A 60,948-nucleotide genomic window follows, 5' to 3' on the forward strand; every position below is an offset into this window, starting at 1 on the left:
TATTGGGTATGGAATAATTATGTTCCATTACGTAAATAATAATAATATAGTGCTTAGCAAATGCTAGTCACTGTGTAAAGTATTTTACAATCAGGATATTATATTTTGAGCTCACAACAGGCTGTGATCCCAGAGCAGCAAGTGCCTGAGGAACAGAGGGGAAACACTCCCTCCCTGATTTAGAAATCTTATAGCCCTTTTGAATTAATTTGTTTCTAAGATCAACCAATTTGGAGCCGTGATGAAAATACCACTGGATTTTAGGGCCTCTAACTCCAGTGCTGGCAGTACTTATGGTCATCAGACTGTGTCAATGAGATTCTGACTGACCCATGCCCAAACTACAGAGGCTCTCTGTGGGGCCCCTACGCCCCTCTATTAATTGGTATGGCCTTTTTTTAAAATAAATTAAAGCTTTTTATTTTTTTAAAAAACATATGGATGGATAATTGATACGGTCTTTTAAAAATATTTTATTTGTGTATTTTAACCAATTTCTTTAGTGATTTGGGGGAAGAAGGCAAGGCAACAGGTAAATGATATTTAAGGTCTTGTCAGCTCAAACAGTCAAAGATTTAAAGTCAGAGGTTCCACACCCCTTTTGTGTGTGAGGGGGGGGGGCCCTTGAGTCTCCTGCTGGATAAGCCTAAGAGCCCCTTCTCAGACTAAGGCTTTTAAATTATTAGATTTCGTTGAAATTATGAAAGCTTTCCCCTGGGAATAGCAGAACTCGTTTCCATGGTTACAAGAGACAAGAGAGCCACATAGCTTGGCCTTCTGTGTCTAAAGAGGTTCTATAAACAAGGGATGGATTTTTCTGGGAAATGGGAGCCAGAATCCCAGGTAGCAAAGCTATAAGGATCCCATCGTCCTGCCACTGCAGACAGATAGGGGTTCCCAAAATGTGATCCATAGAAGGAAAACCTGCTGGCCGAACCACAGGGAACAAAGGAGGAAAGGCCCTTTGGAAAGAGGCAGAGATGTGATTAAGGTCCTCACTGCTTTAGACCCACAATCCGTTTCCATCTTCCTCTAGCTACTTTGTTCTCAAAATGGAATGATTGGTGGAACAAAGCTTGAAGGTGTGTGTGTGTGTGTGTGTGTGTGTGTGTGTGTGTGTGTGTGTGTGTGTGTCTGACATTAAGGACAAATAAGTATCCCTTAAAGGAGAGTTCCACTCAATTTTTGTGTTTTTGAAAGAGAGATTTATGGGAGGAAAAATCCATCCTAGAGACAATAAGGGTATTATTATCATGGCTGCTCCCTACCCCCTTGCACACAGACACACAGATATAGTTATACACATATAAGCATATAGACACACACATACAGACAAATATATATCTCTGCAGGGAATAGGGTATATATGCATAAATAAATAAATATAAATAAATAAATATATATGTATGTATATATACACCAAAGCTTCTTAAACTCTCATAACTTAATGTGAGGGCTGCAAAAAAAATTGGCAACAGTAAAAGGTATCAAAATACCAAGATTTAATTCTCTATGTAAAAATAAACAAGCAGGGGCAGTTAGGTGGTGCAGTGGATAGAGCACCAGCCCTGAATTCAGGAGGACCTGAGTTCAAATCTGGCCTCAGACACTTAACACTTCCTAGCTGTGTGACCCTGGGCAAGTCACTTAACCCCAATTGCCTCAGCAAAAACAAACAAATCAAGCACATCCATCTCATTTGTATGCAAATTTACTTTCATCTTTAATATATGGTAAAATTACATATATTCCAAAGAAATGTTTGAAAATAAATTTCTTCACCAGCCCTTAAGTCAGGAGGGCCTGAGTTCAAATCTGATCTCAAACACTTAACACTTCCTAGCTGTGTGACCCTAGGCAGGTCACTTAACCCCAATTGCTTCAGCAAGAAAAAAAAAAAAAAGAAAGAAAGAAAAAAAGAAAATAAATTTCTTTATGATTTATTATCAGTGTTTTATTTGTATATCTATTTGAAATACCTATACCTATTTATTTGTATACAAAATGCAAGCAACACCAACAGAAAACATGAAAATGTTGTGTTATGTTCCACACTCAGTTCCCATAATCCTCTCTCTGCATGTAGATGGCTCTCCTCATCACTGAACAAGTGGAACTGGTTTGAATCATCTCATTGTTGAAGAGAGCCACGTCCATCAAAATTGATCATAGTATAATCTTCTTGTTGCCATGTATAATGATCTCCTGGTTTTGCTCACTTCATTTAGCATCAATGTGATTTCTCAATTGGAGAATGGCTTGAATTCTTATAGAGTTGAGCTAATTATATATTTTAGAAATGAGGCCTTTATCAGAAGCTTTGATTGCAAAAATGTTTTCCCAGTTTATTGGTTCCCTTCTAATCTTGTCTGCATTAGTTTTGTTTGTACAAAAACTTTTCAATTTGATATAATCAAAAATTTCTATTTTGTGATCAATAATGATCTCTAGTTCTTCTTTAATTACAAATTCCTTCCTCCTCCACAGGTCTGAGAGGTAAACTATCCTATATATAAAAATAATTTCTTGGAGGTTTGATTGGTATAGCACTAAATAAATAGATTAGTTAGGTAGTACTGTCATTTTCATTATATTTGTTCAACCTATCCAGGAGCACTTGATATTTTTCCAATTGGTTAGATCTGACTTTATTTGTGTGGAAAGTGTTTTGTAGTTTTGCTCATTATAGTTCCTGACTTTGCCTTGGCAGATAGATTCCCAAATATTTTGTACTCTCGTCAATTATTTTAAATGGCATTTCTCTGTTTCTCTTACTATTGGATTTTGTTAGTGATATATAAAAATGCTGATGATTTCTGTGGATTTAGTTTGTATCCTGCAACTTTGCTAAAGTTATAGATTATTTCTATTAGTTTTTTTAGTTGATTCTCTAGGGTCCAATGGACTTGTGATGGAGAGAGCCATCTATACCCAGAGAGAGAACTGTGGGAACTGAGGGTGGATTACAACATAGCATTTCACTATTTTTGTTGTGGTTTGCTTGAATTTTATTTTCTTTCTCATTTTCTTTTACTTTTTCATCTGATTTTTTTTTGTGCAACAAGATAATTATATAAATGTCTTCCTATATTGGATTTAATATATATTTTTACCATGTTTTTTTATCATATATATATATATACTATATATACCATTTTTACCATATATCAGATTACTTGCCATCTAGGGGAGGGGATGGGGAGAAAGAGGGAAAAATTGGAATACAAGGTTTTTCAAAGGTGAATGTTGAAAAAATTGACTTTGCATATGTTTTGAAAATAAAAACTTCAATAATTTTTTTTAAATAAAAAAAATAAAGTTCAGTATTTCTCCAAAAGAGCTGCTGCTGGGGGTGGGGAGTGGGGAGGGATAAGTTAGTCAATCAGTCATTAAACTCTTTGCTAAACACTGAAAATATTGGCTAGTTTCCAGGCCAGTTTTTTCCTTATTGCTCTTCACATCCTTTGTCTTTCCTTCCCTTCTCCCCCCTCCCCCAATAGCCACCTTGATCAAGATCCCCAATAGCCAGGAAACATTTTGAGGGGTTGGACAGAGGGCTACCAAGGCCCGGCCTTCTCATGCTCCAGATGACCTCTTGGGGCTTTTTTTGGAAATGTCAGGATTATTATGGTGATTCTGGTTTGATTTGGGGCTTGGAGAATGTGGTCTTGTCATTATATATTCTGATTCTGAGAGAAATGTTGCTCATTCCCTCTATGTTCTCTCCCTGTGCTCTTCCCTTTAGCGTCTACACTACATAGCTCCCTCACTGACACTTTTCCACCTGTACATACATGTGCCCACAGACACTTCCCTTGGCCACCCACTATTTACTGGTCATTCAAATTCTGAGGGGAACTGAGGAAGGACTTTGTGTCACAGGGAGGGGTTCGTGGCACCCAAGGGCAGGGAATTTATATATTAAAACAGTAACTTAGTGTTGCAGACCAAGGTCTCTGCTTTGGGCTCATCTAGCTCTGACTGGGAATGTCAAGGCCAGACTTGGGCTCTGTTATCAGTGAGAAGCTACAAATCATTTCTATTCCCCTCCTTGTTCTCTGTCAGGGAATAAAATGTTGCTTGTTAGGAATCCCTCGTTCCTCCGGCTTGCACGTCCTTATCTCTTCACTGTTTCTTCCTTTTCCCCTCACCACTGGCAAAAATGGTGTCCATCCTACTCTGTTCTGGGGGGATTCCTCTCTTACCCACCCCATGGCCACCCGGGCCTAAAGTTCCATTCTGGGTATTCCATGTTGGAGAAAAGAAAGTAGTAATGGTAAAGAAATGCAAATGTCCATGGCTTTCTGGTTCTCTTTTGGGGGTAACTTGAAGCTGGGGGCCAGTGAATGACAGGGAAATCCCAAAGCAGCCCACCTGGCGGTGGTCTCAGCATTTTGTTCCCGTTCGTCAGGCCCACAGTGACTGAGCCACCAGGTTTGCTGTAGGCACGGGGCTTTACTAGGGAAGTCCCTGTCCCCAAGGGGCTTGCAGAGTCTTTGTGGGGGAGCATAAGAGACACACACAGATGAGGAGGGCACAAGAAAAAATGTGACAGTGAAGGAGTGATCCAGAGAGAGGAGAGGTTCAGATTGGAGGGAATCAGGGGAGGCTTCTCGGAGGTGACGCCTGAGTTGGTCCTAGGAGAAGGGAGATTCGAGCAGGTTGTGGTGAGGCAGACCGGGGGGAACAGAAGTCTCCACAAATGCACAGGGGAGGAGAGAGACCAGAGGAGGGCGAAGAGGACCACAGGGAGGCACAGGGCTCGGGCTGTAGGAGGACAGCTTCGCTGCAGTTGGAGGAGAACCTGAAATGCCAGGCTCAGGAGAGCATCAGGACCAAATAGCTGGAGGGTATGTGGGCAGGAGAGAGGCTTGGTCAGAGAGCTGGGGAAGGAGCCCCATTGTCTTGGCAACCATTGGGCCAGGATGAGCCGGACCGGGGAGACCGTAGTCAGGGAGCCCAAGCCAGGGGGCTTTGGGATGGCCCAATGCCAGGCGCTCGGGGCCCGTTTGAGAGAGGTGGCCCTGGGAATGGCCAGGGCATGCTGCCCACGTGCCAATGGCTTTTGCTGATCATTTCAGGGCAAGAGCCTCCAGCAGGCTCCCGGGCTCCCTGACTTTGTCTACCTTGCATCCCTGAAGTAGTCAAGGAAGGAGGGTTCCTCCTGATAGTCTAACAATGCTGCAAAGACTGGAGAGCCAGGGCAGAGGGAGCCACGGCCTGTGGGCCAGAGAGGTCAGTGCAGGATGGCACAGGAAGGGGTGACGGTGGCAGAACTCCCTGCTCACCAGGCCAGGGGGAAATAGGGAGAGGGGAAAAGAGAGGGGGATGGTTGGGGTAGAAGACTGGGTAGGTTATTGTCCCAGAGAAAATAGAGCCTGGCCTTTGGAGCCTCCAACTCCAGTGGCGAAGAGACAGAGATCAGTTTGAAGTTGGGGTTATTTTTATTGTTGTCATTGTTCAGCTTTTTTAGTCATTGTCTTACTCTTTGTGGCTTTATTTGCGCTTCTTTTGGCAAAGGTACTGGATGGTTTGCCATTTCCTTCTCTAGCTCACTTTACAGATGAGGAAACTAAGGCAGACAGTGTGGAGCCACTGGCCCAATGGCACGTAGTGAGTGTCTGTGGTTGGATTTGAAGTGAGGTCTTCCTGATGTCAGGCTTGAGACTGTATCCACTATGGTACCCCTTGGCTAGCCAAATAAACATTGATACCTGAAATGCAACATAGAAGTGTTTAGTCACTGTTGGGATACTTTTATAGACAGAAGTGAAAGAGAAAATCAGATGCTGTTGAGGATTAACTCATCAGCTTCAGAATGTCACCGATACGCTAAGTTTATGGCTTGGGTCAAAGATAAGATTTGTTGGACATTTTGCCTTACTCGTTATATAGTTGGCCATTAAAATGTGACCTAAGCTAAGATCATTCTTTTTTTGAGCTAGCACCCTAGTTATGAAATATAAACACAACCAGGCTTCTTTAAACCTGATAACTTGGATCCTGTCCTATTAGCATCCCCAAGGGCTGCATTTCTTAGCTTATTAAGCCTGGTGGTTACAATCACATCAGCCACCACATTAGTCATCTTGGAAAACCTCTTTGATTGCCTTCAGAACCTTGAGCAAACAATGGAACATCCCCAGTGCCCTAGAAAGAAGGAATTTATTTTTGGAAATGGCTGAAAGTCACTGGAGTCTCAAACAATGCACCTGCCACCTAAATGGATTATTACCTGAACGATAGATACCCTTTAGGGGTTGTCAACCTTTTCCCCCAGAGTTTGGTCTAAGAAAGTCAAAATAGGTTGGATCCATGACTTTATTCCTCCCAATTAAGAGAACAAGAGTACATGGGGGTAAAGTTAGAACTGGGCTCCCAGTGGGCATGGGCAGCAGGAGTTATAAAAACAAAAATAAAAAAGTTGGGAACTATGATGTAATCCCAGTGCCTTTTTCAGATCATCTCTGGGCTGGATTGTTTTTTGGAACTGGGAGACGATATGGATCAATCTGAGTTGGTTATGGAACAGCAGGGAAAGCTCAATGTCAATGCCACAAGGAACTTCAATAAGAAACTTCTCATAAACCCAAATTAAGAAATGCTCAGTTTTCTCTGATTCCCAGCTCAGTCTGGCCTTTTCTGGAGAGTAATGGAGCTTGAGCAAATCAAAGTGATTATGAAAGTCATTAACCATTCCATTTTCACATTTCCTCCTTCTGGTAAAGAGAAATGCTTGAGGCCTTCCTTGAAGACCAAAAGGGAATGGCCACAGACAGTGTAAATTTTTTTTTTTTTTTTTTTAGCTTTTAGTAATATTTTATTTTTTCAAATACATGCAAAAGTAGCTCTCAACATTCACCTTTGCAAAAACTGTGTTCCAAAGTTTTCTCCCTCTACTCCTCTCACTCTCCTCCCCAAGATTAGCAGGCAATCCAATATAAGTTAAGCATGTGCAATTCTTCTAAATATATTTCCATATTTGTCATGTTACTGAAAAGAAAAAAATCAGATCAAAAGGGGAAAAAACACAAGAAAGAAAAAACAAACAACAACAAAAGGTGAAAATACTTCAGCCAAGATGGCGCGGGCCATGGACAGATTTCTAGGGGAAATTTAACCTTGGGGGTTTGACATGATTGGGCTTTCTGATTAGATACAAATAAGGTGAGGTTACCCATAACCTCCACTGGGTGGGGAGGAGCCTGTAAGGTTGGGCTGATCCTTATCAGTGCACTTCCAGGCTTGCCTTAGGGAGTAATCTTATCAGTACTTCAGGCTTTTCCAGCAAATCCCACCTAGTGGGCTTGGATCCCATCATGGGGTAGTCTGAAGGATCTGGTAGATCCCTTAGAGAAAACTACTTGCATCAATCTTTGAATCTGTTGTCTCTGATCAGCATCACTCAGGCCCTACATTAATAGTCAATGCGTAGAGAAGATCCAATCACACAGGGCTAGGTTTGAATAATACAATAAAGTTTTTTTCACAATTCCTATAATTGCGTAATTATATTAAATCAGATCAAGAACCAGATCAGATCATTTCGAGGGCTCAAAATGGATTAGTTCTGAGAAGGGAAATTCACATATCACCACGGTAAACAAGAAAACTTAAACATCAATATCAAATCCCAGCTTAACAAAGAGTTATTAACAACTTATTAATTAATAACAAATTAATAACAAAATTATTAATTAAACACTCCCTTACCTGGAGGTGGCAGGGGAGGGGCAAAGCACTCAAGTTGAAACAATACAAGTTAGGGGGATTGAGGGTGCCCAAAGGATCGTCCCAGATGTCTTTTGATGTTTCTCTCCTTATCTAAATTCTGTACCTGTTATCTTGTTTGATAGAATTCACTAACAAATCTGGCTCCTTCTAGTGCTTTTTTCTTCCTTAGGAAGCTCATTTATGGCCTGTTCTTCTACCCTTTAAAATTACCAATCTGTGTGTAGTTGTTAGAGAAAAACCATCTAGTCCGGTAGCTTTTCTCAAAATTTACTAATCCATTTAATCAGAAAACTTTCACTTTACCTTGTCGAATCATCCCCCTCTTTGGAGGATATAATCCCTATCTTAGAATTTGATAATACCGACTGAAATTGTAAGGTGTTCATACTTGCATCCTATTATATATAACTCAAGAGATGTTCCAGACCAATCTATTATTTAATTTTAATTAATTTATTTTTATTTTTTGGGCTGAAGCAATTGGGGTTAAGTGACTTGCCCAGGGTCACACAGCTAGGAAGTGTTAAATGTCTGAGATCACATTTGAACTCGGGTCCTCCTGACTTCAGGGCTGGTGCTCTATCCACTGTGCCACCTAGCTGCCCCTCAGTCTATTATTTAATAGATTTATTGTTGTACTTACAAAACTTCTTGATTATAGAAATTTGCTCTAAAAGAATAGAGACATATGGGAAAACGTTCTCAGTCTGATGTCAGTTCCAGACCAAAGTGATAGAGATGGTCAGTTCCATTCAAACAGGCTCAAGTCAGTCAGGTGGGATATAGAAATTCATGTTGGGGAAACTGAGTCAGGAAAATCCTACCTCAGCTTTATGTGAACCGTAGTTCTTCCAACTTTCCATGAGAACTCTCCCTACAGTTTATAGGTGTAAAACTCCATAGGATTGCTGGTATCATGGATCACTGGCTCAGTAGCATTCCTTGTGATCATATCTGGAGTTGGATTCAGAATAACACCAGTGAACAGTTCCATAAGGTCTGAAATGGCCAGTGCCAATAATCAGAGCTTCAGTTGGGTTCAGCTCTCAAGGATTACATGTCCTCAGTAAGTATTGACTATAATCTTCCATTGGTAACAGTAAGAGATTCATCACAGGACATTCACAACTTAGCTATAGCTAGTACTCATGCTAAGTAGATGCTTTTTAATTCAACATTACACAAATGACTTTGCTAATTTAAGATGCTTAATAACCAAAGACATGGGATGTATAAATGTAAACGTTCTAAATTGTATATAGAGAACAGATTTTATGAAAAATGTGTTCTATAGTAAAACAGAGTCTATCATTAACCATGTTCAAGGGGATATAAACATAGGTTAGCATTCCCAGAATCCCTTTAAACAATAGGAACATTTTTAAAAGGTAACTCTTTTTTTTTCTTTTCTTTTTCTTTTTTTTTTTCTTTTTCTGAGGCTGGGGTTAAGTGACTTGCCCAGGGTCACACAGCTAGGAAGTGTTAAGGGTCTGAGACCAGATTTGAACTCGGGTCCTCCTGTATTCAGGGATGGTGCTCTATCCACTGTGCCACCTAGCTGCCCCCTCTTTTTTTTTTTTTTTTCTGAGACAATTGGGGTTAAGTGACTTGCCCAGGGTCACACAGCTAGGAAGTGTTCATTGTCTGAGACCACATTTGAACTCGGGTCCTCCTGAATTCAGGGCTGGTGCTCTATCCACAAAGGTAACTCTTACAAACAATTTTTTTTTTTTTTTTTTTTTTTGGTGGCTGGGGTTAAGTGACTTGTCCAGGGTCACACAGCTAGGAAGTGTTAAGTGTCTGAGACCAGATTCGAACTCCGGTCCTTCTGAATTCAAGGCTGGTGCTCTAGCCACTGCACCACCTAGCTGACCCTCTTACAAACAATTACATACAATTCTATACATATTCAAATTCTAAATCAAATAAAACTATAAATAAGATCAGATTTCCCATTAGGGTAACACAAGATAACTCATGAAATACTACTCTTCACCAACTTCATTGAATTGAATTTTTATTCCTTAAAACAAAAACAAAAGTCTTCTTAACTTTAACCTCACAACTTATATCTTTGTTTTGCAAGTCTGTTTGCTTAATTATACTCGTGCCATTCTGAAAGAATGAGCTGCTTCAGGAATTGAATCCCATAATATGATAAATTCAAGCACCAATTTGACTCTTGCTTAAGCATGGAATCACCACAATTTGACATCAAAACAGCAAGTTTTTTCTCACTTACATCTTGTTTTAGCAATTTAGCCGTCTCGGTAGCAATTTAACAACTACTAATTCTAATTACTAGTAATAATTCAGTATTGTAATGGAAAATTCCCCCTTTTTGTCTACCCTGATAATAGAAATTGGCTGGGAGAGCCATAAGCTGGCTCACAATTATAACAGTATCAAAACTAGAACTCAAGCCTACGTCACTGGAAATTGCCTAGCATGTCTACCTGCCAAGACAAACCCAGGAACCCTATGAACACAATTACAAAATACTTTTTCACACAAATAAAGTCAGATCTAAATAATTGGAAAAACAGCAATTGCTTAGACGTAGGCTAAGGTAATATAATAAAAATGACGATTCTACCTAAAATGATCTACTTGTTCAATGCCATACCTATCAAACTGCCAAAAATTATTTTATAAAGCTAGAAAAAAATAACCAAGTTCATCTGGAAGGACAAAAGCTCTAGAATATAAAGGGAATTAAATGAAAAAAAAAATACAAAGGATGGTAGCTTAGCAGTACCAGACTTAAAACTTTATTATAAAGTAGCAGTCATCGAAAACATATGGTACTGGCTAAGGAGAGTGGTAGATCAGTGCAATGGGTTCGATATATATGACCCAATAATCAATGACTATAGTAATTTAGTATTTGATAAACTCCAAAACTCCAGCTTCTGGGATAAGAACTCACTATTTCATAAAAATTGCTGGGAAAACTGAAAAATAATGTCAGAAACTCAGCATAGACCTACATCTTACATCCCATACTAAAATAAGGTCAAAATGGGTTCATGATCTAGACATAAAGGGTGATACTAGAAGCAATTTAGGAGAGCAAGGGATAATTTACCGGTCAGATCTTTGGAGAAGAGAGAACTCTGTAACCAGACAAGAAATAGAGAACATTATGCAATGCAAAATGGAGCATTTCGATTACATCAAATTAAAAAGGGTTTGCACAAATGAAAACAACACAGCCAAGATTAAAAAGGAAGCATAAAGCTGGGGGAAAAGTTTTACAACTGGTGTTTCTGATAAAAGCCTTGTTTTAAAAATATAAAATATAAAAAATGTAAAAGAATACAAATCATTCCCCAGTTGATAAATTATCAAAGGATATAAACAATTTTCAGGTGAAGAAATTAAGGCCATCCATGGACATATGAAAAAATGCTCTAAATCACTCTTTATTAGAGAAATGCAAATTATCAGATTAGCTAAAATGACAGGGAAAGATAATGATAAATGTTGAGGGAATGTGGGAAAATTGGGACACGAATGTATTGTTGCTGGAGTTGTGAACTGATTTAGCCATTCTGGAGGGCAATTTGGAAGTATGCCCAAAAGGCTAACAAACTGGATCAAAACCTTGGATGCTGCAATGTCACTACTGGGTCTGTATCCCAAAAAGATCACAAAAAAGGGAAAAGGACTCACATGGCTAAAAATGTCTGTAGCAGCTCTTTTTGTAGTGGCAAGGAATTGAAAAATGAGTAGATGCCCATCAATTGAGGAATGGCTGAATAAGTGATGGTATATGAATGTTATACAATATTATTGTTCTATAAGAAATGATGGGGGCAGCTAGGTGGCGCAGTGGATAGAGCACCAGCCTTGAATTCAGGAGGACCGGAATTCAAATCTGGTCTCAGACACTTAACACTTCCTAGCTGTGTGACCCTGGGCAAGTCACATAACCCCAGCCTCAAAAAAAAAAAAAAAAAAAAAAAAAGAAAAAAAAAAGAAAGAAATGATGAACAGACTGTTTTTTTTTTTTGTTTGTTTGTTTTGTTTTGTTTTTAGACAAATGGGAACAGATTTATATGAACTGATGTTGAGCAAAATAGAACCAGGAATACATTGTACACAGCAAGATTGTGGGATGATCAATATGATAGACTTGTTTCCTCTCAGCAGTTCACTGATGCAAGGCAATCCCAATAAACTTTGGTTGGAAAATGCCATCCATATCCAGAGAGAGTGCTATGGAGATTGAATGGAAATCAACATATGCTATGTTCATTTTTTTTTCTTGTTCTTGTTTTATTTTTCTTTCATAATGTGATTCATAAGGAACTATGCAAAAAAAAATGAATGTACATGTATAGCCCAAAGAAAATGATCAATTAATTCAAAAAAATTTTAAAAAGGACTTGTCTAGTATATGGAACCAGGTAAACACATTTTTTTGTATGGGAAAATGAAATAAGAATCCACTTTAGCCTTTTCTACATAACCCCTCTGCCTTATTCTCAGGGAGAGATAATCACTAGTGTTAAATCTTAGAGATGGCTTCCAGTGACTGTTGACTATTTCTCTGAACATTCTCACTTAAGGAGAGTCCAAAGACACACTTAAGAATAAAATTCCCCCCCAAAAAATTCAAGTTTTTGAAGTCTCACCAGTCACATCAGATTTGAACATAATCATTATCAATATTAAATTATTACAATAAATTTCTGAAAATGAAATGAAAATTTAGGAGGCTTTCTAAAAAATTCACAAAAGATTTTTACAAGAATTTTTTTTTTTTTTACTTAAAACATTTCTTCCTGGATGTGTTTCCCTTTGTTAAAAGCAGCTTAAAATTTATCCTGTTATTAAAAGAAATAATCACTAAACTTGATTGAAATCTTGAAAATGACAGATCTCTCTCTTATTCAACATTCAAGCAAAAATAAATCTTTAAAATGGAAACTTATCAAGACTGTCAATGTAAAATTGCTTTAAGTAACATAAATAAATCCCCAAAGAACTGTTACAAAATAAATTCCTAATCATTACAGAATTTCTAGTTACAACCTTTTTTTTTTTGGTCAAAAAGTGTTTACAGAGGTGCTTAAATTTTTTTCCCCCCTGAGGCTGGGGTTAAGTGACTGGCCCAGGGTCACACAGCTAGGAAGTGTTAAGTGTCTGAGACTAGATTTGAACTCTGGTCCTCCTGAATTCAGGGCTGGTGCTCTATCCACTGCATCACCTAGCTGCCCTGGAGCTTAAATTTTTATAAGACAAAAGAAGAAAAATACAATTATTAGATTTATCACCATAAAGTTTACCATGCCTTTAAAATTGAATTAATATCTTTTTCTTCCATTTCTCTTTAAATGTATCACTAGAAAATGAGAAAAATACATTCTGGAATCACAAATAGATTCTGAATATGTGATAGTTCACTTAAACTCCAGATTAACATATATATAAAACATATATATATATGTATAACATATATATAACATATCTCTCTCTCTGAATATATATATATATATATATATATATATATATATATATATATCTTTTACAAGTATTTTGCATTCAGCTTGTAAGGCAAAATTAATCTTTAATAGCAAAGTTTGTCATGTATTGGTCAACCTGCCATCTGGGGGAGGGGGTGGGAGGAAGGAGGGGAAAAATTGGATCAAAAGGTTTGGCAATTATCAATGCTGTAAAATTACCCATGCATATATCTGGTAAATAAAAACTACAATTAAAAAAAATAGTAAAGTTTGTTAAGACTAAGTTGCTTCAAAGTATGTATAACCTCCACAAGTAATAGAGAAATAATCTTAGATAAAACCCACTCTACAGGCTAAGTAAGCTTGGAAATTACACTCTAATTTTGTCCAAGGCTTCCCATTTTGTATCCCATTTACTCACCAGGAATTCTATAACATATAGGATTCATAAGAATTTATGATTACATGATTCTAAGATTTTACTAGGTCTTTTCTTTATAAAATTATCAATTTTTTCTTTTTAAAATATCTATGTAAATATTTCATTAAAACAATAGCCCTAAATAACTTAATGATCCCTTAATTTTCTTTTTTTATTATTATTATTATTTTTTAAATTTTAATTTTATTTTATAATTATAACATTTTTTTGACAGTACATATGCATGGGTAATTTTTTACAACATTATCCTTTGCACTTACTTCTATTCAGATTTTTTCCCTTCCTCCCCTAACCCCATCCCCCAGATGGCAAGCAGTCTTATATATGTTAAATATATTACCGTATATTCTAGATACAATATATGTGTGTAGAACCGAATTTTTTGTTGCACAGGAAGAATTGGATTCAGAAGGTAAAGATAACAGTTTACATTCATTTCCCACTTTTTTTATTATTATTGTAGTTTTTTTGAGAAAACATATGCATGGGTAATTTTTCAACATTGGTCCTTGCAAAAACTTCTGTTCCAACTTTTCCCCTCCTTCCCCGCACCCCCACCCCTAGATGGCAGGCAGTCCCATACATGTTAAATTACATAAATTAAATATTTAAATATATAAAAAAATATATATTTAATATATATATATATTTAAAATATATATAAATATATACTTAAAATATATATAAATATATATTTAAAAAATATATAAATATATATTTAAAATATATATAAATATATATTTAAAAATATATATAAATATATATTTAAAATATATAATATATAAAAATATAAAATAAATGTTAAAGTATATGTTAAATCCAACATATGTATACACATTTATACAGTTCTCTTGGTGCACAAGAAAAAATCACATTTAAAAATAAGGTAAAATTAACCTGGGAAGAAAAACAAAAATGCAAGCAAACAACAACAGAAAGAGAGGAAATGGTATGTTGTGGTCCACACTCATTTCCCAGTGTTCTTTTGCTGGGTGTAGCTGGTCCTGTTCATCACTGACCAATTGAAACTGAATTGTGATCCATTAATTTTCACGTGTGATAGCCAAATAATTTTAGGTGAAACTTCCTTTTAAATATAGACAAAACTTGGAAGTTTAAGTTCTTAATTACAGTGCTTCAGTAGGGCTCATAGAATGACCCAAAAGCTTCCTAACCCATCCATTTCCTTTTTTTTTTTTTTTTTTTTTTTAACAGTACAATTCTTAACATCTAGATTATAAGAGAAACTGTGTTTCTAACACAATACCTGATATAACTGACAAATTATACAATATGAGAAAATTTAGAAATAACTTAAACAATATTATATATTACCAATTAGGTGATCCCTTATGTAGAAAATCTTTTAACACTGATATTATACATGGAGCACATCTGAAAAACCCACATAAAGTTATCAAGTATGAAGCAGCCGCATTCAATAAAAAACAGTTAATCTTCATTAACCCTTCACTTATAAATGAAAAGGACCCATATTTGGAGGCTTTAGACATATATTAAATAAGTGATAGATTAGTAGCATCAATAAATATACCACGTTAAAATATCCAACAGTTTTCAAATATCCAAAAAAAAAAAAGAATTCTTTTAATCAAATTCCTTTAAAATACAAATTCATGTGTAACAAGGTCCAGATTAAATGGAAAGTTTTGTTTAATATTGTTTCTGGTTCGCAAAGGTCTCTCAAATTTTGCAATAGAAGTATAATAATAACATAATGACATCAATTGCATTTACAAATCATCACCTATAAAAAGCATCAGTCTTATCACCTTTGGCACTATAAAACCACTTTTGAGTTATCGGGTATGGAACAATTATTTTCCATTATGTAAATAATAATAATGTAGTGCTTAGCCTCGCCCCATTGGAGATAGTCATTAGATTAGATAATCATTAGATTTCATTCATTCCTGTGGTCTTTCAGACTTTTGCTTATTTGGAAGTTTTACTCCATCTTCTGTAGCACTTTGGGGGGGACGAGAGCGAGGCAACACGCCATGTAAGTTGATTCCTGAAGTCTCTCCAGCTCAGACGCTCCAGGATTCCAAGGCACAGATTCTGTGGCTCTTTTGGGCCTGAGGCCCTTTGAGCAGCCTGCTGGATAAGTCTATGGGCCCCTTTTCAGAATACAACTTAATTATTAGATCTCATTTAAATTATGAAAGAGTTTCCCTGGGAAGCAGCAGAGCTCATTTCCTTGGTCACGGACACCTGGACCCCTCATCTTTCAGATCCATGATGCTTTTCACCTCTATGTTGCCATCCTGTGCTACCCACCATCCTCTGCAACATGCAGGTGATGATCCACAGACATACACAGTACCCATAGACACCTGCATGTATCATAAAGCCCCCCTTCTCTCCTACATGGGCCCAAGTGCAGGACTCTTTATTCACATGGCCTTGGGATCTGGATTAGGACATTTAGAAGAGCTCTGGGCCAAATAAGGGGTTCAGAGCCCACAAGGGCTTGTAAATAACACAATAACTTAGTTATAATAGTGATGGGGGCCAAGGTCTCTGCTTTGGGCTCTTCTGTCTCTGACTGGGAATGTCAAGGGCAGACTTGGGCTCTGTTATCAGCAAGAAGCTACAAAACATTTCTATTCCCCTCCTTGTTCCCTGTCATGGAATAAAATGTTGCTTGTTAGGAATCCCTCGTTCCTCCAGCTCACATGTCCTTATCTCTTCATTATTTGTTTCTCTTCCTTAGTCACTGTAGGAGGACAGCTTGGCTGCAGTTGGGGGAGAACCTGAAATGCCAGGCTCAGGAGAGCATCAGGACCAAATAGATGGAGGGTATGTGGGCAGGAGAGAGGCTTGGTCAGAGAGCTGGGGAAGGAGCCCCATTGTCATGGCAACTATTGGGCCAGGATGAGCCGGACAGGAGAGACCGTAGTTAGGGAGCCTAAGCCAGGGGGCTTTGGGATGGCCCAATGTCAGGCGCTTGGGGCCCGTTTGAGAGAGGTGGTCCTGGGAATGGCTGGGGCATGCTGCGCATGCACTATCTTCGGTGGCTCTTGCCACCTGGCTTTTGCTGATCATTTCAGGGCAAGAGCCTCCAGTGGGCTCCCGGGCTCCCCGACTTTTGCTACCTTGCATCCCGGAAGTAGTCAAGGAAGGAGGGTTCCTGCTGATAGTCTAACAATGGTGCAAAGTGAGCCATGGTTTATGGGCCAGAGAGGTCAGTGCCTTGGGACATCAGAAGGGGCTTGGGGTTAGAGACCAAGGGCATTGCTTACCAGACCAGTGAGAAAGTAGTGGGAAATGACTGGTTTGGGAATAGGGGAGCTGGTTACAGTAGGGAAAAGCCAGGACCAAGGACCCTGAGCCATACCATCATGCTGAGATCTGACCATGTTACTCCCCTAATCATTAAAATCCAGGGGCTCTGTATCCCCTCCCGATTCAGATTCAAACTCCTCTGTTCAGTGTGCAAAGCCCTTCCTAACCTGACTCCTTCCAACCTTCCATGATTTCCTTACTGCCCTCCATATAATCCAGGATCTGGCTACACTGGCCTCCTGAGTGTTCTTTGCGCAAGAAATGCCATCTCCCAGCTCCAGACATTTTAATGAGCTCTCCTGCACGCCTGGGATGCTCTGCCTCCTGCCTCCCTGGCTTCCTTCCAGTCCCACCTAAAATCCCATCTTACGAAAGAAGCTTTTCTCCGATCCCCTCCAAGCTGCTCCTTTCATTCCGAGATTTGCTCCAATTCTTCCCACCTATGTATTTTTTTTTTCCATAATTGCTTCAGTGTTTTTTCCCTTTTAGTTTGTAAGCTCCATGAGCCATTCTCATTATATAAATTGAGCTTTCTTTCATTATACTAAATGGCACAATGAATAGAGAGGACAGAACTCAGTAACATGAAAACCTTGGTTGAGAGCCTTGTGTTTGATATTTTCTAGGTTTGTGACTGGAAATGTCTTAAACTCAGTCTCCTCATCTGGAAAGTGGGGAAAATGGTAGCATTTACCTCACAGGACCACTCTGAGGAGCAAAAGATAATGTAGGCTCTCTGCAAATCTGAAATCACTATATATGTGTGTGTGTGTGTGTGTGTGTGTGTATGCATATATATATATCTCAGCTAGTATTAGTAAATCCACTTAATTCCTTCTCATCCAAATCTCTATTTTTAGTGTTCATTTCAAACACTTGATGTGTTAGAGAAGCTTTTAAATTGCCTTTTTGAGGGAACAGGCAGTTTCCCATAAAAGTTGCTGTTTGACCTTCTGAGGCACCAAGTCTGGTGAGAGAAGCCAGAGGTCAGTAGAAGTAGGGGATTATAATGTGAGGTAAAACCCAAGAAACACTGAGAGCAGGACGTGGAGCTGCCATGGCCGCCCCAGCTTTGGGGCACCTCCTGCCTCCTCTGGGATTGTTTCCAGAACCTTGGCCACACAATGGGCAAACCTATGAGCCATTTGAAAATGGCTGAAAGTCATTCAAGCCCCAAACAACAGACCTGGAGTTTTGGTGGATTTTTTGATCATTTGATTTCTGTGTCCAAATGTGCTATGTGAACCAAAAAAACCAAACAAAACAACAACAACTAACAAACAAAAAAACACCTAAAGAAGGTTTCTCGTGAGGATGTAAATAGGCTCTAAAGGTAATTCCCAAAGAGGATTCTGGGAGCCTTCTGAGCAAGTCTTGATAAAGGAAAATGGCTGCCTGAGCTGAGCATTTTGAGGAATGGACAATATTAGCTTATTTAGGATATGGATCTCATGGATAGTACTTCTCAGTGACCACATCTAAAGCCCTCTTGGAGCTGGTCTTCAGCACAGCCCAAGACCTCCATGTCACTCATTCGGGTCCCCTTTGTCCCTTTGGCGTATTTGTTTTATACCCTCACCATCAGTGTTTTAGAAGATGGTCCTTAAGGTTCCTGTATCTTTGACTAACAATAACTGAGGTTTTTTTTGTGCCCCGGGCCCCTTGGGCAGCCTGTTGGAAAAGTGTCTGGATACCTCAGAATGAGGCTTTTCAATTACTTGATGTCATTCAGCTTATCGAACCTCTTTCCGGGGAAGCATGAGAGCTCGTTTCCATGGTGACAGGAGACAAGAGGGCTACATAGCTTGGGCTTTCATCTCACAAAGAGGTTCCATAAACAAGGAATGGATTTTGCTGGGAAACAGGAGCTTGTATCCCAGGTAGCGAAGCTACAGCTGTCCCTTCCTCCCACTGCGGATGGATACGGGTCTCAGAAGTGTGAGCCGTGGAGGGACAATCCCTCCCCCAAAACTTCAGAAAATGGGAGTCCCCTAAGAAAAGTCTTTTAGAAAGATGCAAGGATGTGACTGAGGTTTTCACTAGTTTAGATTGACAAGCCCCTTTCCTTTTTCCTCTAGATAATTTGACATTAAAATTGAATGATTCTAAAAGGTGTGTCTCTGTGTGTGTGTGTGTGTGTGTGTGTGTGTGTGTGTGTGTGTGTGTCCTAAGAGTGACATTATGGGCAATAATGGATCCCTTAATAGAGAATTCCATCCAATTTTTAGGTTCATAAAGAGGAAAGTTGTTCAGGAGTAGAAATCTGTCCAAGGAACAACATGGACGCTATTCTCCCGTCTGCTGCCTCTACCCCATTGTTTCATACCAAATTCATTTTCTTCTTCTTTTGGATCATTTTGAGATCTGAAATTCCCCTGCTAGAAATCCGTGTTGGGAGCATGCTAAAGACAGGCCCTCCGTTCCAAATGATATTACCTACCATGTGGAACAAATCTAATTTTCACCTGGAAACTTATGCCAATTTTTGGAAGAGAAATCAGTGATGAGCACAGCTCCCACACCAGAGGTGAGTCTGCCCTGAGACTCTCAGACTAGCCTCAGTCATTGCAGGCCGAAGGCAGAGCTTGTAGACAGGGCAGATGATGGGTCATCGGGACACTTGGGTTCTAGTCTCCGCCGTAGAACGTTTGGGGTTCGTACTTCAATGGGCCCAGGTGCCCTCTGGACCTCAGGCTGTCATTGTGAGCATCAAATGGAATAAGAGATGGGAAGGCTCTTTGGAGAGTTAAGCACTGCAGAGAGGCCTGGGTAGCCATGGCCATCCTCGTCAATGGGGGGCCATGAGTTTCTGGGGAGTCGGTGACAGTAGCAGACACACGTTAGAGCTCACTAAACTGGATGATGTGTGGATAGTGACAGTGATGATGACAATGTTCTCCTAAAGCTACACTGCTTCCTGGCTTCTGTTTGGCTCTTCGAAGAGGTCTCCTTAGAAATCTTCCTTATTCCTGGACCCAGACGAGATGATAATTATAATTATATACCTGAATAGTAATTATAATTAGTCCCTATTATTATTATTATTACTCTTTCCTTTCCCCCATCACTTCTTCAGCCTCCCTGATCAATATCCCCAAGGCCAGGAAACCTTTGAAGGGCTTGGAGAGAGTGGAGGGACCAAAGCCCAGCTTTTCATGCTCTAAATGTCACCTCAGAACCAGTTTGCAAATGTCGGGATTGCCTTTTGGGGTTGGTTGGTCGGTTTTGAAGATTGAGAATCCAAGTATTACCATTATCTATTGTGGCTTGGAGCTAAATGGCGTTCATCTCCTCTGTATTTTTTTTTACCCAGTTTTCCTCCAGTCTCCTCCCCCCCAACACCTGCACACATGTGTACTAACAGACATTTAGCTGCACACGTAATAGAGTCTCTGTGTCTCTGTCTCTTTCTTTCTCTCCATCTGTCTCTCAAACACACACACACACACACACACACACACACACACACACACACACACTTTACAGATCTTCTAGAATATTGGGAATATCCAGTAGAATATTGGGAAAGGCTTGGTATCAAATGAAGGAACAGAAAGCAGGAGACTTGCCTATGGAAGAATCACTTCATTATGATAATCACAACAGCCAAAGCTTCTACTTTGTAAAATCCTGTTTCTTGCTATGAATTTCATGGAGAGAATTCTGTTCTTTTATCAGCAAGATTCCACCAAGCATTTCTAAATCCCTGCTTGCTCTCAGCTATAGACGAAAATGTGACTTGAAGGATCCTTCCTTCCTTCCTGCAGCTGGGAAGTGTTTATCTCTTTATTATTCTTTCTTTCTTGTCCATTTGCCACTGGCAAAAATTCATATATTTTCAGTGTTCATCCCTCTTTTATTCTTGGGGAATTCCTCTATTTCCAAGCCCATAAGTAGTCTTCTCTGATAGATATACAGAAGGAGGGCTACAGAAGGGAGCAGGGGGATTAGAGGTAGCTCAAAGGGAGGCTCTTGTCTCCCTATTCTTCTCCAAAGGAAACTGGCTTTTCTGGTAGGAAGGAAAGCAGGACGTTGGGGACAGAAGCTTGGTCACTCTGCTCTACTCAGAGACAAGGGGCTGGAGTTCCATCTGTCTGCTCCCCTAAATATTATTAGTCTAGGGGAGACAATTTTCAGGTTTAAGCTAACTTTGGATCGTTTTCTCTTTATTGGGGAAAATAGGACAGGAAGCCAAGCTTCACATTCAAGTCTTGACTCCACATGTCACATAGCAAAGAAATCCATTTATCCAAGTGCAGGAAACCAGAAATCAGACAAAGTCTGTTTAAGAAAATAAACTAGGTGGCGCAGTGGATAGAGCACCAGCCTTGAATTCAGGAGGACCCGAGTTCAAATCTGACCTCAGATACTTAACACTTCCTAGCTGTGTGACCCTGGGCAAGTCACTTAACTCCAGCCTCAGGAAAAAAAAAAAGAAAAGAAACACCAGACAATACAGAGAAAGAGCTCTCTTATTGATTGTGGGGTAACAGCCCAAGAGACCAAGAGAGAATGAGAGAGAGAGATACACACAGAATGACAGAGACACAGAGACACATGAGGAGAGACATGGAGGGGGGAAGAGGAGAGAGACATAGAAGAGAGAGAGAGAGAGAAAGAGAGTGAGAGAGAAGAGAAAAAAAAAGGAAAAAAAAGGATGGAAGGAAAGACAGAGAGAGGAGAGACAGAAAACTCTCAGTCCCAAGGCGGGGTTTCCCCAAAGTCTCTAGTGGGGTAGGCAGGGGGCAGGGACATGAGGAAGACTGTCAGCTGTTCTCATGGTGGCTTCCTCCCAGCTTTTCTTCAGCAACCTGAACTGGGAACTGTCCATAATTTCTGTCAAGTAGAGGATCCCAAAGGGCCAGAGGCAACAGTGGTACCCAAAGGGACAATTGAAGCTCTCCTCCCCCCTCAGACGCCCCAACTTCTCCCCACCCCTAAAGCAGGCACAGGGCGTTGGTCTCCACCCAGACAAGACCATCCAGCCCAATGGGCTCTGTGACTCATTTACAGACAAAATAACACATTTGTGGCAAAAAAGTGCAGATGTTTCTAGCTTTCTGAGATGGTTTTGGGGTTGCCTTCAAGCAAGATTCCAGGGAAAGAGGGACTCACATCCAGAAGTGCCCCGGCCTGCTGGCACTCTTGCCTGTGGTGTCATGGTGTCCGAGCACCTGCCATCTTGTGGGGCGAGCCACAGTAGGCAATGGAGGTCAAAAAGGGAGTCCCTGCTTACATCAACTGTTGCTGAGTGAAATGAGCAGAACTAGGAGATCACTGTACACTTCAACAACAACTCTGTATGAGGATGTATTCTGATGGAAGTGGAAATCTTCAGCATAAAGAAGATCCAACTCACTTCCAGTTGATCAATGATGGACAGAGGTAGCTACACCCAGAGAAGGAACACTGGGAAGTGAATGTAAACTGTTAGCACTACTGTCTATCTACTTATACCTTCAAAATCTAATACTTAATGTGCAACCAGAAAATGGGATTTATACACATATATTGTATCTAGGTTATATTGTAACACATGTAAAATGTATGGGATTGCCTGTCATGGGGGGAGGGAGTGGAGGGAGGGAGGGGATAATTTGGAAAAATGAATTAAAAAAAAAAAAAAAAGGGAGTCCCTGGCCGTGAAGGGCGCTGGGGCTGCTTGGAAGAAGGGGTGTGTCCTCAGACCTCCCATGACTCCCCTAGTCCCATCTACTCAGCTGAGAAGCTTGCCTCCTCTTTTACTGGGGGGCGGGGGGAAAGCAGGACCCTTAACACTCCTGCTGGCCTCTCGGGGCTCCTCCTGTGCAGGGTCCGGGCATCCCCAGGGTCTTTGACACTTTTGCCCCTTTGTCTGTGTTAACCCCTTTTCCTTGGTAATTTGTGGGGAGAAGGAAAGGCTATAGCCTGTGCAAGAAGCCCCTTTAAATCCTTCTGCCTCTAACAGTCACTGATGTTAAGTGAGGGGTTCCATGTGTCTTTGGTGCTGTGGCCCCCTTGGGCAGTCTTCTGCAGAAACCTCTGGCTCCTTTCTCCAAAGCAGGTTTTTCAATTGTTAGATTTCATTCAGCTTGTGGAACTTTCCCTCCCTCCCCAAGCCAGAGGCTTCGTTGCCATGGTTACAGGAGACAAAGCAGGCACACAGCTTGGGCTTCTGCGTACAAAGAGCTTCCAGAAACAAGGGATGGATTTTGTGGGGAAGCAGGAGTGAGAGTCCCAGGTAAAGGAGCTACAACTGTGCCATGGTCCTGCTGTCACGGCCGGATCTGGGGCCCAGAACTCAGGGCCGTGGAAAGAGAAGGCCTCTGGCCAAAGAGCCGGGCAAGGAAAAGCCAAGGGGGTGGGGCTCTTAGACTGACACCCCTTTCCCTCATCCTCTAAATACCTTGATCTTAAAATGGAATGATGGATAAAACAAAACTAGAGGGTGTGTGTGTGACACAGACAGACAGACAGACAGACACAGAGACAGAGAGATTAGGGCCAAGCGAATATTCGTTATTGAGAGTTTCATTGGATTGTAGGAATGGTGTACCTGGGAGGTGTGGGTATGGGAGGAGAAATCCATGGGGGAACAGCAAGAGCAATATCATAATGGCTGCTATCTCTCCATGTTGTTTCACACAAGAATCCTATTTCCTTTTATTTCTGACCATTTTGAGAGCTGAGATCTCTGCTAGTAATCAGTCTTGAGAGCCTAATGAAGAATGACCCTCCGTTTCTTTCTTTCTTTCTTTCTTTTTTTTTTTTTTTTTTTTTTGAGGCTGGGGTTAAGTGACTTGCCCAGGGTCACACAGCTAGGAAATGTTAAGTGTCTGAGACCAGATTTGAACTCGGGTCCTCCTGAATTCAGGGCTGGTGCTCTATCCACTGCGCCACCTAGCTGCCCCCGACCCTCTGTTTCAATGAGCCAATGCTCAGCTAACCACCATGTTTATCTGGAAACTTTTGTCCCAAAAGGTGTTGGTGATGATCACAGCTTGCTTACTAGAGGGGAGCTTGCCCTGAGATGCAATCTCAGTCATTGCAATGTCAGGATAGAGCTGGTAGAAGGAGCAGAGGATTGGCCACCGGCATACTTGGGTTCTTATTGGCTACATACTCCAATGGCCTGAGTGCCTTAAGGACCTCATGGGGTCATTGGGAGCATCAAAGGCTCTTTATAGAACTAAAACGTTACTCCAAGGCCACGCGGTATCATTGTGAGGCTCACCAGTGCGGGCCATATGCTTCTGTCAAGCCCGTAACAGTAGAAGCCCCCAGATTGGATGATGGCGTCAATAAGACAGTGATGATGAAGCTAGACTACTTCTCTGGCTTATATTTAGCTCTCGGAAGAGGCTTTTGGAGAAATCCACTTTGGTCCTGGACCAAGAGGTTGAGTTCATTGAATGACTTTTCTTAGAGCCCAAACCTGTTTCCTGATTTGATACCCTTTTGTAATGAAATGTATTTAAAGAAAATTGTAGATTGTTTTAAATTTGTTGATCGGTTTGTATTCAAATGATGTACCTTCATCTGGAGCCTCTTAAGCTGGTTTGATTGAAGAGGAGCACCAAGGGCTTACATAGAGGGAAAGGCCTTGGGCTGTAGGAGGGCAGCTTGGCTGCAGTTGGGGGAGAGCCTTTCAATGCCAGACTCAGGAGACAGGCTCACCAGCCCATCAGGATCAAATGAATCAAGGGTATTTGGGCCCCGTCCGTTCCCATGGCCAACCTTCTCAGACAGATCCTGAGTGCCTGGCATTGGGCCATCCCAAAGCCCCCTGGCTTGGTCTCCCTGACTACAGTCTCCCCTCTCCAGCTCATCCTGGCCCAGTAGTTGCCAAGATAATGATGCTCCTTCCTCAGCCACTGACCCACGTCTGTTGGTATTTATTGATCATTTCAGGGCAAGAGCCTCCGGCGGGCTCCCTGACTTTTTCTACCTTGCATCCCTGATGTAGTCAAGGAAGGAGGGTTTCTGCTGATAGCCTAACAAAGATGAGAGACCAAAGTGAGAGTGAACCATGGCTTGTGGGGTAGAGAGATGAGTGTTCTCCGGACATTGTAGGGGGCTTGGGGATAGGGATACCTACTAGAGCAGTGGAAAATAGGAGAAAAGAAGTGGGAAATGCTTGGATCCGAAATATACCGTCTTACAATAATAAGGAAAATCCTGCATTGTGGAACTTGGACCATTGGATGCCATCTTGCACAGACTGTTGGTTGGTTTCATGCTCGAAATTTCTACCCCCATTTCTTTTCCACTCCTGTCCATTCTTCATTCACCTCCTGAAGAACAAATTTGACAATGTCACTCTGCTGATTAATCTGCAGTGGCTCCCTATCACCTCCAGGATCAAATGGAAACTCCTCTGATCAAAGCCCTTTCTACTAGGGCCCCTTTTTATCTTTCCTGTCTTCTTACACATAGATGCTCTAGCTATATCGGGCTCCTAACTACTTTTCATACAAGAAACTCCATCTCCAGCTCTGTGCATTTTCACTGGCTGTTCCCAGACCTAGACCACTCTCCCTCCTCACTTGTTCCAGGTTTCCCCGGCTTCCTTCATGTCTCAGTTAAATGGCTCCCTCCTACAAGAAGCCCTTCCCAATCCGCCTCAATCCTACCATCTTCCTTCTGAGATGATCTCCAATCCATTCCGTCTATATCCTGATGTTACATACCTGTTTATATGTTTTCTCCTCCATTTGATTTTAAGTTCCTTGAAGGCTGGAGCTGTTTTGGGTATCTTTGTGTCCTCAGGGCTAAACTCAGGGCCTGGCACACAGTAGGTATACCATAAATGCTTCTTGACTTGACTTGATCCCTATTTTCTATCAGGAAGTTTCACAACTTTCCACAAGTCACTTCTTCTATCTGAGCCTCAATTTCCTTATTTGTAAAATTAGACTATTTGATAGCCTCTGGTGTGTTTTCTCTGTCTTGGACTCTTAAGTGCTAGCTTGACATGGATCTATGGAATTAATCTTTTAAAATTTTTTTTAATTTTTTAAAATTAATTTTATAATTATAATTTTTTTTGACAGTAAATATGCATGGGTATATATATATTTTTTACAATATTATCCCTTGTATTCACTTTTCCAAATTTTCCCCTCCCTCCCCTAGATGACAGGCAATCCCATACATATTAAATGTGTTACACTATATGTGTATAAAACCAAATTTCTTGTTGCACGGTAAGAATTGGATTTATGGAATTATTCTTTACAAAGCTCACCCATGTCCATGGTACTCGTCTCAGGACGTCCAAATAGAAATCAAGCTTTTTGAAAAATCATGTTGTGTGGCACAGTGGATAGAGAACCTTGAATTTAGAATCATGGGGTCATTGGGAGCATCAAAGGCTCTTTATAGAACTAAAACGTTACTCCAAGGCCACGCGGTATCATTGTGAGGCTCACCAGTGCAGACCATATGCTTCTGTCAAGCCCCTAACAGTAGAAGCCCAAAGATTGGATGATGGCGTCAATAAGACAGTGATGATGAAGCTAGCTCTCCCTCTGACACTTTCTAGCTGTGTGACCCTAGGAAAGCCCCTCAAAATGTCTCTGAATTTTAGTTTTCTCATATGGAAAATGGAATAAAAATTGGCACCCATTGTCACAGGGCTACTGTGGGGGTGAGTTAGTCAGAAAATAACCATTTCTTAAAATAAAATAAAAATAAAACCATTTATTAAAGGCACACAGTAATGTATCGGACTGTGCTAAGTGTTATCAAGACAAAAGAAAGCAAAAACCAGTCCTTGCCTGCATGAAGCTCCCGGTCTGAAAAAACAAGCAAACAGAAGTGTACAAAAAAGTTAAATTAAGAGAAAAGGAAGGCACTGGAATTAAGAGGGGTTGGGAAAAGCTCAGAATTCCAGTTAGAAGGCAGGATTTTCATTGAGATTTAAAGGGAAGCCAGGGGAGAGGATTTCAAGTGGAAAAAAAATATCCAGAGGCAAGAATTAGGAGGTCTTGTCCATGGAGCAGCCACAGGCTGGTACCACTGGATCCAGGAGTATGTGTTAGAGACTAAGGTGGAAGAAGAATGGAAAGGAGGAGGCTAGGCTATGAAGAACTTGGAGTGGCAAAGAGAGAACTTCAGATTTGATCGTGGGGATAATTAGGAAGCTCCGGGAGTTTGTTGAGTGGGGCCATGGCTGAAATGATCAGACATAGGCTTTAGGAAAATCACTTTGGTGGCAGAATGGATGATGGGTTGAGACTTGAGGCAGACCAGCAGGTCATTGCCATCGTCCAGCCATTAGGGGATGAGGGCCTGCACCAGAGGGATGCCAGTGTCAGAAGAGAGAAGGGAGGAGGGAGGGAGCTGAATATTGGGGAGGTGCTGAAAAGATTAAATTGAGAGGTCATTAAGACAGACTAGAGATGAAGGGGCCGAGAGTTAAGAGCAGAAGATGAGCCAGGCTCTGAGCTTGAGGGGCTTGAGGCTCAACAGTAATAGGGGAGGGAGGAGGCCATTTGAGGATGGCTAAAAATAAGAACTTGCATTGTAGACGTTGAGTTGCAGGTGTCTACTGGACGTCCAGTTCAAGATGCCCGAAGGGTAGTTGCAGATATAAGATTGGAAGGCAGCAGAGAGACTGGAACATGAGATAACTGGGATAGCCAGATGGTGCAGTAGATGGAGCAGCAGCCAGAGAGGCAGGAGGCTCTGAGTTCAAATCCAGCCTCCGACACTTAATACCTACTAGCTATGTGTGACCACTGGCAAGTCACTCAACCCCAATTGCCTCAGAAAACAGAACATGAGATAACCTATGCAGATACTTTGCAAACATGAACTCACTCTAGACCTAGATCTAAACCTCTTTTTAATGTCCATTTCTAACACTTGGCACGGAATAGGCCATTGGTAGGGGAAGGCTTCCCATTGTTCCTAGAAAAGATGGTACCTGAGCCTCTGGTGCACCACATCTGATGGAAAGGAGATGGAGAGCAGTATGAGAATGGGATTATAATGTGGTATTAAAAACAACAAAACATGGAAACCAGAGCTGCCGTGTGGAACTGCTCTAGCCCCCACATCGGGGCTTTTTGGGAAGCCTCCTAGGACCTCAGGCACACAAGGGGAGATCCCCTCCCATCCTAAAAAAATGGCTTTTTTTTTTGGAAAGAGCTATAAGACATCCAAGCCCCAAACTATGGACCTGGCCCCTGAGTTGATTATTTTAGGGCCAAATGGTGGGAGAACAAAAGAATCCAAAGCAGGTTTCTGGTGTGGATAGCAACTGGCCAATCCACCCAGAGGGTTCTAGGTTTTAGGAGTGAGCTCAAGCCTTGAAATATGTCTCTGGCTACTCGAAGTGAGTATTTGCAAGGTCAGAAAGCAGTCCTCTGTTGGCCCTGAATTAAGAGGAGTTGGGGAAAGCTCAGAATTCGAGTTAGAAGGTGGCTTTTATACTGGTTAGGATATGGCTCTTAAGGGCAAGAGTCCTCAGGAGCCACGCCTTAGGACCTCTTGGATCTAGTCATCAGCAGGGTCCCTGTATCCCCCTGTTATTCATTTAGGTTTTCTTTCACATTTTTATTTATTGATGTCTTTTCACCCATTTTCTTAATGATTTTTTTTGGGGGGGCAGGGCAGGGGAGGCAACAGGTTGAGTAAGATGATCCTTAAAGTCCCTCTTGGACCATAAGGTTATTGATTTTAAGTCAGGGGTATCTCGGCTCTTTTGTGTCGTGGCCCCCCCCCCCTTGAACAGGCTGGGGAAGAAGCCCACGGACCCCTTCTCAGAACAAGGATTTTAAATTATTAGATTTCATTCCGATTACGAAACCTTTTCCCTGGGAAGCCAGAGAGCTCGTTGCCATGGTTACAGGAAGCAGGACAGCCACACAGCTCATGCGTCAGTGTGCATAGAGGTTCTAAACAGGTGATGGATTTTGCTGGGAAGCAGGAGCCGGAATCCCAGGTTAGTTGGAGTCAGTCTCTTTTATCTATTTGATTTCTATTTATTTGGATATCAGGACCTTTATTGGTCTCATAAAAAGAGTCTGTTAGGGTAACTCACTGTCTCTGCCAGGAGTTTCAGAGTCCTGTTCTGCATTAGGTAATATTTTTAAATAAGTTTTTATTGATATTTTCCATTTCTTATTCCATCCTAGTTATTCCATGTATCCTTCACCCTTCATTCTTCCAGGGGGCCATCCTATATAAGAAACAGAATTTTTTTTTCAAGTGAGGAAAAAAAAATGAGCACAATTTTTCACCCCATTGAAAATGTCCAAAAAACCTGTGTAGTGGGTGCCACCTGTGGCCCTCCCACCTCCCCAAAGGGCCGGCTTGGGAGCGGCTTCTCATATCATCGCCCTCGGGTCCCACTTGAGCTTTCTCATTTTGCTTCATCATTTAATTTTTTGACGTGTCGTTATTCTTTCCATTGATATGATCATAGTTACTATGTAGATTGTTTTCTTGTCTCTACTCACTTTACTTTGCATCAGTTCATGGAGATCTTTCCATGCTTCTTTGTATGCATCATATACATCATTTTTTATAGCACAGTGATAGAGTATACCATGACATTTGTGTACCACAATGTGTGTGGCCATTCCCAGTCGATGGGCATCTATTTGATTTCCAATTTATGCTCTCACCAAAGAAATGCTTCTGTAAATATTTTGGTGCATATGGGGATTTTCTTCCTGTTGCCTTCCTCTGGGTATAAACCTCCCACTTGAGCCTCTGGTCAAAGGGAACGGACATCTTAGTGAGTAATGTAAATTTTTTAAAACGATCCCCAAAAATTGTCCCTCTGTGCCTCTGCTCTGTTGGGGTTTTAGCACAAAAGAGTGCTGCATTTTGATCAGAGGCTTTCTCTGCATCTATTGAAATGATCATGTGGTTTGGGATATTTAGGTTTTTAATAGGATTAATTCTGTTGATTGTTTTCTCAGTGTTGAAGCATCCTTGCAGCCCTGCTATAAATTCCACTCAGTCATATGGAATAATATCTTTTGGAGAAATTGCTGCAATCTGTCTGGCAGGGTTTGATTTCAAATTCTTGAGTCGATATGCATTAATGATAAGAGCCTATAGTTTATCTTTTGTGTGGTTAATTTCCCTGGTTGAGGTATTTAGGACTATATTTTTCTCATAACAGGATTCTGGTTGGGTGCATCCTTTTTCAGTTTTGGAGAATAATTTATGAAGTGTGGGTACTAATTGTTTTTTTTTAAAGTTTAATAGTATTCCTCTATGAATCCAGCAGGATCAGGAGGTTCCACCCCCCCACCCCTCTTTGGTAGTTCTTTTACAGCTAGATCTATTTCTTTCCTGAGATCAGGTTATTTAAAATCTGTCTGGTCTCCTGAGAATCTGGCTATTTTCGATTTTTGAAGGTATCCTCTATTTCTATTGTGTTCAGATTTGTTAGCCTATAACTGTGCAAAAAATGTTCTCGTTATCCTTTTTCTTTCTTCTGGTTCTGTGATTTCACCTCGTTCGTCTGCTATTTTGCTGGTTTGATTTTTGGCCGTCTTTTAAATCAGATTACTTAAGGGTTTATCAATTTGATTAGTCATTTCAAAGAACTGGCTTTTAGATTGATTGAACATTTCTATGGAGGTTTTATTCCCAATTTATTTCTCCTCTCATTTTTATTATTTCCTCTTTTGTGCTGATTTTATGTTGCATTATTTGTCGGCTTTCTAATTTTTAAAAGGCAAGTCCAGTTCATCAATCCCCTCTTATTCTATTAGGTTAATGCATGGTTTGCAGGGATGCGACTGAGTCAGTCTTAATGCCAGGAAATGTCTCAAAAGATGTGAGTGCTCATTATCCCTTTGGTCTGGTGCAGTGATTCCCAGCCTTGTGTCTGTGGACTCAGTCCAGTCTTCCTGGTCCATCTGCAAACATTGTACTAGCAAAAGGCATTTATTTCTTACGGTCCCTAATCTGCCTCTCGTCTCCCAAGGGGGTTGTCACTTCAGCTCTAGGTTGCCAGGGGAACAGCGCCTAATCAAAATTTGCTTCTTTGGTGGAAAAAGGTCATCTCGTCACCTCTGTGTGCACATCACTCCCCACGGTTCTGTCCCTTGCTTAGTGGAATCGTTGAGTTCTTATAATTCAGCCTGTGTTTTTGATGAGCAAAAACCCGATTACAACATCACATTGATGGGCATTGCTTGGTTTTGTCTGTAAAATAAAATATCAGACATTTACGACTGGCTTAGTCCTGCTGAAACAGATGAAGCAGATTCTGGCCAGCTGCAGGGAGAGGAGAAAAGCTCAGGTTTTGTCTGGAGAGATAATGACTGTTGGGTTCAAATTCGATCCCTCATTTGGCAGGATCAGACAAGGGTTTCCCAATGCTGCAGCGTACAATTTGTGGGGATGCTTGCTTAAATGAATGAATGCATGGAGCCAGAACAGCTTTCTCCCATTTGAAAGCAAAACATTTTAGAACGAGAAAGAAACTCATTAATATTCTGGGGATGAAAATTTCTCGAAATGCAACACCAGAGGAATTATTTTAAAAAGTTGAAAATGCCAGCTCTGAAAAGCTTCACATGTAATCGCTTTCTGGAATTGCTGTGAGCTAGAAACCATTTTGACAATTAGAAAATCAGTCACAGACTGGGCTGGTCTCTGGCCCCACTGCTCCTTGATGTCACCTCTTTAACTCAAAGGAGAAGAAAGAATAACAATCTCACTAATTAGCTTCAATTTCTACACATTTGATCATAATCCTAACATTTGCAGAACATCTTTCACTGATAATCCCCAATGCCAGCAATTAAATGAGAAAACGAGAAATCAGATCTCCCAACATTAATTCCAAAATATTTCTTTATCTATTCATTTTAAAATAATTTTTTTGTCAAAAAAGACATTTTGGCTACATATCCCCTCCTGCATCTCCCCCCTGACAAATGGCACAAGGACTTTCTTTTCTAAAAATAATTTTTATTGATAATTTCTCTTATTTCATAGTTATTGGAAGTATCCCTCTCTCTTCCCTTTCCCAGACAGATATCCCATATAGTTTTTTTTAAGAAAGGGAAAAATCACTAGTGATCAATATATAGGAAGAATTCAAAATTATATGCAGCTTTTGAGAATAATTTATGAAATGTGGGTACTAATTTTTTAAAAGTTTAATAGTATTCTTCTATAAATCCATCAGGATCAGGAAGTTTTTTCCCTTTGATAGTTCCTTTACAGCTAGCTCTATTACCTTTCCTGAGATTGGGTTATTTAAAATCAGTCTGGTCTTCTGAGAATCTGGCTATTTTCAATTTTTAAAGGTATTCTCTATTTCTTTTGTGTTCAGATTTGTTAGCCTATAACATATAACTCCATAAAGAGGTAGATTGAGGATGTCTCCACTTTAGTTGTTGTCCTTTGTGCTCAAAGGGGACCAAGTTGACATCCCTATGTCAGGGTCAAGATATAGCCTGTCCAATTTTGGCTGATCGGACCAATGCTAGCTTGGAAGGCTCTACCACAGTTCAGGCATGAATAGTCCATGTGAACACATGAGTCCTCTTCATATCTTCTCATCAGAGTCATGGTTCAATTTTATCATTTTGTTACATTTGCTTTTGATTTTTTGGCCCATGGCTGTTCTTTCCATTTATGTTATCGTTACCATGTACACTATTTTCTTGGCTCTGCTTATTTGACTCTATCTCAGGCCATTTACATCTTTCCTTGCTTCTCTGTATTCATCACACATATCGTATCTTATAGCACATTCAATTATATTCATATGCCATTTGTTAGTTTGTTTAGCCATTACCCAATCGATGGACATTTATTTTGTTTCAAATTCTTGGCTCTCGGAAAATGTGCTACTGTAAATATTTTGTTGTATATGGAAACTTTCTCCTTTATCAAAGGCTTCCTTGGGGCATAAGCCCAAGGCTGACTTCTCTGGTTCAAAGATTATGGACATTTTGGTCATTTTATTGCTTAATTCCAAACTGCTTTCCAAAATGGCCATACCATTTCACAGCTCCACTAACAATGTAAGAGCGTGCCTCTCATTCTACAACTCCTCTGATGTTGACTGTTGCCATTTGGTGTTGTTTTTGCCAATTAGCAGGCTGTCAAGTGAAATCTCTGGCTAGTTTTGATTTGTGGTTTTCTTATTAGTGGTTTGGATCATTCGTGTGGTTGTAAATATTTTGTGGTTGTGAACTGTTTGTTCTTATCTTTTAATGGCTTCTCTGTTGGGAGCTGGCTATTTGATCTTGTCTGAAAATGTACAACTCTCTTGGCGATTGATAGCATGGCCTCTCTGGTAAGGAGGTAGAGAGCATGCTTCGTGTTGGACCTCTGCCATAGACTTTGGGTACTACATTGATCAGAGGCCCCCCCCCCCCAACTGCAGGCCATCCACAAGGTGATTTTTACAATTCTCTTAGCTCTGCTCACCTCACTCTAAATCAACCCTCACAAGTCTTCTTGATTTTCTCTGACATCATACCCCTTGTCACTTCCCACAATGCAACAGTCTTTTACATTCACATATATCCTAATCCACAGAGCTATTCGGGAATTGATGGACACCCTCGTAAGTCCCCGCTCTTTGTCATATTATCCTTGTGCATGGATTCCTTCCCACTCTGTTTGATTTTCCTGGGGAAGTGGGTAGATCAGTAGATATATTCACAGTTTAGTGGCTTCTGAGTTATATCTCCAAACCACTTTCCTTAATGGGTGAGTGGGTGGGACCAATTCCCAACTCCACACTAATGTGCCTGTTCTCCCACAGCACCTCCAACAACTGCCACCTTACTTTTCTGTCCTTTTTGCCATTCTGGTGGGGTATGAGGTAGAATGGCAGAGCTACTCCAGTGATACACAATCTATTTTCAATCGCCTTCTTCATTGTGTAATCTTGTATGTATATTCTCATTCAGACTTAGAGGCATTGTGGAATAATAGCCTTGAAGGCATGAGGAGTTGGATTTAAGTCAGACACATTCTGTCTGTGTCAAATACTGGATTTGGAACCTGAGCAAGTCATTTAACTACTAAGTCCTCTAGGTAACTGTAAAAAGTCCTCTAGATAACTGTAAAACTATAAGTTATAGAGAAGGTGCTGATTTATATTTTAGAGTTTCCTTTGCCAAAGAAATTCTGGGTCCAGTACTTATCCTGTGCATTTGGAAATTATTATGGTCCATGGTATAAAGTGCTGGTGTAAGTCTATTTTGTTTTTGTCAAAATGGTTTCCAGAATTCCCAGAAGTTCCTACACTCTCACCGATTTCTTTTTTTTAGACTGTTTTTATTTATTATTTTATTTACATCACCATATTTTCCCCCAGAATCCCTCCCTTTTCAGAGAGCCATCTCCTGCAGCAACTAGCATTTTTAAAGACAAAATAAAATAGAAGAGGAAGAAATGGGTGTAACTGACCAACATATCAGAATGGTCTGAAGATATGTATAATGTCTAAGAAATGTGGACCTCCCACCTCTGCAAAGGCGGGGTGAGGAGAAGCTTGCTGCATCTTCTCATGTCTTGTCTTGCAAACTGTGTTAATTCTTTATAATTCTGTGAGAGTCACTTGTAATGTTGCTTTTTCCTTTTACATTGTGGTAGTCATTGTTTCGAATTTTCTTGGCTCTGATAATTTCACTCTGTATCGATGCATAGAGATCCTTCCGTGGTTTTTGGTGTCCACCACATTCATCATTTCTTACAACACTGCAATATTCCTTTACATTTTGGTACCACAATTGGTTTAGCCATCCCTTGACTGATGGGCATGTAATTTGTTTCCAATTGTTTACTCATACAAATGACAAAAAATCCTACTTATATTGTAGTATGTTGGTATGTCTTCTTATCAATGGCCTCCTTGGTTATAAAGCTTAATGATGGAATTGCTTAAGCAAAGTGTTTGGACATTTTAGTCACTTTATTTGCATCATTCCAAATTCTTTCCACGATGGTTATATGGAGTCACAGCTCCATCAACTAGTGTGCCTGTCATTCCTTGACCTCTTAGACATGATTTCCATCTTTTGTCATCTTTGTTTATTTTCAGGTTGCTAGGTAAAATTCTGAGATTATTCTGATTTTCATTTCTCTTGTTATTAGTGATTTGAATTCATTTTTATGTGGCAGCTAATAGTTTTCAATTCTTCTTTTGAAAACTATTCAAGATTTAGAACACAAGACTTTGCAAGGGTCAAGTTGAAAAATTTCCCATGTATGTGTTTTGTAAATAAAAAGCTTTAATTAAAAAAATAAAAAAGAAAGAAAACTGTTTGTTCATATCCTTTGAGTACTTATCTGTTTGGGGAATGGCTTTTGTTCATACATGTATAGCGGTGTGTATGAATATATTGTGTATGGACATATACACATATTGTCTATATATCGTGTGTACTTAACTTTAATGGGAGAAATTTGATACATTTTTTTTTTCATTTGACTGTGTTTCTTTGTTAAATTTAACATACTCTTTTATTTTATTTATTTTTTTATAATTTTTTTCACAGTATATATGCATGAGTAATTTTTAAAATAATATTATCCCTTGTATTCATTTTTCCAAATTATCCCCTCCCTCCCTCTACTCCCTCCCCTTGATGACAGGCAATCCCATATATTTTACATGTGTTACAATATAACCTAGATACAATATATGTGTGTAAATCCCATTTTCTTGTTGCACATTAATACTCTTTTATTTTAAAATTTTGTTTTTACTTTAAGTTCCAAATTTTCTAGTCCCTTATCCATTCAGTGAGAAGGCAAGAAATATAAGACCCATCATACATATGAAGTCATGAAAATATATTTCCACATTAGCCATGTTCTAGGAGGAAAAAAGCTAGAAAAAATAAAGGAAAAATATGTTTCAGTCTCTACTCTGAGTCTTTCCTCTATCTGGAGGCAGATAAATAGTATTTTATATCCTGAGTCTTTTGGAGTTGCGGTGGATCAACATATTAATTAGAGTAGCTAAGTCAATTCCAGTTGATCATCTCATACTATAATATCACTGTTACTATGTATATAATATTTTTCTGGTTCTGCTCACTTTACATCAGTGCATATAGGCTTTCCCAGGTATTTCTGAAACCAACCCCTTCATCATTTCTTACAATAACTGTTTTTCTTTTTATCCTAGGTGCATTAATTTGTTTGTGGCAAAGCTTGCCTGTTTCATGTACTCAAAATTATCGGTTTCATTTTTTGTGATTGCCTCTGTCTCTTGTTTGGTTGAGAATCCAGCTCCTACTCATAGATGTGAGAGGTCTATGGTCTGCTTTTCTTCTAATTTTTTTTTAATAGTAAGATCACATACACACTTAAAATGCATTATGGAACATAATGTAAATTATTAGTCTGAGTCTCGTTTTTGCCAGGCTGCTTTTAAGTTTTTCCATAAGTATTATTTTTTCTTTTATCAGAAAGGGAGTTCTTTTCTCAGTAATCTATATTTTTCTGTTTATTAAAGATTAGGTAATTGAGTTCTATTGTTTCTTAATTTCCATTCTTTCATCTGTTCCATTGATCTACTTCCCTACTTTTTTTTTTTTTAACAATTGTCATATGGTTTTGATGCCTGCTGCATTACATGTAGTTTTTATATAGTTTGATTTCTTGAAGAGATATTTTTTCTTTTTTTGTACTTCTATAATTTCTTTTTTGGATGAATGTTGTTATTTTTTTTTCTTATCAAGTATATTGTTGATTGGATTGAGTTAGCCTTAAAAGTACAAATTAACTTTAGTAATATTGTCATTTTTATTATTATATTATCACAGACCCATCATGAGCAGGGAATATTCCTCCAGTGATTTAAGTTGTTCTTGATTTCTTTAAGAAGTATTTTATAATTAGATGTATACTTGTCTTTTGTATGCCTTGGTAGATTGATTCCCAGTTATTTTATGCATTTTCTTTTTTTGCTATTTGAAATTGGATTTCCCTTTCTATTAGTTCCTTTTGGGTTTGTAGAAATGTAGTTGATTTTTGATTGTTCTCTAAAAGTTTGATAAAATTATTCTGCAAATCCAATTCTTTTTGGCAGTTACTTTACAGCTAGTTTTATTTCTTTCTCTGAGTTACTTGTGATCTCTAGCTGACCTTCTCTTAGACTGGATATTTCATATTTTTGAAGGTGTCCCTCTTTTTCATTTGTATTTTTAGTTTTGCTAGCCTATAACCACAGAGCAGATCTGATAGTTGTTTTTATTTGTTCTGGTTTTGCTGTGATTTCAGCTTGTTGCTTTACTAGTTTGTGGATTTTAACATCTGTCCTCTTTTTAGTCATTGATAAATGTTTATCAATTTTTTGGTTTTTTCAAATTACCAACATTTAATTTTGGTTATCATTTCTCTAGGTGTTTTTTTAATCAGGTTAATTGTTTCTCTTTTAACTTTTAATACCTCCTTTCTTATGCTTTGTTAATTTATTGACTTTCTAATCTTTAAATACATATTCAGTTCATTAATCCTCTGTTTTGTCAATGTATGCTTATAGAGATATAATTTTTCCCCAAAGGACTGCTTTATTAAAATGTCAGAAATGTTGATATCATGATGATTTTCTTTCACATAATTATATTAATTGTTTTTATGTTTTGTTCTTTGACTCACTCATTTCTTAGGATTTCATTGCTATACTCATTTGTGCCTCTGTATTTTGTTTGTGGTCCCCGAACCAATTACTGTTTTTATTGCATTAAGGTCTGTAAGATATATATTTACAATGGCTGCCTTTCTACATTTGCTTTCAATATTTCTATACCCTAGTACATGATCACTTTTGTAAAAAAATTCCATGTGGCATTGAGAAATACACATTTCCTTTAGTGGTCAGTAAGTCTCTTAAGTCTAGTTTCTCCAGGAATTTATTAGGGTCTTTATTGTTCCATTTGTTTATCTTTTTGTTAGAGTTGTCCATAATTGAGAGAGGGATGTTGAAATCTCTGTTTACTGTTGTGTTACTTAGTCTTTGCTTCTTATAGCTCAGTTAATGTTTCCTTCGTAAATTTCAATGAGAAATCATTTGGAGCATAGAAATTTAATATTGATTTTCATTTGTTGTTTATGGTTTCTTTCTGCATAGTGTAATTTCTTTGTTTATTCCTTTTTATCTTATAAAAGGGATTTGTTTTTGCTTTGGCTGATAGCATGATTGTAACTCCTGTTTTTTTAAGATTTACCTGATGCTGTCAATTTTTTTCCCCAGCCCTCCATTTTATTCTGTGTGTGTCTTTGTTTTTTAAAAGCATCTCCTATAGGCAACATTTTATGGTGTATTGTTTTCTTATTCAATCTATATATTTTTCATTTCATTGGATTGTTAATCCAGTCACAAAGTTGTGAGTTAGGTTTGTCTTATATATATATATATATATTCCTAAAAATTAAGATTTCCCTAAAATTAAGATTTAGTTCATGAAGCTTCAGGCCTATTTCTGTACCTTTTTTTCTATTTGACTTCTGCTTTTATCCTTTTCTTGTTGAACACCTTTAGAAAGTCTCTTAATCATCTTTCTGTTGTTATCTTGTTATCCTCCGCTGCTGTATTTGTTTGCCCTTCTTGTATTTTTGTTGTCTGCAATGTCTGAATATTTGAAATAATTTCTTTTAGGAATAAATACCATTTTTATTGAATGCTCATCTTTGTTTCATTAACTATGAGACTGAATTTGCAGGGTGGGTCTCTTTGGGCTGCCTCTAGAGCTCTGTTGCTCTTTGGTATATGTTATTCAATTTCCTTCTGTGGATTCTTATTAGTTACAGAATAATCTTGTATTATTTGAAGTTCCTTTATATTTGAAGGTGTTTCTCCTGGTCACTTCCAGAATTTGTTGTTTCTTAATGGACACTACTTATCTGAGAGTCTGTAACCAAGGTTTGTTTTTTGTTTTTTGTTTTTTTTCCTGGAGGCAATCTATGGATTCTTTCCATTGGCACTTTGTTTCCTTTGTTCAGAGGTTCTGGACAGTTTTCTGATATTATTTCTTGCGTTAGGATGTTCAAATTCTGGGAGAACTAGAATCCTTACATTGTCTCTGCACAGTTTGCCTTTTAGATCAATACATTTTACTTACATAGTGATCATGCCTTCCTTTAATATTATTGCTTTTTACTTCTCTTCTTCCAGATTATCCTTCACTTTCATGGAGTTGCATTCCCCATCATTTATTCCCTCTTTGATTTCTTTGTTGAGACTTGCCACTGGGGGTTCAAGTTTTTTTATTCTGCCCCTAAGTTCTACTTTTACAATTTTGATTTCTCTTTTAAACTATTCAGCAATAACAATGTCATTCTATGCTCTCTTCAAACTGCACAGGGTCCTCTGTCTCATAAGTATTGGATCATTTTTCTTTCTCCTATTTATTCATAGATGCCTGAATTTGTTTTTTGTTTGTTTGTTTGTTTTTCCCAAATCTGGGAGCCATTTTTCTTGTTATCTGCTTATGCTCAAAATCTTTAACTTCGTTTTCTTTTCCCTTACAACTTTCTTATAATCTCTTGTAGTTTCTTAGTCTTGTAGTCCCTATCACTCACTTTCTGATGCCTTCCCTTTTGAGTGCAGTTTTCTGGGGGGCTGAACCTCAAAACCATCTCAATTTCCTCCCCGCTGGGCAATTCAAGGATTACCAATCTTGGTCTCTGCCTCAAGGATATAATTAGTTTCTGGCCTTGGAGTCAGGAAGATCTGAATTCAAATTTTACCTCACTGCTTAGAATTACTTAGTAATTCTAGAAAATAACCTTAGTTTCCTTATTTCCTACAAAGCGAGAAGGTAAGATTCACTCATTGTCTTCTAATATCCTTCCAGCTCTAAATCTATGATACTGCGATCTTTTTACATTTACATAGAAACAATTTTATGTTTCTATGTAAATTCTATGTTCCTATTCTGTGTGTTATAACATGGTCTATTTTTGTAAAGATACTAGGTGATTCTGACACTTTTTATGTTCTTGAATATTTCAATTCAAAAGATACCCTAAGTCTTTTTGCTTGTTTCTCCAATAGTTTGTTTACTTCTATAGTTTGCTTTTTGTTTATCTTTCTGTTACATTTATTCACAAGAACATTAAAATCTACTCACAACTGTCATTTTACCATCTATATCTCTTTGTAATTTAGTTTACTTTTCCTTCATGGAAGTATTTAGATATTTTGCCATTTGGTGCATCTATGTTTGATACAGATATTGTTTTATTGTCTATGACATCTTTAAGCATAATGTAATTTCCTTATTTATTTATTTATTTATTTTTGCCTTTTTTGGTAGTGTGATTACAACTGCTTTTTGAAAAGTGAAAAAAGATCATTTGCTATGTACAAAAATAAATAATCTTTTTTCACTTTTCATTTTCATTTTGAATTTGTTTCTTAGATATATTTCTTCTATACACTAAATTGCTCGACTTTGTTCTGTTATACCTTTTGCTACTCTTTTGTTTTTTGTTTTTGATTTTGTATTCCTTCAATCCATTCTCAAGGTTACAATGATTAAACTTGTCGGGTTTTTTGTATTGAATTTTATTCCTTTTGTTCTTTAAGCTAATTCTTTGATTAATTTTACTCATAATTTATAGCTCATGTATACTCACATTCTCTCTTCTTACTCCCATTTGCATCTTAAGTTTTCTCATCTTACGTGATAAATGTCTTTGATTTCTTTTTTCCTTTTTTTTTCTTTCTCTGTTATTCCACCTCTTTTGAGTTTTTTCTTTCCCAATCCAAATATTCTCCACCCATCTATGGTATGGGACCCAGACATTCATAGACAATTTTTTTTTCAAGATTAGTAGTGAAAGAGAGAAATAAAATAAGTCACTTAGAAGCAGGGGTATGCTGATCCATGTTTAATAACTGGCTCTCCAAAACAAGAGGTCCCAACACACTTTTCAGTTTAATCTGCATTATTAACATTTTCTTCACCATTTTCTTAGGTGTAGACAATCAACAGAACAATCAATCAAGTCCTGGTTTGTAGCCTTTGCTGATGTCTAAAGTATAAATGCTTACACAAAAAATCTTACAGTTGACTCTCTTGAGCAGGTTCGAGCTAACTCTAGCACATCACTGGTTAGAAGGACCAAATGAAACCTTTTTTTCTGGATTGGGGACACCTAAGCATGTACGTAACGATAAAAGCTTTCTTTCTTTAACATTTTAAGGTCTGCAAAAATGTACCACGTTCATTATTTCATTTGATTTTCACAATAACCTGATGAGATTGGCCTGACCATTTTATAGATAAGGAAACTGAGGCTTAGGGTAGCTTTATGACCTGTGTGTCCATGGTTCCATGGCAAATCAGTGTCAAAGGGGGCATTTAACCCAAGTCTCTCTGGTTGTCAAGTCCAGTGCTTTCTTCACTATAGCACACTGCAGACAGGAACCCTGTGGCAAGAAAGAAATTGAAGATGCATGTGAAAGGGAGGATGCTGCTGGAACAGGGCCCTAGAGGAGGACAAGGAAGGGAAGAGGAGCAAGGGAGCAGGTAGAGGGATTGCTATTAGTGAATTGTATAATCCTCTCTTCTGTGACTAAAGGGAAGGAGGAAAGAGAGCCTGAAAATGCTTAGAAGGATTAAGGGGCAGAGCCTATCTAGGGCTTCAATCTTCCCATTTGAGGTAGGTCTTTATACTAGAGAGTGAAGTGAATGATTTGAACCCCAAGGTCCAATTTCTGCCCAATCCTACCTTTTTTTCATCTAACCCAGATAGTTTTTTTTTTAAATAACTTTTTATTGACAGAACATATGCATGGGTAATATTTTACATTATCCCTTGCATTCACTTCTGTTCTGACTTTTCCCTTCCCTCCCTCCACCCCCTCCCCTAGATGGCAGGCAGTCCCATACATGTTAAATATGTTATAGTATATCCTAGATACAATGTATGTGTGCAGAACCATATAGTTCTGTTGTTGTATAAGAAGAATTGGATTCAGAAGATAAAAATAAAGAGAAACAAAAATGCAAGCGGTCCACATTCATTTCCCAGTGTTCCTTCTCTGGTTGTAGCTGATTCTGTCCATCATTGATCAATTGAAACTGAATTGGATCTTCTCTTTGTTGAAGATATCTACTTCCATCAGAATCCATCCTCACACAGTATATGACTCCTGGTTCTGCTCATTTCACTCAGCATCAGTTCATGTAAGTCTTTCCAAGCTTCTCTGTATTCATCCTACTGGTCATTTCTTACAGAGCAATAATATTCCATAACCTTCATATACCATAATTTACCCAACCATTCTCCAATTGATGGGCATCCATTCATTTTCCAGTTTCTGGCCACTACAAAGAGGGCTGCCACCAATATTTTGGCACATACAGGTCCCTTTCCGCTCTTTAGTTTTTCTTTGGGATATAAGCCCAGTAGTAGCACTGCTGGAGCAAAGGATATGCACCGTTTGATAACTTTTGGGGCATAATTCCAGATTGCTCTCCACAATGGTTGGATTAGTTCACAACTCCACCAACAACTGGGCCAGTGTCCCAGTTTTCCTGCATCCTCTCCAACATCCATCATTATCTTTTCCGGTCATCTTAGTCAACCTGACAGGTGTGTAGTGGTATCTCAGAGTTGTCTTAATTTGCATTTCTCTGATCAATAGTGATTTACAACACTCTTTAACATGAGTGGAAACAGTTTCAATTTCATCATCTGGAAATTGTCTGTTCATACCCTTTGACCATTTATCAATTGGAGAATGGCTTGATTTCTTATAAATTAGAGTCAATTCTCTCTATATTTTGGAAGTGAGGCCTTTATCAGAACCTTTGAATGTAAAAATGTTTTCCCAATTTGTTACTTCCCTTCTAATTGCGTTTGCATTAGTTTTGTTTGTGCAAAACCTTTTTAATTTGATGTAATCAAAATTTTCTATTTTGTGATCAATAATGATCTCTGGTTTGTCTTTGGTCACAAATTTCTTCCTCCTCCACAAGTCTGAGAGGTCAACTATCCTATGTTCTTCTCATTTATTTATGATCTCGTTCTTTATGCCTAAACCATGGACCCATTTTGATCTGATTTTGGTGTACTGTGTTAAGTGTGAGTCCATGCCTAGTTTCTGACCCAGGTAGTTTTTGAAAAAGAAAAATACACAAAGAGCCAACTTTTTCACTATGCTTAATTTTCTTTATTTGTCATTCATGCTGTCATTAACTAAAAATATTGGTGGAGGTTTAGGGGAGGGATGGACAGGAGAGAGAAAAATTTTAAAAAGACCATGGCTTCTCCTTTCACTGGGTGAATGAAGAGCTGGAGTGAAGATCAATTGTCCTGAAAATTAGGGCTGCTAAAGAAAAATGGTGAGAGAACCTCCACTTCCAGGAGATAATCTGATAACCAAGGCTCTACTAAAGACAACTTAAGAGAGAAATTCAGTTCAAAATCCCTAGTGATTCTCAAATTCATTTCTTACAGAAAAATAACATGTTACATTCACACACTACAGCTAGTACGACCATTCCTCAAGTGATGGGCATCTATCCTGTTTCCAGTTTCTTGTTACAACAAAAGGTAATCATGTCATATTTTGGTTATGTTTGGGGTCTTTCCCTCAGTCATTGGCCTTATGCTAAATGGTCATCAAAATAATATCACTATGTCAAAGGATCTAAATAATTAGATATTTTTAATAGAGTTCCAAGACCCAATTCCCAGCTTCACTTTTTTTTTAATTTTATTTTTTTACCCATAATAGCAACCTTTATGATTTCCATCTTTTATCCTCTCTGATCACATATAAATGCAGAGTTGTTTTGATGGTCATTTCTCTTCTTCTTAATGCTATGGGACAGTTTTTCAAATAGTCATTGTTTATTTACATTATATCCGAAAACTTCTCTATTGCAGAATGGTTCTTGGTCTCATATATTTCTATCAGTTCTATATAAATCTAAGCTATTGGACCTTTATCAGAGATGCATACTATGAATATTATTTTCCCTATCAGTAGTTTCTCTTTTTAATATGTTGATTTCGTTAGTTCATATAATCCAAAACAAAAGTCTATTTTATCTATTGCGATCTCCTCTATGTTGACTTAGCTGTGAATTCTTCCCCAAGCTCTAGATCTGGAGGGTGCTGCCTTCTCTTCCCTGCTAGTTTTTTTTTTTCTATGACATGGCCATTTAGGTAATGGGAGCTTATTTTCTTTCTACTGCTTCTGCTGCAGTTGGAGCCATACACTGTCCACAGTAGGCTTTCCTGTCCCAGAATATAATGCTAGATGACTTAAGCATTTTCAGCCTTTGGGTGGGGAGGAGGTGAGTTCAAGTCTAACTCATGCTTCGAACAAAATGACTCAAATTTGGCTAAGTGACTTTGCTTGTGTAGCTCGTCCCACGCTTGACCTTGATCCCATCTGTCCAGGACCGAGAGGTCTTCTATCTCCTCCCGGGGGGCTGGCACTTGAAAGTCAGTGCCCTACAATCTAGAGATGTTTGCCTAAGCTTTGAGGAAAATGCAGGGGGGAAGAGATGGGGAAGCTCCCCGGAGGCCTTCCTAATAGTCTAGGTATGAGGTGGGCACCTGGGCTTCAGGCTCGGGCTTCTTATAGAGTTTGGCGCCCTCATCGTATTTCAGCGTATGGGGCTCGTAGTGCTTGCTGCTGCTGCCTGGCTTGCGCCAGGAAGAGGTGACTATGGCAGAAGCAGTCAGCTTTTCCTTGACTTTGCACTCACAGGCCTTATCCACGGTGCTGGTGCCGTGAGAATTGTTCAGGAGCGGTTGGGACACTTCCTTGTCGCAGTGCTCCTTCCAAAAGTCATCTTCAAACACCTTGAGCTACAGAGGAGACAAGGGAGTGAATGGAGGGGATGGAGGCTGGGCAGGCCTGAGACCCTTGAGAACACTGGCAGGTAAACTGAGGCCTGCAGACTCCAAGTAACATACAGATGGCCCCACCCAGAAGCCTTTGCTAAGAGCTTATATTTGCACTTAGAATCAGAGCTCTCTCTCTCTTTCCTTCCCCCCCCAATACTCTGTCTCTTCCTCACTGTTTCTTTCTCTGTCTCCCTCCATCTCTCTCTGTCTCTTCCTCACTGTTTCTTTCTCTGTCTCCCTCCATCTCTCTCTGTCTCTTCCTCACTGTTTCTCTCATTGTCTCTCTGTCTCTGTCTCTGTCTCCCCTCACCTCTCTGTCTCTTTCTGTTCCTCATTGTCTGTCTCTGTCTTCCTTCATCTTTGCCTCTATCCCTCACTGTCTCTCGGTCTCTGTCTCCCCCCATCTTTCTCTGTCTCTCTTCCTCACTGTTTGTCTCATTTAGCACCTAGGTAGAGAAGAAACTTTTTAGATTTGTGAATTTGTGATTTGTGGATGGTACAAAGTGATTCTCACCCCTCTTCCCTCCCTCTCAGTTGAATTTAATTCAGGCCACTCAAAGATTTTTTAACAAGCTAGGAACTAGAAAGGGCCATGGGAACATGGGGGTGAACCCAGTGCCTTATGGGGACCATATCTAACTGCATGCTAGGAACGGCCCTCAGACGACAGGGGTCTGTGTGTCTTGATTGATTCTTTTGAGGGAGCCCCCGGGAGGTTCTGGGATATGATCAAGCCCCACTATGGCCCGATCCCAGAGCCAGAACCTTCTGGGGCTGCCCAGGTTGGGAGCTAGCTCACCCTCTGCTCTTGGAGGGGTGCTGGCTGCTCATGCACAGGCTACCCCGATGGGCTTGCCCTGGCTTTCTGGGGGGGGAACCCTCTGTGCCACTGGCTGCAGTTGTTAGAGCACTTCCGGTGGGTTCTGGGGCCTCAGTTTCTTGGGGGAGGCTTAGCCTGCAGTAAAGCAGAGCAACCTTGCAGTGAAGGGCCCTAGAGAGCCACCAACCTCTTCCTGCAGAATTGCCATTTGCTGCCTCATCTCCTCTTCCTTCTTGCGCAGATTTTCATTTTCGGCTTTCATCTCCTCCCGTTCTTTGTACTGTGTCAGAGGATCCACTTCAAATATCGCGGTCTGTTGGAAAACAGAACTGGAGGGGTCATGTAGGAAAGCTGGGAAAGGGGAACCAAACTAAGAGTAGGAACCCCCATTTCCCCAATGGCTGATGTGCCCAATGACCAGCCGCCAGGCTGGCTGGAGAGTGAAATTTCCCAAAACAACAGTGGGAGGGAATCAACCCCCTGGGGGACCTGTCAGAGTACCTGGGAAGAGTGGGTAACCATGGGGCATGCAGGGATGCTCGACACTGCCAATTAGCCAAGAAGTGTCTGAAGCACTATCCACTACCTCAGTTTCCCTCCCGAATCTTAGAATCTCCTCTAAGTCCATAGTCTTCCTCCTCTCCTCCTCTCAATCACTTGCTCAATCCCACTGATTCTACCTCTGCAGCGCCCCTCCTCTGCACTCCAGATGGCTGTCCTCTAGGCTGAGGTCTGGTTACTTGGACCTGAGCTAGCGCAATGGTCCCTAAAAGACTGCCCCCCCTCCAATATATCCTGCACACAAAATAGGGGCCAGAATCACCTGCAGCAGGCGGGAGTCAGAGACTTTTCATAGCCCTAGTGTGCAAAGGATCATGGACCACGTGGGGCACAATGGAAAGAAGGATGGCTTTGGAGAATGAGGACCTGGGTGTAATAGCAAGGGAGGTCCACACCAGCTGACCTTCTAGGTCTAAATCTTGAGCCGGAGCCTTGCAGGGGTTACAGATACTTGGGGCAATCTGGGAAAGAAGTCTCTGAACTCCTCCGAATCACGCATTTAAATACATCAAACACCCTACATGGGATTGCAGAGGAAATCAGCTACACTGAACTACAGCGATCAAAATAGTGAGTTTTAAAAAGCCAAACAAGTGCCGGGACCCCAGGTTAAGGGTTCCTGGAAACAAAAGTATTGGGAAAACGTCCTGGGCATCTCAGCGGGCATAAGGCTCAGCTCTTGAAACTGGCAAAGGTCCTTTTGTAAATGTCCCTCCTTTGGGTGGTCACCCAGGATGGCAGGAACAGGATAAGGAGGGCTAAATAAGTCACAACTTGATTTGAAAGAACAATAATCTTGCCATTGAGAACATGTCAAGCTAGTTCCAAAGTGAAGGGGAAGATGGTCAAGCTTTTCCCAGCCTATGGCCTGGCTCTGGCAGACTCCTGAAAGGGCAAGGATTCCTTCTTCATGAAGGAAACCCTCAGGGGTCACAGGGAATTTCAGTCAGGTCAATCACCTCTTTCTCCAGGTTGGGGACATCCAGATGATGCTCACAGTACACAATCTTGGGTCCTTTGTTCTTGAAGCCCTTTCTGGTCAATGGGGTTGGAAAAGTATCATAGTCTTCTAAGACATTCTAAAAAAGCAAGAGGGATTGCAGCTCAGCCATTTACGGAGCGGTAGTAACCGTGAGATCAGTCCTGCTCCTGTTACCCTGGGATGTCATGGATGTCACCAAAAAAGAGACCCATTTTGTTGCGGTGAGAGATAGGCACTAACTAATGGGCTGGGCTGTGGTGACTGAGCTGACCACTCCCTCCTCTCCCCTATCCTCCATCCCATAGGAATCGTGGATATCTTTAGAATTCTTGAATCCTAGAGCCTGAAGGGCGCTTCAAGGGCCATCCAGTTCAACACCACATGAACAGAGATCCTTTTTACGAGATCCTTGACCTGTCTCATCTGACCTGTCCTCCCGATTCTGCAATTAGAAGCAGATTTATAAAATGGATTCCGGGAGCCATGGCTGCAAATCGCACCTTGGACACTTACTACTGTGTGACCCCAGGCGAGCCATTTAACCTCTTGGGGCCTCAGGTTCCTTACCTGTAAAAATGGGGTTAATAAGATGAACTAACATAGGTAAAGCGCTTTGCAAACCTTGAAGTACTGAAGAGCCTGCCTGTGTGGCCTGCCCCTGCCTATCTCCCTGCTGCTTCCAAGAGGAAGGGTGGGGAGGAGTCTGGCCTTTGGTGCCCTTGCTCATCGGCGGGCGGGCCGATCACTCACCACCAGGGTCCGTCTCTCATTTTTCTGGTACAGTTTACTCTCAAGTTGTCTCACGTGTTCCTGTAGTTGCTGGTTCTTTTGACACTCGTGGAGAAGGGTTTGCTTATAATACTCCTTCTTGTTCTGAAGAAAGATCCCAAACAGGCTGCTACAGCTCTTGGTGCTCTCAGGAGACAAGCTGCACACCTCTTGTTTCTTTCGGGTCCCCCTGCCCCTTTGCCCACATTCCTGACACCTTCCATAATCCCAGAGTCGGTCCTGGGGAAACACCATTCGAGAGACCCTCCCCCACCCCGGGCCACAGACTGGGGGCTCATCCACTGCAGGTCAGGGCTCCCTTTGGGGAGTCTCACCTGCTCATGTTCGATCTTTCTGATGAGGCGCTCGGTGCACTGCTTGAGGCCGGCCACCTCCATCTTCAGGGAGTTCACCTTCTGCTGCATTTGCAGGGTAGACATGCGATAGATATGGTCCCACTCCAGATTCAGCTTCAAAAGCTGTAAAGACCAAAGTGACTCTGGTGATGGAGGACCCTCGGGGCCAGGACAATGGCCGACTCAGCCTCTCGGCCTACAGAATATAGCAGGACCCTCCACGGTCCATGTTTACATCGTGGCCCCTGAAGGGCTACCTGGGAGTTGCTCTCTGCTCAGAAGCCCTCGTGTCATTATTGAAATCATTCCCCACCGATATCTCCCTTATTCCTATCCCACTCAACCCAACCCTCCTCCCTGCCCCACCAGAGACTCCCCAGCCCTTCCAATATGCCCTCTGGAGTGCTGCCCCCATTAATAAGCTTCTCCTTTGCCACTCTCTGTGCTTACCATCTGCACTTTCCCTCATCCCCCTTCTCTTTCACCATCGCCGCCCTCTTTTGCCTTGAGCTTCGCCCAATCTCTACCTAGCACCCAATCAGGAGGAACTCCATAGCAACGTTCTTGAGAGTGGGCTGGTGACTTCTTCCTTCCTTGGAGGTCCTCAGCCATTTCGACCTGAGCCTGAACTTGGATTTCTTTCCTTTTCCCTGCAAGCTCACCCTGGACTCACAGGGCTTTCTGGGGGCGGGGAGGAAGCAGTTGAAACCCTACCTTTCACATGTATGTATGAAGTCCAACTTTGCCTACATGCTCATTTCCAAGATTCTTGTTGAGAAATCATTTGGTGCTAGGACTCCTGAATCACATCCCGTGGCCCTGATCCCGTCCTCTCATGTAATGAGCAAAGCCGCTTTCGTTGCTATTTGTTAATATCGCTTATTATGCAATAATTATGCAAAAACATGGCTTTTGAAAACTTTTTTTCTGAATAAAGAAGAGCACTCGGGAACATTTATCGTAAAATATCGTAATGCAAACTTCTCCTCCCCCCCATGCAAATATAGTACCAACACACACACGTACATACACACACACACACACACACACAAAAAAAAAAAAAAAAAAAGTAGGCCGTGTAAATCCATTATCAAGAGCATAGCAAACTGGAAAATACCAGTAAGCATGCTGAAAAATTGGGCCACATTGTTTTAGATCAATACCAGAAGGGGCTTCTTGGACAGCTGCAGGCTGGATAGAGACCTAGGAGGGCCCGTCCCCTTCACGGAGCCTCCCTAGATGGGAGAAAAGTTTGAAGGTATCAACTGGTACATCCCCAAGGTGGACCCCGTCCTCCTTCTCCCTTCTACCTCTCCTCTTCTCTTCCCCTCATTCCCCTCAGGCCCCCTGGTAGCACAGAGGCTCTTGGGAGTCCTTACATTTTGGTTGATCCTCCGGAGCTCTGTAGTCTTGTTCAGAAAAATCAGCTTCTCCTCATTGGCCGAGGTCGCCATGTTCTCTGAGATGTAGGGGACACTTTCCCGGGAGTCCTTGAAACCTCTGTACCCAGCACAGGTGTGGAGTTTGTTCTCCCTAGGATAGAACAAGGCCGGGGGTGGGGGGAACCAAGTAGGGAAAGTACCTTAGAATTAGGTGTGTGAGTTCAGAAAACATAGGGTTTGAGGCCAGAATGAGAGCAGAAGCATGGAAGCAAGGAAGAATGGCTGGGGCCAGGGCATGAGCTTTCTGGGGGAAGGGACTCTGAACCCCAAATAAATCTCCAGCTGGTAGAATGTGGAAGAAAAGATCTTTTTAAGCAGGAGGTCCTTGTCAATTTAACTTCATTCACACATGTGCACATACACACAAATACACACACACACACACACACACACACACATCCCACCACCAATGCAGTGACCTTGGGTGGTCATGTCTCTCTGGGCCTCAGTTTCCTTGTCTGTAAAATGGGTATGAACAAGAGAAGCACTGAGCCATTTTCCAAATTCTATGGTCATAATTCTCAAGCTGAGGGGAAAGGAGTCACTATTTGTGACTTGCCGTTGTCACTCGGGAGGTCTGCTAGCTTTCTGGAACATCACGGGGCACTTCCCGTGATTCATCAAACCAGATGATTGATGTGGGCGTGAAATACATTGGAAAGAAAACTGGAGTTGGAGGTCCGGGTTCAAATCCTACTCTGGGTGGCTTTGGACACGCCCTTTAGCTTCCCTTGGTTTCCTTGTCTGTACCATGAGGGAGTTAGACTAGAGACCTTCTGAGGGCCTCCCCAGGTTTGGAGCCTTGAAGCCGAGAACCAGGAACCAGCACTCAACACTCAAGTCCCGGCCAAGAAACTGGACACCTTCCAGGAAATGGGGACAGTCTTCCCCAGAAGAGGAAGGACAAGTTTGGAACTGAACCTCCAGGCAGCTGGATCTTCAGCTGAAAGTTCTCCAGGGGAAGCTGGCCTGGAAGGGCTGGGCTTTCCCTAGAATGAAATGTGAAGGGCACCGAGAGAAATAATGTCAAGGAAGAGGAAAAAGGAAAATTGTCCTAAAGGGACACATTGACCAACTTAGATTTCCAAGTGATACATACAGAAGGGGAAAGCAAGGGCGTGTGAGAGGGATGTTCACGGATGCATCTTACAAAATGGCAAGAACCTCCCTGCTCAAAATGGTTGACAAAAGGCCTACAGGGGGAGAGCTGGCAGGGAGGAGGGTTAGTTTAGTGCCATTTTAGAATGGGCTTCCATTTCAGTATAGATGAGTTGTCATATCAACCCTGGCTTATTGCCTTTATGTTTATCCAACCTTTTGGGATGGTCCATCTCCAGACCATATCTGGAGGGAGCTGGTCCTAGACTCTACCTTCTCTTGGAAGGGCATACTTCTTTAAGACAGACTCTTTGGGCTCAAGCCTGCTTGGGACCTGGCCTGGTGGAGTGGGATAAGACCGGTGAAGGGTGTAGAGGTGACAAAGAGTCAGGGACCCCAAGGAGACAAGCCAATGAGGACCAGGCAAGAATGGGGGAGGGGAAGAGGAAGCTCTTACTTTGAACTCAGGGGACTAGGGCGGCATCATGTCAAGAAATGAGGAGGATGGGAATAACATCTGGTTGCAGTACCTACCCCACAGGTCCTAAAGAGGCTCAAATGAGATAATATATGGACAAAAGTATCCTACAAGCTTCTGACTGCTCAGTGAATGTCCATTCCTTTTCCTTCTGGTGGCTTGAGGACAGATGCTCTCATCTTTGCCCCCACCACAATGCTGACACACAATAGGCACTTAATAAAATGTGCTGAACCGCATCCAAACAATAAGGATTCGGGGTGTATGGGAAAGGTCCTGGGGGCTTAGCCACTGCTCAGCTCCTCTTGGCCTCCTCTGGTATCTGGCAGCTTTTTTGGTTTTTAATGATCAACAGGGCCTGGCTTTTTCCTATCTTGTTTCAAAAAAGCTAAAAATAAGTAAAAGAGCTCTTGAGCTGAGGCCCTGTGCCTCAATGTGACCTTTAGACTGTCTGAAGCCAAGAGGGACTTGGAGGGGGAAAAGGTCCCAGTGGAGTTGGTGCCATGGGTGGTTGGAGACAGGTGAAATCATGCAGATGAGTCACCGAACCTGTGCCAAGAGTGGGGCTTCCCTTTATGGGCTGGGAATTCCCCCTTCCTCCAGGACGTTTTTTCTAATCAAAAGGACTCCCTGTAGGAAATGTAAGAGGGGAGGAGTGGAGACAAGATGGTGGAGAAAAGGCAGAGACTTGCCTGAGCTTTCCCCCAAACCCTTCCAAAGACCTTTAGATAATGCTCTGAAACAAATCCTGGAGTGGCAGAACCCACAAAAAATGGGGTGATATTGTTTTCCAGCCCAAGACAACTCAAAAGTTTGGTAGGAAAGCTCTGTTGTACTGAGATGAGAGTGCAAGTCACACCAGGAACAGGCCTTGGGAGTGAATGAATCAGGAGATGCTCAACCCACAGATGGTAGGGCAATTGCACAACTGGTCAGAAGGAGATTACAGGGGTCTCTCTGCTGGCATTGCAGGATTCTCTAGCTTTGCCCAGATCCAGATCCAGGTTGCAGTCTTGGGTGGAAGCGCCGGGGTGGGGAGGAGCACTAGCACACCAGAGCTTGTGGCCATAGTGAAACAGAGATCCTCATCACAGTTCCAGGGAAGAAAAGAATGCTTGTGATCACTCACAGAGTGGAGCACAGGCCAGGAGATAGTAAACACACTCTTCTTAGATCCTTGGAAAAACTGAAAACTTACAAGTCCCTAGAAGTATCTCTGAAAATAGCTCCACAGAATTCCTAAAGCTTGAGACAATGCCTTCTCCACCCTAGAAGCAGAGTCCCACTTTAATGAAGAGTTAAAAGTCAAGTAGTCGATTGGGAAAATGAGCAAACAACAGAAAAATTCTGAATTAGGGTGACAAGGAAGATCAAAATGCATTCAGAAGACAGTGAAATCAAAATTCCTATATCCAAAGCCTCCAAGAAAATGGTAATTGGTCTCTGGCCATAGAAGAGCTCAAAAAGGATTTCATAAATCAAGTAAGAGAGGTAGAAGAAAAATTGGAAAGAGAAATCAGAGTGATGCAAGAAAATCATGAAAAAAAAAAGTCAATGGCTTGATAAAAGAGGTACAAAAATCCAATGAGGAAAAGAATACCTTGGAAACCAGAATTGGCCAAATGGAAAAAAGAGGCACAAAAACTCACTGAAGAAAGGAGCTTGTTTAAAAATAGAATTGGTCAAATGAAAAGGGAGGCAGAAAAGCTCATTGAAGAAAACAATTCCATAAAAAATTAGAATTGAGCAAATGGTAGCTAATGACTCTACAAGACATCAAGAAACAATAAAACAAACCCAAAAGACTGGAAAAAATAGAAGATGATGTGAAATATCTTATTAGAAAAACAAGTAACCTAAAAGACAGAATCAGGAGAGAGAATTTAAGAATTATTAGGCTTCCTGAAAGCCATGATCAAGAAAAGAGTCTAGACATCCATCTTTCAAGAAATTATCAAGAAAAACACCCCTAACATTCCAGAATCAGAGGATAAAATAAAAATGGAAAGAATCCACTAATCACCTTTGAAAGACATCCCAAAATGAGAACTCCTAGGAATATTATAGCCAAATTTCAGAGCTCCCAAGTTAAGGAGAAAATATTTCAAGCAGCCACAAAGGAACAATTCCAGTATTGTCAACCCACAGTCATGATAACATAATTTAGCGGCTTCTATATTCAAGGATCAGAGGACTTGAAATAGGATATTCCAGAGGGCCAAGGAGTTAGGATTTACCACCAAGAATCACTTACCTAGCAAAATGAGTATAAGCTTTAAGGGGAGGGGGATGCATATTTAATGAAATAGACCAGAGCTGAATAGAAAATTTGACTTCCCAATAAATGACTCAAAAAAAAAAAAAAGGTAAAAGGAAATCATAAAGGACTTAATAAGGTTAAACTCTTTACATTCCTATATGAGAAGATGATAGTTGTAACTTACAAAAACTGTCTCATTATTAAGGCAGTTAGAAGGAATATATGTAGACAGAGAGCACAGTTGTGAGATGAATATGATGGGATGATATCTTTAAAAATAAAATTAATGGATGAGAAAGAGCAATGCTCTGGGAGAAAGGAAAAAAGGTAGAATGGGATAAATTAGGTCTCACAAAAGTGGCAAGAAAGAACCATTACAATGGAGGGGGAGAAGCTGGAAATAATGGGAAACATCTTCCTCTCATTAAGATTGGTTCGTAGAGGGAATGACATACATACTCATTTGTGTCTAGAAATCTATCTTATCTTACAGGAAGAGAATAAGAGAATGGGGTATTGCTCATAGAAGAAAGGGTGAATCGGGGGAGGCAATAGTTAAAAGCAAAATACTTTTGAGAGAGAAAATAGAATAAATGGGAAAAATAGGATGGTGGAAATACACAGCAGTTAACTGTGAAAACCATTTTAAAGCAAGTTTCTCTGATAAAGACTTCAGCTCTCAAATATGTCGAGAAATGAGTCAAATTTCTAAAAATAAGAGCCACCCCCAATTGACAAATGATCAAAAAATGGGACCGGTTTTCAGATGAATTAATCACATCTATCTGTATCTGTATGAAAAACACTCTCGATTACTATTAGATGGAGAAATATAAATTGAAACAATAGTGAGCGACTACCTCACATCTATCAGATTGGTGAATAGGACAGAAAAGGAGAATGATAAATGTTGGAGGGGAAAACTGAGGCACTTAATGTGTTGGTGGAGTTGTGAACTGATTCAACCATTATGTAGAGCAATTTGGAACTATGCCTAAATATTTATAGCAGCCCTTTTCTGGTGACCAAAAATTGGAAACTGAGGGATTGCCCATCAATTGGGGAACGGCTGAACAACTTAGGATATAAGATTATGATGAAATGCTATTGTGATATAAGAAATGATGAGCTAGATGCTCTCAGAAAAACCTGGAGAGACTTTTAACATGAAGATGCAGGATAAAAAGAGCAGAACCAGGAGAACATTGTACCCAGTAACAACAATATTGTAAGCCAGGCAGCTGTGAATGCCTTAGCTATACTCAGCAATACAGTGATCCAGGACAACTCTGAAGGACTTGAGGAAAATGCTATCCATCACCAGACAAAGAACCGATGGTGTCTGAATACAGATTGAAGCAGTTTTTAAACTTTATTTCTCTTGAGGATCTTTTTTTTTGTTCTGTGTTTTCTTTCACAACATGACTAAGATGGAAATATGTTTTGTGTGACTACAGATGTATAACCTATATAACCCTTGCCTTCTCAATGAGAGGGCTGGGAAGAGAAGGAGAGAATTTGGAACTCAATTAAAAAAATGTTGAAAACTGTTTTAATGTTAATTGCAGAAAAATAAAATATTAATTTTTTTTTTAAAAAAGAAAAGACAAGAAATGTAAGGGCCTTGTGATATCACCTGGGGCTCCTTGTTGTTTGGGTGGGGGTGAAGTTCTTGTCTCCCTGTATAGCCTGGAAGCCATTTTTGGGCAAGATGGTATCCTCTCTTTTTGTCTGCCACCCAGAGCTAGGTAGTCAGTCAGCCACTAAGCATTTATTAGGTGCCTACTGTGTGCCAGGAATGCTGGTGAAAGACAAAAGACAGCCCCTATTCTTGAGGAGCTCAGATCCTTAGGAGAGGAATACAAGATGTTGAGGACTCGGTACAAAGGAACTATAGACAGGCCAGATTGGGGGTAAACACCAGAGGGGAGACACTAGAACTAAGGGGGTTGGGAAAAGGCTTCCTGTAGTGGGTGGGATTTTAGAGAAGAGGGGAGAATATGCCAGCCAGATACTCAATAAATAAAGACCCCAAGAAATGGAGAACTTAAGAAGAGCTGGCCGGGGTAGTGAGCTGGATGATCCCAGGCAAGGGTGTTGGGTTAAACCCCAAGGGGAGCTGGGAGCCAATGGCCTGGGAGACAGCCTGCATTTTTCAGGAGTTATTCTTCCAACTCCTCGTCTATCTAGGGGAATGGAAGGTCCCCAAGGACAGAGTTTGTTTCATTCTTGTCTCTCTATCCCTGTTAACCAGCACAGTGTCCAGCACATAGTAGGTGCTTAATAAATGCTTGATGAATGAATGAATAAGTGAGTGAAGAGGGCAAGGAGGAAGCAGCAGTGGTCTGTACTCATGGTAAGTCGGAAATTTCAGATGTAAAATAATGCTTTTGATTTCATTCAAATGAAACGTTCAGCTGTGGGTATAATGAGGTAAGTGAGTAAGAAGTCCTCATTTCTGGTCAGTCAAGGGTGTCCTCCTGAAGGCAGTCATCTCTTGAGACATTCCCTAACCCAAAGCTAGTCCTTTCAACACGTGCCCCCCCCCAAAAAAGCAATCAGCTCTTGAGAAACCCCCGAGAAAGAAATGACTGGGAATTGTCCTTCGATGAGAATGGCCGACTTAGCCCAGATTCCAAATGGGCCCCATCTAAGGGCTCCCCGAGGCTTCCCCAACACCGGCAGAAGCAGGCAAGAGCAACTTCTGTAGAATTACTCTGAGGCAGGCAGAAGTCACTAGGGAGTGGGGAAGAGCTGTGGCAATGGAAGCGGAGCCTGGCACGTGCCCGGAGAGCGTGTCTTCCCCAGAGCAAGACTGGCTGGTTGTCTGCCTGTGCTTTCCTGAACAAACCCCACTTTGTGGGGCAGCTGCGGGGCATGGTGGATCCAGCACTGGAGAACCTCCGGTCAGATCTGGTGACACTTTCTAGCTGTGTGACCCTGGGCATGAGACATAACCCTGATTGCCTTGCCAAAAAATACACACCCCCCCATCAAAAACAAGCACTCTTCAAGTGGTATTAGAGCCATTTTGCAGAAGAAGAGACTGAGGTCCAGAGAGATGAAGTGACTTGCCATACAGAGAGTAACCAGGAACTTTTAGTCACATCCCACTTAATACCTGTGAGACTATGGGCAAGTCCCTTCAAATTTGAGGGCCCCGTTTCTTCTTGTCTAAAATGGGGGAGTAATCCTCGGGCAATCTATGTTCCTTAGAGGGTTGGCATAGAAAAGGGGCCATCTCGTTTTCTTTTCCTGTTGCCCATGTCTCCCTGAGGGCTTTTCCATTGACTCACGTTTAATTGATGCTCCTGAGATTGATAGACTTTCTCAAACATGTACCAAGCAAGGCACCTCAGGGCCCAAAGGTGGCCAAGCTCACCCTGTCCTGCCCATGGAGCTCCATACGTGCACGGGATGGAGTACGGTTCAGGCCAAGGGGAGAGCCAGAGCAGGTGCTCCAGGGAACCAACCAGGAGGACAAGGGAGTGCCTTCCAGCTTGCCCTGAGCCAGACCTTTATGAACCAGTTTTACAGAAGGGGAAACTGAACTGCACAGAGGGGAAGAAAGCAGTTTTGGCACCAGGTGGAGCAAGCATGGGGGGCATTCCAAGCACGGCCCTTTCTGTGACTAAAGAAGGAGACTGCAATTGGGTGGATGGCTCCCCAGGCCCTTTGCTCTGGTGACTCAGAGGAGTGAGATGAGCCAGACCACGGAAGGCTGCCCCACTAAGGAGCTCCACAGGAGCCACTGTGGGCTTTTAAGAGTAAGGGAGGGGACTGAGCTTATGCCTCAGAAAGGGTTGAGAGGCTGGAGGCAGGGAGTCCAGTTAGGAGGCTATTACAGTAAAGTAGGCAAGAGGTGGTAGGTTGGGGGGGGGAGGGAAGGGGAAGGAAGTTAAAGATGTTATAGCAGGAGGTCTAGCCCATATGTGGGAGAGAAGAGATCAGACCAACCTCTGCCTCTGAGCAGGACCCTGTCTGTGTCTCCTGGCATCTAAGGAACCGTAGCATTGTGGTGGGGTTGCCAAACTGTTACGTGTTGCTTATGGGCCTTCTTGGAGCCTCGGTTCTTGACATTTGAATGTTCATTCCCTCAGTCAGTCATGGCACTGCTATTGCACGAGGTTGGCAGGCTCTCCATGCCACCCTTTCCAGAGCCCCCAAAGGAACCATCCCGTCAGACAGGCCATGAATTGAACTCTCTTTCCTCAAAAGTTGCTCAAGAGACTGGTGCTCAACCAATTCTTTTAGGCCCTGCTGAGACCAGCCAAGGGAAGCTACTGGCCCAAAAGGAGGAATTCTGACTTCAGAGAGCGGGCTGCCAAGGCCCATGATGGTGCGAGTCCTAGGGAGTGCCAGGGCCCAAGTAAGAAAGTAGTGAGCGGCCATTTGTGCCCTTGAGAAGCAGGCCCGCTGGACCCAAGAGCCTGGTGCTTTGGGAGCCAGCTCAGCGGGAAAGAGCAAGCAGTGGACAGCAGGGATACCAAGACCAGGTCTGAGTGGCGTTGGAGGGAGTGAGGGTCAGTGGCTACTGGATTGGAGAGCAGAAGGTGGTGTCCCAAGGTAAGTGTGAGCTGCCCCTGAGAGGTCAAGCGACTGTCCTGAGTCTGTGGAGTTTCCCCGAGAGGGAGAAGAGAACGAACTAAAGAGTGGAAAGTATGGCTGTTGTCTAGTGGCTAGCATCCCCTTCCTCACCCGGATATATACGGGTCCAGGGGAAAAGACGACACGAGTCTGTCAGATGTCAGAGAATAGACGCCCTGTCCCACAGTGGCTCTTGTCTCTCTTAAGATTCCTCGATGCTTTCCCTTCTCCCGGACTTTTCCCTTCTCCATTACTGCCCACCCTCCTCCTTCCTCCCGGCTCCACCCTTGCCCATACCCTACCTACCTGTAGGAAGGATGAGAGTGCAGAGACAGAGGCTGGTTTTTCTGGGCCGTGGGGGCAAGCCGCAGGGTTTGGATCTGCTGATTGGCTCCAGCTGGAAATCTTTCCCAATTTCTCCAGAAGTCTGAGTTGTCCTGCTGAGGGACAGGCAGGAAAATGGATGTACTGCTGCTCATGCTTCTGCACAGGAAGCGGCTCTGGTGAGATAGCAGGTAAGTTCAATGGTTAGAGCGAACGCTCCACCCTGACCCAAGGGGCCAGGGCAAGACAAGATCTCGCCTCCTTTTCTTCCCATCCCTTCTGTTCTCTCCCCCTCCTATCAGAGGAGCAGAATGAGGACATTCCTGTCTCAGTCCTGGGCACCACTTTCAGAAACAAACTGGTTTCTGTTCCCTGTCAAGACAAGGAGGGGCAGAGAACGAGTGGGCCTGTGACAAATGAGGGAGAGCCCCTTCCCATCAAAGTCTTCAGTTGGTGCTTAAGGCTTTGCCCATCTTCCAAAATACCCTAAAATATCTGGGTATTTAAGGCCTCGCTTTCCATGCCGCCCTCTACCATCTCCATCCCTCCCTGGTCATTCTTAACCCAAATCTCTTGGACCAGGGTGCAAAGCTTTGTTCCGAATCATCTTGGTTTGGGGTCAGATTTGGAGTCAACTCTGAGTTGTCCCTTCATCGATAGGAGAAAAGGGCCCTTGGTACTTTGTTAATGCCTTCTTCCAAGAACAGATTTACCCACAGCTCCAAAAAGAGATGGAGTGGTATGGGAGGAGTGAGGGCGTCTAGAGACTTCAGTTCTTGTCTCTATTCTACCACTAACTAGCCATGTGACCTGGATTATTCACATCCTCTCTGATTCAGTTTACTAATTGGTAAAATGGGGCAATTAGAATAAGTGTTTCTCCAAGGCCCCTTCTAAAACTTCTGAAATTCTGTTGTTCTGTCAAGCCACCCTGGAGAGTGGGGTTAGGACAAGGAGGAGAGTGAACCAAGATGGAAGAAAATCATGTAGCGCCTTTATGGGGTTCTCTGTAAAGAGATCACCTTCAAAAGCAACTCAAGACTCTCCTGAAGGTGCTTTCCTTGGCTTTTCACCATGTTCAGTGGGCACCAGGTGTCACAGAAGTAACGAAAAGCTCGGGGAGAGATTGGACTAGCAATCCTACCACTTAGTTGTCATGTTCCATAATTAAGCCTCGTTAATGTGGGCTAAGTGAGCAGAGGCTGATCTGCTCAGTCACCTATTCCTCGTGTGATTTTAGGCAGATCACTTAATCTCTTTGACCTCAGTTTCCCCATCTAAATGACTTCAGAGGTGGCTTCTAGCTCTCAATCTGTGAAGGTCCCAGGTTCCTTCCGATGGGGACGGTACCACACTTCTCTTGGATTGGACCCCACCCAGAACTTCAAGGAGAATCTCTGAACCGAAAACCGGTACCAGTTCCCCATTTCTAGGCCCATCCTGTTAGACTGAGCTGGGCCTCCCAGGAGAGCTGGAGAGTCCGAGGCTCCTGCAGCCACTGTATAAGCTTGACTTTAAAAACTATTCAGGGATGGACCTTCTCCAACACCTCTTTACCCCATGGCACCTTACCAAGGTCTTTCCAGTTCCCCATGGGATTCCCCTTCGGGATATTCCAGACAATCCCTTCCCCTAACTCCCTAAGCTTCTCCCACCCACACCCTGGATTCCCACAGCAACTCCAAGGTACCCAGAATTGTTTTTCCATACTAACCTGCGCCAAGCTCGCTGCCCAAGGAGTTGATCTGTGTGGTGGGTGATCCAGTCAGGTCCTAGATCCTACAGCCTTCTAAAAGTTCCTCTCTCCTCTGCCAGGTTCTCTCTCCCACTGCTTCTGGCAAAGAGCCTCCTTACACCTCAACTCCAGCCTTTATATAGTCTCTACTTAAGATGCCCCCAAGGTGACACTCCTCCATAGCTTGACCTTTCCAGTAATCGGGGCAATAATTAGGATGCCTTTCCCAGTTATCACCTCCTCCTATGGTCACTGTTGCTTTTTTTCCTAGAATAAGGAACAGTATCTCCATTGTCACCCTCTTGTACCCTGGAGATTGCAAGCTTGTAACTGGATATTGAAACCATCTTGCCATGGCTTGAACAAATCTCAAAGATGGGTCTTTTGGTGCATCTCATGTTGAATGGGAGGAAAGGGCTGGACAGACCAAGAACTGAAAGGGAAACTAATTCCATTCCATTCTAGTCTGGAAATCATAAGTGTCAGAGGTGAAACTTGAAGTCCAGCTCTTTGGGTTCCAGAGTCAATGCCCTTTCTATCGCACCACACCTTTTATTACCCTGAGTATACTTCCCAGATCAACCATTTTCTATTTTATTTTTTCTTAAAATTTTTATAAACAAAACATATGCACGGGTAATTTTTCAACACTGACCCTTGCAAAACTTTCTGTCCCACCTTTTCCCCTCCTTCCCCCCACCCCCTCCCTTAGCTGGCAGGCAGTCCCATACGTGTTAAGTATGTTAAAATATATGTGATCAGCCATTTTCTAGC

At 41.3% G+C, this 60,948-nt stretch overlaps 1 protein-coding gene and 1 long non-coding RNA gene across 5 annotated transcripts; one reads left to right on the forward strand and one right to left on the reverse strand.

Moving 5' to 3' along the window:
• The first annotated feature begins 28,781 nt into the window (after positions 1–28,781).
• LOC141548896 (uncharacterized) lies at positions 28,782–43,961 on the forward strand. Of its 3 annotated transcripts, none has more exons than XR_012484147.1 (4): positions 28,782–28,885; positions 40,979–41,057; positions 41,949–42,083; positions 43,391–43,961. It is a non-coding gene; the product is annotated as an uncharacterized LOC141548896 (long non-coding RNA). The 3 variants fall into 3 exon arrangements; XR_012484148.1 differs by having other exon boundaries at positions 42,006–42,083; XR_012484146.1 differs by lacking the exon at positions 28,782–28,885 and having other exon boundaries at positions 40,567–41,057.
• On the reverse strand, positions 43,050–60,297 carry LOC141548893 (uncharacterized). 2 transcript variants are annotated; one of them, XM_074278167.1, is made up of 9 exons: positions 60,154–60,297; positions 58,422–58,615; positions 49,630–49,783; positions 49,414–49,485; positions 48,230–48,373; positions 47,877–47,999; positions 47,104–47,223; positions 45,771–45,896; positions 43,050–44,724 (listed from the first exon to the last, which is right to left on the reverse strand). In XM_074278167.1, the coding sequence occupies exons 2-9, from the start codon at positions 58,592–58,594 to the stop codon at positions 44,443–44,445; spliced, it is 1,194 nt and encodes a 397-aa protein (XP_074134268.1). In that variant the 5' UTR covers positions 58,595–58,615; positions 60,154–60,297; the 3' UTR covers positions 43,050–44,442. The 2 variants fall into 2 exon arrangements, with proteins under 2 accessions (XP_074134268.1, XP_074134269.1); XM_074278168.1 differs by lacking the exon at positions 49,414–49,485 and having other exon boundaries at positions 60,154–60,289.
• Positions 60,298–60,948: the final 651 nt, after the last annotated feature.

The sequence above is a fragment of the Sminthopsis crassicaudata genome, chromosome X, assembly GCF_048593235.1.
Source record: "Sminthopsis crassicaudata isolate SCR6 chromosome X, ASM4859323v1, whole genome shotgun sequence".
NCBI classification, from domain to species: Eukaryota; Metazoa; Chordata; class Mammalia; order Dasyuromorphia; family Dasyuridae; genus Sminthopsis; species Sminthopsis crassicaudata.

Excerpts from the sequence above, each read along its gene's own strand:
- LOC141548893 (XM_074278167.1), bottom strand. The coding sequence starts at position 58,594 with ATGAGCAGCAGTACATCCATTTTCCTGCCTGTCCCTCAGCAGGACAAC. Across the intron at positions 49,486-49,629 it reads TCCGGAGGATCAACCAAAAT|GGAGGCTCCGTGAAGGGGAC; the intron begins GTAAGGACTCCC and ends TCTCCCATCTAG. Across the intron at positions 48,000-48,229 it reads GAAAGATCGAACATGAGCAG|AACAAGAAGGAGTATTATAA; the intron begins GTGAGACTCCCC and ends ATCTTTCTTCAG.